This window comes from Ascaphus truei, chromosome 8 (assembly GCF_040206685.1).
Source record: "Ascaphus truei isolate aAscTru1 chromosome 8, aAscTru1.hap1, whole genome shotgun sequence".
Lineage (NCBI taxonomy): Eukaryota > Metazoa > Chordata > Amphibia > Anura > Ascaphidae > Ascaphus > Ascaphus truei.
The window spans coordinates 69,037,871-69,101,677 of record NC_134490.1 but is presented as its reverse complement, the minus strand read 5'-3'; the positions used below and the strand labels follow the sequence as shown (position 1 = coordinate 69,101,677).

At 44.7% G+C, this 63,807-nt stretch overlaps 1 protein-coding gene across 1 annotated transcript; it reads right to left on the bottom strand.

Annotated features, from left to right (window-relative positions):
* Nucleotides 1-3,082: 3,082 nt before the first annotated feature.
* SUFU (SUFU negative regulator of hedgehog signaling) lies at nt 3,083-53,296 on the bottom strand. Its single transcript, XM_075613054.1, has 10 exons — nt 52,968-53,296; nt 37,456-37,590; nt 23,537-23,673; nt 21,489-21,631; nt 20,947-21,032; nt 20,410-20,482; nt 18,600-18,753; nt 16,409-16,520; nt 5,196-5,330; nt 3,083-3,290 (listed from the first exon to the last, which is right to left on the bottom strand). Exons 1-10 carry the CDS (start codon nt 53,114-53,116, stop codon nt 3,083-3,085), a joined length of 1,332 nt encoding a protein of 443 aa, XP_075469169.1. The 5' UTR covers nt 53,117-53,296.
* Between the last annotated feature and the right edge of the window lie 10,511 nt (nt 53,297-63,807).

Sequence of the window (63,807 nt, the reverse complement as noted above, 5' to 3'; positions counted from 1 at the left end):
GCGCAGTTGGTGATTATCATTTGTTTTATAATAAAAATTTTTAATGTGTCCCGGTTTTTACTTTTGTAAATCTGGTCACCCTACATGTAGTGTATAAGAAATCATGAACCTTATTGCATATTCTGCATTTCTAGCTACTTCAGCATCAATCAAGAGAGGAGACAAAACCAGCCAGCCCAGGTCAGCCGTTACGGGACACAATTATTCCTATTCCAGATATTCATAATCTTATTCAGTTCAATCAATCTATCCTTTGGCGTTAATTAATTCAGCCCTTACATACGTGTAGGAGGCTAGCCAACCCCAGAGAACAGGATGCACAACCTACTTGAAGTACACGCATTAACTTCAAGGGGGGGGGGGAGGAGAAAGAGAGACTGCAATGTGAACGCCGACTTTAATAGCAAGTGCTATAATAATGGTAAACGGTACAAAATCGCACAGTTGTGCAGTCGCACAGTTGAATGTCTTAAGGGCCACTGAATGGGGAAGTGTTTGTCAATCAAATGTTTTTTCCCCCCTTATCAGAGAACCAATAAAGATGAGGGGAGGTGGGTCTCTGGCTGTACAAGCGCTTGCTGATCACACAGCGACATTACACAAGAAGGGAGCAGCCAGAGGAAATCACACCCCGCCCAAAATCACTTTTTAATTTAACTACAAATGCCTCCATAGTAACAAAAGCTTTGCAAATTGCTGCAAAGAAACAGCCCAAAACAATTTTATCACAAAAAGGTACTAGGTAAAATACAGGTTGAATTGTTGATTTACACTTTTCCCCCCTTCCTGGTTTATTTTAAATGAATTATGCAGCCACCAGTAGCGAGAGAGAGATAAAGGTTATTAGGTAGGTAACAGTTACTCACACTCAGTGGAAGAGACCCCCTTAAAGCAGCAACCACTCTAAACTAACCCTCCCCCACCCTTTTTTTATATATAGGTTCCCAAGATACTTCGAGGTTTTTGAGGGGGAATTAAAAATGGCTACCCAAGGAAAGTGTGACCAATGCAGACTGTGGAAATCTTTCAAACAAGAAGCAGCAACATGTTCAACTAGCAATGAAATCTAAGCACGCCAGTTATTCCGAATACGCCACATTATAACAGAAATTATTTGTGGACATACACTTTATATTTTAACTTTGACAGTGGCCCTGTGTAGGTTTTCAACACTTCAGTATAATACTGTACTCCTAGTATTTATTTCCGGTTAATGTAATATTGGCAGTTCAGCAATGTGTGATCCCAGGTACCATGCGGTTTACGGGGAACTCTACTTGTTAAGTGAATTTTTAATGTTTTCAACTGTAGGAACCTTTTTACGTGCAGAAGAGCCACCGTCGTATGCAGTTACCATCAGGGATAATACGCTATAGACAATGGAAGGGACCTCAACCCAAAGACAGTCTAAAATAAATATGGGCTCTGGTGGCAACCAGTACAAAGAAGAAGCAGGCACACGGTCTTACTCAAAAGGAGGTTTAATATGCCATAAAGTCCAACGTTTCGGCAGTCTAATACTGCCTTTCTCAAGGTGAAGGCTCACACACGATTTTCTAAAGATTTAGGGACATATTTATGGAGCCCTTTTCCTCCACAAAACCCAAGGTCTGTTAGCATGGAAGGTCTTGCGGAGTAACAGCTTAGTAAATATGGCCCATTTACTTGGATGGGACCGTTGAGGTTTCCCAGCACGGAAGGGGTCTTGTATAAAGCTCTTGATAAATATGGCCCTTATTGTACCGGATGTGTTTCAATACCTGAATGTATCTTAGTTTAGGGAAGTTCATGACACTGCATGCACAGAAAGCTCTCATCCAATGCATGGCATCTTTCCCCCTGTATTACTTGCTTATCACACATCACTTCTTCAATCCTGACCAACTACAAAACAGTCTGCTTCAAGTCTGCGAGCAGGGACCGGTCAATGCCCAGTAAATTGCATGCTTCCCAATGTGCCGGCCTCTTCATGCGTTTTGAGCAAAGTACTAGTCAGAGAAACGCCAAGTGTCACATGCTGTTTACAAAATATACATCCTTTCTACTTCATGTTCCGAGCAGTAGCAAAACTACCTTAACTGTGACTGCTCAGTGCACCATCATGTAAATTATTCGGTCTAGGACATTTTGCAACAGGCACTCCGCTGCCGTTTAACCACCAAGGCAACCCCCTAACGTTACCTAAGAATCCCCCAACACTAATCTTTACCCTAAATCTCAGCCTCCTATTCGTACCCCTACCAAGCTTAACTCCTTACCTTAAAACCCTGAATGCAACAGCTAAATGTCGTACTTTAGGGACGAAGTGGCCGGCGGCTGACTGTCCTTGGCACCACAGAAGTTTGCATGTGTCAGACGGATAAAACGGTTCTTGGCCTCCCTATTATAACCTAGCACAGGGGTCTGCAACCCGCGGCTCATGTAAATACATGTGGCTCCGTCCGGGGTCCCAGCCAGCCGGTGCTGGAAGTTGGGCCTCAGCCATACTTCTGTGGCCAATTCCTTCCGGGTCTGTTTACCATGTTAGCGTGGGGCGCCGGAAGTTGGCCCCGCAATAACAATGAAAATCTAAATAAAGGGGCTTATTGTGAGAGGCAATTCATTCCCCCCAACTATTAATCCCAAGATACTTTACACCCATAAGGGGTTGCTGGTATCTCTTCAGTTTACAGCCCCAGGTCACACAGGCCAATAGGAAGCTGCAAGGGATGATGTCACCGCTTACTATTGGCCCGCAAGATGTGGGAATTTTAAACCGCCATATTGTGAACCCAGACATGACCAGCTGCTTGCTGCTACTGGCACCCTATACCGAGGTATGCATCTTGGGAAGCAGGGGGTCCCGGAGCTGAAATCAACACTTTTAAAAAAAAATAGTTTGCCGCCAAGACTGCTGCTGTAAGATAATCACCTAATAATAATCTGTTATTTCTTGATGACAAGAACTATTTATGGTGTGCATAACAAGTGTAAATATCAAACCTTATCTTACATTACAAACCATTATATTACAAACCATTGCTGCAAACAGAGTGCTTGGAACACGGTTTAGTGTTTAATAATGAACAGCAGCGAAAACGATTCAGTTTTCTTTTGCATAGATAGCGGAAAAAAATAAAAATAAAGAGAGAACAGAAAGCACTCTTCTTACTTGCAACCAGGGGCCGTGTGCTGCATATGGGTGTTCCTCTGTAGCAAAAGCCCCTTCTACTCCAGTAGACACAAATGTGATTGCAGTGTCTCCGGTAATACTTTTGTACGTAAAGTGCCGTCCATGTAATAGTCTACCCCTAGGAGGAGATACAAAATTGAAGGTCAATTGAAGCAACAAACGCTCGATTTTCTTTGAATACGTGAAGTTACTTACGAAGGTCCTATTCAAACGAGAAATTAAATAGCTCTCCCATTTACTTCTTCCTGTTTATAGAAGTGGCAGGTGTGAGCTTACCTGTTTATAACCAGTAACAAAACTACAAACGTAATAATGATGTTGCATAAAGAGATTACCACTCAACATTTATTTAATAACCGCACTCATGGTTAAAACCAACTGGTAAAAATGCTGCTTCTTGGGTTGAGGCAGCAACAAAGAAAAGGCTGTAGCATAATACAGATGTCTACTGAAGGCTACAACTTAAAATTGCTTGGGCCTTTGTCCCTTACAACAGAGTTTCAGCGCCAGTCCTCAAGACCCCCACCCCAACAGGTCAGGTTTTCAGGATATCCCAGCTTCAGCACAGGTGGCTCAATAAGTGGCGCAGTTGAAGACTGAGCATCTGATTGAGCCACTGTGCTGAAGCAGGGATATCCTGAAAACCCGAGACCTGTTGTGGGGGCGATGTCTTGAGGACTGGAGCTGAACACCCCTGCCTTAGGAAACACAAGCGATGACACTCTGGAAACGTGCATTCCTTTGGGTCAGAATATCTCCAGGTTTGATATTACACGAACAAGCACCACCAGGAGGAGGATTAAGGAAGTTTCAGCAAGCTCCATGGACGGTTTCATTTTTAACCTACATTTTGAAAGCAAGATGCTCATGTTCCACGTCATACCCATAAATCATTCATGCTTTCTCAGCATTTTACATAGAAAAAAAATGTGGGTTTTCTGGAGCGCAAAAAAAAATAATAAGACACTTTGGTTATCTAATGTCAAATATAAAAAAGGTAGATAAATGCAGAAGGACCACACCGTGACTTGGATGCAGGCTTAAAAATACTTTTACCAAAGAATTGCATTAAATGACCTTAGCTTATAAGAAGGAAAACAGATAAATATTTAACTATAGAATTTGTCGTATTGGATGTAGCACTGGGGATTTTTGTCTTGTTTACATTTAGGTCACAATCCTAGCAACACTCCTCTTGACAAATATATATGGTGTGATGGGTTTGGCTTCTGCGCTTGCAGGGGTTGTGTGGGGTTATATACGTAGGATACTATTAAACAAAATGAGAAACGTAGATGGATTCTACACAATGCTGTATTTAAAAAAAATTATATAAGAAGTGTAAAACTCAAATTTTGCGCAGTGGTACAGAATACATTTGCTTACAAATACTAGTCTTAAAAAGGTGGGAGAGTAAACAATTAATTTATCAAGTTCCAAATACTTTAAAGGTTTGTCCTCCCGTGTCGCTTCTCAAAGGAGCGCCCCACTTGAGATTTGGCATAGAAAACGGAAAGATTGTAGCATGATTGTTAGGGTAGTAATAAATACAACACTCGATGCATTGACGAGTTACTGTGTTATGGCTCGTCTGATTAGTGATAGGCGGGGTTTTATTTCTGTCACCGGTTCTCATGGGGTTAATGAGTGATGGGACGTCTGCTTGGGAACGCGGCAAGTAGCCTTTATCCTGCGTGATGCTTCCCTGCAATAATGCATAGGAACCCATGAGTGCATCAGATTTGTATTTATTACCACGAGCTATAATATATTACACTTTGGACTGGACTGAACTGCTTTAACCCCCCCCCCCCCCCACGGTGGAATTTAGATCAGTCATATTTATGGTTTCCATAATTATTTTCCCCGCTCGGCAATGTTGCCCCACACATCTGTTCCACTAACTTCGCTCGTTCATGCTCAGTTCACATAGTTGTGAAGCACACACATGTGCAGTGCAGTCTGCATACAGCAAACTGGTAAAGGGCAGATAGATCTCACCATCAACACAGAATAGACTCACCTTAAACAAAGTGGGATCAGCGCTCCAGACTCCTGGTTAAACTTCAGGTGAACGCTCTCCAGCTGTCTTGTGCGTATTAACTCGTGAGGAATAATGGCTGCAGAACTGTCACTCTCCAAACTATCTTTACGACTCCTTAAAAAGGAAAGGGGGGGGGGGGGGGGGGGGAGAAGAGGAAAAAAAAAGACAAAAAAAGAGAGAAAGAGGATATAGATATTTAATAGCATAGAACTGTACTAGTAGTAGTCTCATATGCCTATTAAGCTTCTGGAATGAACATAGGAAACCAAAAAGCTATTTTACCAACATTCAGCATCCTCATTTGGGTTTATTTATAACACACATACCATACATAGGTATTGGATACTATTTTAAACAATGTCAAACGTATTTGAACAGGCCTCACACGATCGGGTAAATTGTATATGTTGGACAGTGGTGTTGGGACCATATAAATGATTACAGTCTACTTGGGTGCTACCAGCTCAGTGGGTTGTCTGTGCATATACATGAGTGATATGCCAGGCAATACCATCTTTAATAAAGTAATATTTATTGCACCAACGTTTAGGTGCTGCTCCAGACATAACTACATTTGTGAAACGCACTAAGGGAAGGAGACTGCGATGCTCATCATAGGAATGCACCCTGCTGAAACGCAAGGACTGGAAGTGCGACGAGGGGTCTGAAGGGACAAGTCAGCTAGGTTCCCACGCATCACCTCAGAGCCTTTATCAATACACAGACAGTCCAGCAGGGCAACTTTTAAAGTGCTTGCTTATAATAGAGTGAATAGCTGTTAATTGTGAAGTCGCAAAACACAAAACCCCAGCAAGCTCTTTTTGGGAACCCCTGAGCCCCCGCAAAATATATATGTAGATCAGTGTCAACAAGAGACGACAGAGAAGCCCAATGCTACATCCAACGTGACAAAAATACACAGTAAAATACTTATATATTCTCTTGAAAAAGGGTCATTTAGTTTAACCCCAAAGCATTGTAAGCTTGCGAGCCACGACAAGGCAGACACCTGTTCGCAAGTCCTAACACGAACAGGTGTCTGCCTTGTCGTGGCTCGCAAGCTTACAACGCTTTGGCCAAAGGGTTAAACTAAATGACCCTTTTTCAAGAGAATATATAAGTATTTTACAGTGTATTTTTGTCATGTTGGATGTAGCATTGGGCTTCTCTGTCTGTTGTAATTGTGAAGTCGCATAATAAATATTTAAACATCCCTCCCATTTAATACATAAATCCCACTGAAGGGTTACAAAAGAAAGGTAATGCAGGGGAAAGGAATATAAAAGATAAAGAGGCAATCCAAGCAGCTTCATTTTTCTCATTTTAAAATCAATTTTTTTTGTTTTAATATATGATAACGAATTACCCAAGTTGCCGATCGATTCATTCTCCCGTGATTAATGAGCAAAACACTGATTCTCAGGGTTTACTAAATGGCTGCCTTTCAGTTTCAAATCAATCCTTCAGTCAGTGTAACTCATCAGCAACAATGTATTCTTATATTATGAAGGCAACCTTATCTATTGTTACAGTTTCAGCTCAAACTGCTGGGAATATTGGCAACAAATGATCAAACAGGAAAGTGTTACACAGATCTTGCACTGCTGGGGAGGTGAGCTAAAACCTGCTCTAGAAAGCAAAGGATGCTCAGTGTGTTTAAAAAAAAAAAAAAAAAAATTTAAATTAAAAAATTTGTATTAGCCAATCAGGGGTGTGCAAACTTTTCCCCTTGCGCACCCCTGCCTGCTCTCCTCGGCGCCTCCCCCCCCCCCGGTCATGTGACCCCACAGCGTCATTTGCCGCCGGGTAAGTGTGTTATTGAGGCCTCCCACGGTCCACCGGATTTAATTTAAATGCCTGGGGGAGAGCGCGGGAGAGAGAGAGCGAGAGAGAGAGCGAGCGAGCGAGCGAGAGAGGAGAGAGACAGACACAGACACAGACACAGACAGACACAGACACAGAGACAGACACAGACAGAGAGACAGACACAGACACAGACACAGAGAGACAGACACAGACAGAGAGACAGAGACACAGACAGACAGAGACAGAGACAGACAGATATATAACCCACATGTAGGAAATTGCTTGGATTGCTCCTTTAAGATAGACCTTATGTTCTCTTTATATTTATTTCAAATAATAAAAAGTAAAAAATGAAATCTCCTTTAGGCTCACATGGTGGTGTAACAATCACATTGGTCAGAACGCTTTACAGCAATGATCCCCAGCAGCAGCCTTTGATCTGGCATCAGTTTTATGGCAGTGCTGGAACTGTCCCAATTTTCTTGCCAGGAATAGAGGTTTGACATTTGTCGCATTATTACACATGCACTTTAAACAAAAATTACCTCTCAAGGTGCATTTCCTGATAACATTTAAGTCGAATATGAAGAAGACAACAAACAACAGTATCAAAGGGAGCAGAAAGATAGAGTAGGATAAGTAGGAAGAAATAACCATGGGACTCTGCAGCCTTCAATACTATTGATCACTCAATATTCTAAACTCTTGGTATCTGCAACAAAGCTCTATTCTGGTTCTCATCATACCTCTCCCATCACACATTTTCAGTCTCTGTTGCGGACATGTCTTCGTCTCCTGTTGATCTGTCCCTTGGTATACCTCAGGATGTAGATCTCTCCACTATCACTGGGGGACGTCATTAACTCTTTTGGCCTTCGGTATTCTCTATGCCAAGCCTGCACAACTCCAGTCCTCGAGGGCCGCAAACAGGCCAGGTTTTCATGATATCCCTACTTCAGCACAACTGGCTCAATTAGTGTCTCAGTGTGACTGAGCAACTAATTGAGCCAGCTGTGCTGAAGTAGGGATATCATGAAAACCTGGCCTGTTTGCGGCCCTCGAGGACTGGAGTTGTGCAGGCCTGCTCTATGCAGATATTTATTATTCACCCCTACCCTCACACCTGCAATTCAGTCCCAAGTCTCTGAATGCCACCTGGCTATATCCACATGGATGGTGCTCTCCTGCCTTAAAACTAGTGTCTAAAAACAGAGCCTCATATTTTCCCCTAAAGCTGGCATATCATCCCCTTTTTCTATCACAGTAAACGGTACTATCAACTATCCTGTCGCCAAAGCACATTGCCTCCTCCCTTGGCTAAAATTTGGCTTTTTCCTCCGTAACATTGCCAAGATCCACCCTTTCCTCTGTTAATCTACTGCTAAAACGCTAATGCAGGGGCGCGCAAACTTTTCCCCATGCGCAACCCTGCCTGCTCTCCTCAGCGCCTTGTGCCCCCCCCCTACTCTGCGTCAAATGACGCGCAATCATGTGACGGCACGTTGCCATGGTAATGTGACGCGTCGCTGGAAGGCAAGAGTGTTATAGAGGCCTTGCGCGGTCCCCCGGCATTTAATTTAAATGCTTTAATACCAAGTTGAGGAGTGACCCTACCAGTATATTTCTGAAAGATCTTCAAGATTTGTTCGAACTTGGCAATACTTTGTATGTGCTAAACGAGTTTCATTATTTGAATTGCCTACACCCCATTATACCGTTGTTACACCATCTCCCAAAGATCCATAAATCTCTCGACAATCCTCCGGTAAGGCCCATCGTGTCGAGTATTGGATCTTTGTGAGATGGTGTTACACAGTATGTGGATAGGTTTTCACAACCACTTGTTCATGCTCTACCACCATATATTCGTCACACAACAGATCTTCTGCTGGCTATGGAAGGAGTTGTCTGGAACAAAAAGTTATCGTTGGGTCACCATGGACGTCACATCACTGTAGACTTATCGCACATAATTACGGTCTTCTAGCTATTCAACATTTTCAACAATCTTTATTATCTATTGCACAGAGCACCTTTATCACAGATTGCATTTCGTTTTTACTCACTCCCAACTATTTCTTGTTTGATGCAGTTTTATACTTCAAATTAAAAGGCACTGCTATGGGGACTTCCTTTGCCCACTCTTATGCTAATCTCTTTATGGGAACTTACTCACATTTATGCCAGCACTAACTGTTTCCGTCACCATATTTTCTATAAACGTTATATAGATTATTTAATTTTCATATGGGATGGTGGACATTAAACACTTTGACACTTTAAATACTAATTATGTAAATTTAAAAAATTTACTTTAGAAACTGATGTCCATCATATTAATTTTCTTGATGTGATGTTCTATGTTTATCTGGATAACTCAATAGACATATTTTTAAGAAAAAAACATTCTAGAAATTCGTTTCTCCATGCCAGGAGTAGTCACCCTAAAACCCTTATTCGTGGGATCCCTATGGGACAATTTCTTTGCTACAGAAGACTATGTTCGGATGACTGTTCATTTTTGGAACAGTCTAAAGACCTTAGTGCGAGATTTAGATCAAGAGGTTATGATCAGGATAATATTCATTCAGCTTTTCAATAAGCTAGTCTCACATACAAGATCTTTCCCGTCTGTCGTAGAAGAAAAAAAAAAATGAATTTGTTAATCCATTGTTTATTACACAACTCAATGGACAGGCCAATCAGATTCGGATAGTCCATAAGCATTGGGACACCTTGAAACTCGATCCAGATCTTGATTTGATTACTAGAGATGGTTCAAAGTTTGCCTTCAGGAGAGCTGCAACTTTGGCATCTCCTATCTCCCCCAGCCTATTTAATTCTTCACCTCGTGACTGCATCCGTGGGATACCTATGGGATTCCACTAGTGTTGCCTCTGTGGATGATGTCTGTTTGCCAAACCCACTAAAAAAAAACTGAAGAGTATACAGCCTAAATTTGAATATAAAATCTCCCCCTTTATCAATTGTCACACAAGTTATATCGATTATGTCAGTGTGTGGCTGTGATATATTAAAAAAATAAAATAATAACATGTAGGGAGGACCATCAGACCCCTAAAAACTAGGAGTCGCAGAAAATGGCAGATTATTCAAAAAAAGAAAGATCACATACATCCAGTATCTAGGCATTTCTCTGAATGCAGTTTGGGGGACACAGACAATTTCAAGTTTTTGGTGTTGAATATATAAAAATACACAATAGGGGAGGAGACAGACTCAATTCACTCAAAAGAGAAATGTGTTGGATCTTCACCTTAGACACTCGTTCCTAAAGGTTTAAATGTTGAATGGGAACTTATTTTTTTTTTTTACATGATTGAATATTTTTGATGTTAGTATTATTATGAATGCATATGTTCCACAATTTAAGTTCTCCCTTTTGTTCCCTTCCTCTCCATTTTCCTCCCCCCTCCAGTTATCTCATCTGTTTTCGAGTTAGGGGATACACACACACACACTTTCTTTGAAATAAATTGTTTCCAATATGTATTTTTCTCCATATATGTATATACACAAGTAATCTGGTACTTACTGGCTTTGTTTATAGTCTGTTTTTTAGCAGATTTATGTTCTTTTATATTTTGCACAATGCTTCTTTTATTAAGTATTGGAGATGAAGTCTGCATAATGTATTCATTATAGATCATGTTTGTTTGCATTTTTTTTTTAATACTTAGACCTTGTAATTTATGTGTACCACAGCGCTCTGACATTTCACTCAGGTGTTCTGAGCTGCTGTGTAATTATCCAAGACCCAGCCGATTCATCAGCAAGACACTTAAGGCTATCTTTATCCTGACAGATCACTATTTGACAAAGCGCCTCATACGTTAAACGCGTCAGAGGATCTGTCAGGACTCTACTTGTATGTTTTTAAAATCAATAAATATCTTTCAAGTGGTCATCTTCGTCCAAGTTGCATTTGTCAGCTGTGCACAGGCCCCCCTTTTCTGGACTTTACGCTCACTGTATATCTCGTACACCATGCGAGTGGGATGCCATAGACCTATTTATTATCTTGATTTATTGCACGATGTGTGTGTTGTATTTTTACATACCATGGAGTCCTGCGCTTTGATTCTCGTGGCCACTTCCTATTTCATGTTGGGAAATATCACTTCAGAGAAGCATTTCTTCCAATGGGGGTCAATTATCAGACTTTAATAAAGATGTGTTCACACTTTAAAATTGTGAATGTTTAGGATTACTGGTCACCATTCTTTCAATTGAATTCTTTGCGCTCCAATATTTTACACAAACCTTTAAAAAAAAAAAAATCCACCCCTTAAATGAAGTGCTCCATTGGCCTAGACTCATGGCTACTGTCTCACAGTCGCTCCTACCAAGCATTGTGGCCTAGCAATGCATCTACTGCACTTACGTCTTCACCTGCTGTCTCTTTACAATCTCAGTGGTATGTTGCGAGATTTAATCTTAAAAATCTTCAGGGTAGGTATTTCCTTTTCTGTTATCAGATTCACTTATTGTATATAATCCCTGTACTGTATACCATCACAGAGTAATGTCCAATTATAGACCATAATATTATATCCCTTAGTACCAAAGTAATTTTTTCTCTAGTATCACACGTCCTTATTCCAGCTTTTCCCTTTGTAGTTCGTCCCCTCTTTCATATCCCCATCTTCCCCTTATCTTTTGCCCTTTCACAACCCCATGTTACTCCGGAATTGGCTCCCTTTTATTTTCTCCTTCAAGTTCCTCTTATCCCCATCTAATGTATTTCTCTTATTTTGCCCCCCTCCCCCCGCCCCAGTACCTTTGCTTCTTCCCCCAAATCTCTTCAAGCATGCATTTTTCCCCCCTTTTCTGCGACACCCCATGTCTCAGTCTTCCTTTTCCAAATCCATGCCATTTGCTTTCCTTAATCATCCATCCACAGTCTCATGCCCACACAAGATGCTGGTCATCTGTCCTGAATTGGGAGTTTTGTAAAACAATATTTACAGACACTTTTGCTCCTCAATGTGCCTTTACTACGGATCAAATGAAGGCAAAGTACTGTAATGTGCTAGTTTGTACATAAATTTTTTTTTTTAAAAAAGGCAATAATTATTATTAATGGCTGGGACTATAACATAAGGCTCAGTGATGGACTAATGCTCCAATTCTTCTTATTGATGTTTTACGGTTATGAGAAAGTCTTGAAACAAGCCTTTTTTTATTTTTATTTGGTTCTATACACAAGATTAAAAATCTGGTTGGAGGAGCTTCAATACCAGAGATCGCTCTCATGGTTTTATAGGTGGTCCGAACTGTTCATGCTTTTAGAATTATTTTCTCAGAACAAGTGGCATGCTGCCCTCCTGAATGCCCAGAGATCTGGATCTTGGAAGGAACCAAGGACCAATCCCCTTTCAAAAAAAAAAATTCCACGACAAAAGATTCTCTAGCGCCACTAACAGATGTACCAGAAGCAAGCTCATTTGTGGCAGAAGGTTCTAAAGATGTTTTCAAGTCCTCTGAGTTAAAAAAAAAAAAAAACCTAGAGAAATCTAGATGGCCCTAGTCTCAGCAACCCTGGAAATATTGCAAGTCTTCAGGAGCACATAGCACATTTTATCAAGTCCACAAACTATGACAGTGGGCACTTGGGAATAACATAACTTTTATCTTGTGCCTGGGTTCTGATCCAGTCAGGCCTCAACGTCAGAAATTCACCACATCCTGCTAAAGCATTGGAATGGTCTGATCCAATTTACTTGGACGGATTTATACTTTACTCCAATAATCTGTCTTGACTAAATACCATCTGCCTTCTTAATCACTGGAATATGCCTCATACCTCCTGCTTGTTAAAGGATGAATCACCGTTTTTCTCTCAATTCCTTTGAAGTAATGTGTGCCATATCGCAAGGGAGTTAAACCCCGAGAGGAGATTTAGCCAAATTGCGTGTGTGTGCCCCAGTATAGCATCAAATTACTCACAACGGTTCTTCCAACAGCATACCCTTCCTCGTGTTGCATTAAAGTCTGCACCAACAGAGAGCACTCTGGCTGCATTGCTTAAAACTACTGGTCGTTCCCTGAAGCTCAGGGCTCTGAGAATGGCATTCTGGAAAGGCCTCATATGGAGCCTTGGCCATGAGACAACCTCCAATTAAGTATACATGAGACACAACATTCTCATGCACTTCATTTTAGTGAAGGTTCTGTATGGACTTCAATGCTTGAGCAGTCTGGGGATCCTTCGCTCTCTCTCAAGAGACTTCCATTTTTTGCTGTTGAGCAGAACCAAGAAAAAAAAAAAAACTGCAGGGAAGGCGTTGGTATACTGAACATGGAACCCTTATTAACCAGTTGCTGTTAATATATAGTAACTGCATTACCCATGTCTCAACCTTGCTGAAATCAATGCAACAAAGCTTAATGAATGTTCTTGGACTGAAGGATAGTGTTTGATCCTGAAAACTACCCTCTACCAAGAAACGGTTGGTATGCTTCTAGGACTGGCACATGCCGAAAAAAATCTCTTAAATTTACCGAAGGAAGTTCTGTCTTCCTACATATTTGATCAAGTTTCTCAAATGACTCAATCTTGAATGCTGAGCATATTTCTGGATTTAAAGGTATTAAAAACAAATCTGTTCTGAAGGAGCCATCACTTTTTGGCAACAGAAGATGATTTGAATAGACCTGTAACCCATCGGGCTGATTAGCACTATTATTTTTTGTTGCAACAATCTTAGGTGCTGTTCATGGCTTCCCTCTTCGTCACATCTCTTGGCTAACAGGAAGCAATTAAACTGGTAGTGGCTTGCTTGTAAATTCTATCAGGTAATAAAATCTTAAGAATTGTAGGACACATGCACCTAAGTGCTGGCTCACTCCTTCCAGAAGGAGGCAATTCTGCAGCTTCTGAGGCACGGACCCCATGATCCTCACACACTGAAAACGCTTTGGATTGCGAGCTCGTGAAACCTCCTCACTCCTATCTCCTCTGGGAAACATTAGACAAAAAACGTGAACGCTACAGTGAGAGAGCTGTCTACAACCCGATCTAGAAGACCTAGTATCTCTGAAATGCTGCCATGAAGACCAGGTGAAAAGATTTGCTGCAGATCGGTCTTGGAAGCCTTCCAAAAAAAACATATTGAGCTTTCATCGCACTACCAATTCCATCATCCAACAGAAACGGACCCTTAAATAATAAAGAGACAAAGCCATTTTGGTTAAAAAAAAAAAAAAAAAAAAAGTTTTTACAAGACATTCCAAGATTTCAGGAGAGGGAGAGAGATAATATTATTTTGCCTCAACTCTCTTTCATATGAAAAAGATCTTGCCTTCAGACATTGATTCCAGAAACAAAATGTTCTCTATAAATCAGCCCCTGTTGGGGACAGAATCTGGAGTTTGTGTATTTGCCCCAAAGCATGCCAATAGAACTTCTAAACCTCCCCCCCCGCTCAAAAAGTCCGATAGCTGTAAATCTATCATCTTTTGCGCACTTGCAGCATAAATTGGTGCTGGCTGCTGCGTCTCTCTGGAATTGGTTTGCCCCACTGCTCAAGCATCCTCAGACAAAACACCCATTAACAGCTGGATTTGCTACATCTGACTGTTTACACTTCCTTAGATCTGTCAGCTGCTAAGAGCTGGGTATTTTGCACATTAGGAGTCTGGTTGGTAACCAAGACTCCGACTGTTGGGACCAAAGTTCAACCAACAACAGAAGCCATATAGAGTTAAGCCACCCCAAATCAGGTGCGAGACCATCCAACACAAAAGCACTGAACAAACCCCAAATCAGGTTAGTTGTCTAACAATGGATACCCAACAGTGCTAAAGAATTTTTTTTTTTTTAAATTATTATTTTGTAAAACACTAGTGAAAAAGAACCAGTTCACAGTCTCTAACCCAAACTGAACAGAGAGCAGAAACCTTAAATAGAAATAGCCTATATACAATCTGTTCGTAACAGATGGCATATGGGGACGTATTGAGGGGAGATATTCTTCATTTGAGGGACCTTTGCGAATGTGAAAAGTGGGCCAGCTAGAGAGCCGTGTATTAATCCTTGTCCCGTATGCAGGTCACGTGCTCACAGGTGTGCCGTACGTGACAAATTAACCATTTAATAAGGACCTCCCAACATGGCCGCTGAGGCAGGAAGTCAGCCTATGATCAAATTGCCTGCCCCCACCTGCTCCCTTTATAAGGCAGGTATCCGGAAAGGAGAGTTGGAGCACAGCTAAACGAAATAAATTTGCTAGAGAGTGTGTCCCAAAAGTTAGAGGTTTATTTTTCGTCAGTACATGGTAACAAGAAAAAAATGAGCCCTCAGGCCCCCACCGACATGTTTCGAGCTTCCGCTCTTTATCAAGGTGTACAATGATCTGAAAATCTCTCTTACCTATTATAGTATCCTTTTCCCTTTATAAGGCTGCATTCCCCTCTCTTCCCTTGCCTGTGCAACGTTCTGTTTCCCTGGACCCCTACTATTGCCGTATCCTGCCTGCATTGTCCCTTCCTGTTGCCAATCCCAGCCTGTGACCATGATCAACATGCTTTCTCCAGCTCTGACACCGGAACAGTGACCACGGACATCCTACCTTCTCCAGCCCTGACCTCACGTTCTTCTCTTCAGGATTCGGACTCCAGGTACGGGTCCGTCTCTACTCTTCACCTCTGCCTAGCTGGTCTGTCTCCTGGACAGTACACAGCGACGTACGCGACTGTAGCACCATAGCAGTTCTATTTGCATGCGCATGGAGGGACGTGGCATATATACCTCAATTAAATGTCACATTTGTGTTGCCAACTTTATGACTTAATGTGTGCATGCATGTCTAATGTGCATATTGGGAAATATTTAAGAGTTCATATACTCAAAAGAAGCACATAGCTAGACATGCTTATACATTGCACACCAACACAAGCCACAAAATATTTGAAAGAGGACACCAGGGTATACCTGTAAATTTCGCACAGAAGTGTACACAAAAAGGTAATAAAAAAAAAAATTAGGATATTGCCGCGTTCTCACTTAAGATCCATCCCATTACTTTAATCCAGGAGTGACCAACTCCAGTCCTCATGGGCCATCAACAGGTCAGTTTTTAAGGGGTTCCCTGCTTCAGCACAGGTGGCTCACTCCTAGACCAAGCCACCTGTACTGAAGCAGGGCTACCCTTAAAACCTGACCTGTTGAGGGCCCTTGAGAAGTGGAGTTGGCCACTCCTTTCATTTAGCTCTCCACACGGCCCGTTTGAAGGTTTTATTTTAAAATGTGTCCTAACTGCGAATGGACAAACATAAAAGAAACAGAAAACGTGAATTTGTTTTTATTTTGAGGCCATTAAATCTAATTTCGATTACTATGTACAGTTTAAGCCTCTACTTACTGTGCTCGGTCATGGTTCATGCCATTCTGTCGCTGTGCACTTATTGGAGGTAGAACTGGCTTGCAGTTTATTTCAAGGCCTCTCCGCAAAGCCTCCCTGATTTGCTCCGTATCTGCAATTACAATAACTATAGTTTAGAAATGCTTTTGTATGCAATAACAGGATTTAAAAATCTTAAGACTTTAATTTCAGTTTGTATGGTGCTGTAATTCTATTTATGCGTGCTCAAACACCACAAATAGGACATTTAGGAGAAAGAAAAAACCACTACCAAACTTTTACATAATTATATAAAGTTTGTGTTAAGAAATACAAATCCAGGTTTTAAAGCAGCAACACCCCATGTGTGTTATAAAGTTTTTAATAGAAAGGGAGCACACTCACAATGGGACTACATCTAGAAGCTCTACCAGTTGCAGAAATATTGAAGCATTAGGCCTCGGACATGTTGCCTGCTTGCTGGCGGAAGCGTGCGGACGCGCGCTCCCGCTCAGCACTGAGCCCCTACAGTCGCAATTAGAGCGGCTTTAGTAGGGTCTCACCTGCGCTTCCGCGCGCTTGCGGAAGCGCAGGTCTTAGGGGAATTTAAAATTCCCCCGCTTGCCGGCGAGACAGGCCGGTCACGTGAGCGGTTCGCCCAATGAGGGCGAACCAGCTCCGTGACGTCACTGGCCCGCCCCCGGCCAGTGACGCGCCCGCCCCCGGACCGCCCCCTGACGGCCGCTGAGAGCGCGTGAGGTAAGCAACCGCAAGGCCAGGGAAAGCACCCGCTTTCCCTGAGCCTCAGCACGCCAGCGGTAAGCGTGTCCGAGGCCTTAAACTGCAAGTCAATAGGGTGAAAGACAAAAAGCCCCATTTCAATATAATGCAACTTTCACCTTACTGACCCTCACTGACTAACTAACTATTTGAACCCCCTGCCCCTATAATTTGACAGATAAGAAGAAAAAAAAGAACAGAGTACTGCTCTATGAATGTTATACTGTGGGGAGGGGTCACTGTATATTCCAGCTACATCTTGCCCCAACACACGTCAGATAAAAATCATAAGTGGCAGAGCAAACTATTTACTTAAAGCTGCGTTTTCAAAGTACATCCAGGGGAAGCACTAGAAAAGGGAAGTGAACTGTCAGACATGTCAATGCACATGAATTAGGTACATGAAAAAAGACAATCTGTTTAAGGTGTCTTTGTAATAGTCTGGGAGGTAAAAGCTCCTTACTGACATTAAGTAATTTGTACAATAGCTCACAAACAGATGTCCCTTACAGACAAGCAAAACATAATTAGTACTGAACCTTCATATTATCGAGCTTAGTGTAACAAAAACATTTTTTTTTTAAATAAATTGGTTTTGATTTCCAATATGAAAATGGATAGGTAAGACAAGCATGGCAGTACGAGACACTGACAGGTAAGACAAGCATGGCAGTACGAGACACTGACAGGTAAGACAAAGCATAGCAGTACGAGACACTGACAGGTAAGACAAAGCATAGCAGTACGAGACACTGACAGGTAAGACAAGCATGGCAGTACGAGACACTGACAGGTAAGACAAAGCATGGCAGTACGAGACACTGACAGGTAAGACAAAGCATGGCAGTACGAGACACTGACAGGTAAGACAAGCATGGCAGTACGAGACACTGACAGGTAAGACAAGCATGGCAGTACGAGACACTGACAGGTAAGACAAGCATGGCAGTACGAGACACTGACAGGTAAGACAAGCATGGCAGTACGAGACACTGACAGGTAAGACAAGCATGGCAGTACGAGACACTGACCGGTAAGACAAGCATGGCAGTACGAGACACTGACAGGTAAGAAAGCATGGCAGTACGAGACACTGACAGGTAAGACAAGCATGGCAGTACGAGACACTGACAGGTAAGACAAGCATGGCAGTACGAGACACTGACAGGTAAGACAAGCATGGCAGTACGAGACACTGACAGGTAAGAAAGCATGGCAGTACGAGACACTGACAGGTAAGACAAGCATGGCAGTACGAGACACTGACCGGTAAGACAAGCATGGCAGTACGAGACACTGACCGGTAAGACAAGCATGGCAGTACGAGACACTGACAGGTAAGACAAGCATGGCAGTACGAGACACTGACAGGTAAGACAAGCATGGCAGTACGAGACACTGACAGGTGTCGTGCTCTTGGGAAAGTACATACCTTTACCAGACAATCGTCGCGCTTGTGTGCCAATGCAAATACTCCTACTGTCATCTTCATCATCAGGTGGGCGACTCAAGTCATCCCATGCACATTTAGCGCTGACCCCACTGAGGTTGGAGCCCTCGTTTTCAATCCCTTTATCAACTCGCTCCTGCTTAAAAAAAGTTAAAGGCCCAATGCCATGATTTAGTATGCATTTGTGAAAGGCTTAAGCACACAGCTGACAAAGGGAACTTTAAAAGAAAACAAAAACTACGCTCTTTAAGATGTATTATTTTGAGCAACATACTGTAACCCAAAGGTGCTCAACTCCAGTCCTCAAGCCCCTCCAACAGGTAAGGTTTTCAGAATATTCCAGCTTCACAGGTGGCTCAAATCAGAGGCTCAGTCAAAGGCTAAGCCTTTAAGCCACCTGTGCTGAAGCAGGGATATCCTGAAAACCTAACCTGTGGGCGTGCTGCAGTTTGGGTGTTCCCGCTTGCCTGCCCTTTCTCCTCAGTTCGGCCATTTTGGTTACTGGCAGCCTGCTACTTATGGCTCCGGTTCCCAGTGGGAGTTGCCGAGCAAAGTTCTGTTTGTTGCAGCTCCAGTTGGCCCTAGGCTTCACGCCTTTCGCCTATTTGGAATCCCTGTTGCTGACCCCCGGACCATGACCTCGCTGCCCTCTGACCTTTTGCCTGTCACCTAGACTGCACCGCTGCCTGCCTCTAACAGGACTGTCCCTGGTCGCTTAATTTGCAACCCTACCTCAGCCCTTCCAGGCCCGCTTCCTGATCAGAGATGAGCACCGTCATAATTAAAGCTGCAGTTCAGTCTTTTTTTTTTTTTTTACATTTATTTTTTTACTTCAATAGTTTCATGTGTGCAATCTCTAATTAGCTAAAGAACAGTATAACTGCCGGTCAATTCGTTTTCCATGTATTGATAGGTCGAAATTTGGTGACATATTAAAAGCTGGGATTTGTTTATAATCTGCTTGACTGGCAGTGGAAGCTCATGAATATTCATGAGCACTCCTGCACTGACATGTGCTAGAGGGAGGGCAGGGCTGACAAAGGGGTGTGCCAGGGCTTGTGACAGGACATGAAGGGGCAGTGCCTTAGCAAATGGCTGTTAAAATAGAATACAAGAAAATTGGTCTTTCAAAGTTGTTTTTTTAAAAACAAGAAAATGCTAAAAGTATTTTTTCTTACTACAGAACTGATTTATTAAAAAAAACACACATGCAGGATATTGACTGAACTGCAGCTTTAATACTCGACTAATGTCAGAAAGAAACATGCGTTTACACTTCTATGATCAGCTGCTCTATTTCTATCTGAATCTCACAAGCCCTTTATCCCCTGTACCCAATGTTCCTACTTTGTCCATGAAATATCTGTGAAATGACTGTATAACCCTGTTCTTTTATTGTAACCATGTATTTTTTATAACTCTGTGCCCAGGACATACTTGAAAACGAGAGGTAACTCTCACTGTATTACTTCCTGGTAAAACATTTTTATAAATAAAAAATAAAAATAAAAAAAATGTTGAATAATAATGAATGAGTACATTTCATTCAAAATTAATTCTACCAAAATATGTTTCACCACTAGAGGCCGCTAGTAATTCAATAATACAGTCTTTTCCCTTGGTTGCCAAATGAAAAGTCCAGGATGTTGACAACATGCAGTTAACATAAGGTTTGTGCTAATCACTTATCCCAACAGGAGATTTTACTGTGGAATGTGATAAAGTGAAGCACTAGAACTTGCTTTACAAGTTTATAAAGTGTATTTTGCTGATGAATAGTTACCAAACATACTTGCAAGTGTGGGTCGATTTCAAAGATGGTCTCTCCTCTTCGCATATCTGTTATCAACCAAGGTCCACCAGCACTTTAAAGAAAAATGATGATGTTACTGTATAAATGTGTGATATAATGGTCTTTAGTCTCAATCACTAGAGCACAAACCTCTATTCACATTAATTAAACAGGGATGTTTGACATTTTATTTTAAAAAAATACCAGTTTATAATTCACCAATTATGCATTAAAACAGCACCAAATATAATTTCATAGGCGGTGCATGTTTTACATAGTTCTACGTAAATTAACAAAGAAAAGTGCGCATTTATGAAGAGTTTCCCATATAATAAAGTTTGCCACACGGAACATGGTTATCCATTTTGTACAAAGGATTACGAGGCACTTTTTACGGAAGATGCCGGCAAAGACATTTTAAATATTTATTCTTTTGCAGATAAAGAAATGCAAAGTGTCGGTGGATATGTCCATTCATCGGGGGAATAGATTCTACAGGAATAAAAGTTCCAGGACAGACTGAAAATTGTCACTTACAGTGGCACAGTGCGAAGGAGTTCTAGTATGCCTTGTACGTTCCACTGCTGTGCTGCATGCAGCTCTTCAGTACAAACTCCCACGATCTAAGGGAAGACATATGTATAAGGAAACCAGGGCAGCATTACTGTACCCATAGTGTGTGTGTGTGTGTGTGTGTGTGTGTGTGTCTAAGATTTCAAGTAACTCTCCAAAATAATCACAATAATTATTTTTTCCCCCCCAAGGACAGCTTTTTGCACAATACAGACTGACCCCCACTCTTGCAAAAATGCTAGAGCAGGGATTCACGTTAATGCATTGTGCCACAAACCTAACCTGCAAAAAGCTACGGCGTGTTTTCAGACTCGCTTTTTTTTAATAAAGAGGCAAAAATTTGTCAACAGCAAATTCTTGCCCCCAAAACTTTAAAAATAAAAAAGCCATGAGCAAACTCTACCAAAGAACCATTGTTTCAGTTGAGTCTTCAAACTATATGTGTAAACTGTTAGAACTCCACGAAATGTGAGGAGCTTTAAAAATATAATAAACCAGACGTCCACCTGCAAGAACGAAACAATTCCGAAGGGAGTCTGCACTGGCTGCATCTGAGGATCGTCCGTCAGGAGCATATGTTGAATTCGGGACTCGCTGTTATCCAGAGGACTGTGCCACGACACATGATCACCACTACAGAATGTGTTCTCTGTGGAAAAAAATACCAGAATACCTATAAGGCAATAATCAAACAATGGAGGTTCTGTGTCCAAGACACCAGTCCACCAAGATTACCCAGAAACATTGGTTGCTCTCCTACCACCTGGAAACTGTACTTTACTCACTAGGCTGTGCCCTCCTTAGAAGGGTAATAAATAATCCGTTAGTGACAGACATCACTTGTGGGTGACGAGTCATCAAAATTAAAGTGTTTGTTATAAATGCAGTGTTATTTGGCTACAAACAAAATAAAAAAAGAGGAATTACAAGCAGTCTACATTTTATCTTTATTAGAAACACTAGTATGGCCTCTTGTTTTCCTAGATCTACAGTAAGGAGAAGACACCTTACCACACAGCACTTAACCTTATCTGAAGCCAATTCCTTTCTGCTCATAAAAACCATCATAATGTACAACCTTTGAATACAGTGACTGGGAACCATTTTCCAGCAAACAAGCAACAAAGCGCAAATATTCCATAAGAAAGGTCATTCTTTGCCAATCGATCGGAGTGCAGGATGTGTTATCCCACAAGCAACAGAGACATGTACTGTGCGGGGAAGGCTTCAGATGGAAATAGCAATGCTGTAATAGTGCAGCACTTTACAACATCCCCAGTTTCATTAGATGGGCCTATTATTCATCTTAATATTTCTCATTAAGATCTAAAAAAATCAGCCTATTTGGCTCTGAAACAAGGAACGCAAGTTCTCCAAAATGGACAGAGAGTGTCCTTTCTATCTTGCAACAGAAATGTTGGACATGTATAAGTTTTAGCATGCAAGTCTACTACATATTTTAGCTAAACAAATGGCTATTAAAGCCATTGGGGGGGGGGGGATTCTCCACTTTGTCCATTTTTCCATTTGCAAGTGCTCACTAATTTGCATTTTAAAGACAAAATCAATGTCATACAAACTAAAATCTGCTGTACACCTGCCCATTAGTTAGGAAAAACCTGCAGAATTACTACTACAGCCCAACCGATTATGCACATGATTAAATACTTTGAGATTACGGCTAATTTTGTCCCATTTTGTATTTGAAAGATTAATGTACTTTTCCTCCCCTCCGACATTTACACTGCTACTTTAAACAAGTTATCCATTTTGATTCTAGAAAGGCAGAAGCAGCGACGGGATAGTACAAGGGATCTCAATGGAACTTCATAGCATCAGCAACCGTAACATCCCTCCCTTCTACATGAAAAAGAAAGCATTTTGTGTGCAAATGTGCCCAATTGGAGACTGGCAAATTTTTCACCATAATGCATACTGTATTGTAATAACGACACATTGGAGATGTGAGAGCAAGGGAAGCAGAAAGAACAAACTCTCTATCCATCTCTCAGGAATAAAGAATTTTTCCCAGAAAAAAAAAAAAGCTTATTTTTTTTTTAAATTAGCAGACCAAACAAATGTTATATTTAGTATTATATTACACACAGAGATAAACTGCCCTCTATTTTCAGATTTCGCACCAATGATCTTGACAAGGCAGATAATGTCAAACCAAATGTGTGACCAAACAATCTGAACAGATCTACAAAATTATTAACTAGAAGAGTGATTTCCAGCCACTGGAACACTAATCCCTGCAACGTTCACTGAATGCATTTGCAAACAGGGAGAAGGTGGGAGGGAGGAATAGAAAACACTGCAATATATTAGGAGTCCAAGCATCTAATCTGCAAAGTGCCATAATAACCGTTTATGACACCCCTAGCCTCCTATTTAAAAAAAATAAAATAAAATCTAAATAGAATTGAGAACCACAGTTTGCCTAGTGAATTTACAGGAGTTGGAGCAGATCAAATACAATCACGGGCTGTGAAAGAATGTTTATCAGCAGTTTTGTAAACAGCAGAAAGACTTGTTTCTTGAATAGACTTACCAGATTGGAAGACGTATCTGGCGAGGCCCTGCATCAGTTCTGCCGGCCATGTTGGTGGCGCAGATTCGCCAACCTCTCTTTTTAGTCTAAAGGTCAACTCAAAGCCAAAGCCACTCGGACCATCAGCTCCTGTGTACCTGAAAGGACAAAAATTAATCGTATTAGCAATTACCAAAGCAACTCATACTGGCTGTCAGTAATTTTTAGACGTGTGTTAAGTACTTGCACAAATTATGTAATCAATGACTCCATCATTGTCAACCACATCCTCAAAAAGCGAGGCTCTAAACCTTAAAGGAGCAGGCACACCTAAATACCACACCCTTTGCTTGTATATAGGAAGGAAGCAGGCAAAAAAAAAAAAAAGTTAATAAAAGACAAGTGTACAGTACATCTACACCTGGGAGTTATGGGGCGGTTTGCCAAGTTTGAAGACACCTTGAAAGGGTTCAAAGATTTGCAAATGTGTAAACCAAATGTTTAGTGGACTGTAACTGGACAAAGATCAGTTGCAGAAGTTTACATCATAGCTCTTGTTCAGACCTGCATCCCCAAAGAAATAAAGTGCTTTTATGCATTCAGGCAAACAACCAACCTACCAACCATTTACAGCGACAAGCAATGCCTATTTTATATTACCATTTCATAATAGGGTCATGAAACGCTTTAGATATGGACCAAAAGTAAAATGTGTTCATTTTAGCCTACCAAAAAGCCTCAAGAAGTTCAGACGCGGGCTATATGAATCTGCACACTGCAGCTAGAATTAAGCACTAATAAGCACTAGTTTTGTAGTATCCATTTACCTGCAAGTAGGTAAACGGAGCAGGTGTTTAAACTTTAAAGCACAATGTTAAATGGTCAAGCTACTTAGAAACATTCAATGGCTTTAGAACATTGGTGGCCAACAGGCACCCTGCATAGGCTTCACCTGCGGCCCCCCCGAAAGCCGCCTCTCCCCTTCCCCCACCCAAGGCAGGGAGGCTGTTGATCTTTAGCTTCTCCTCATTGGCTCACAGCCACACGTGACGCGTCGCCGCTTGGGATTACAATTCTCTTGCATCCCCTGGCGGCTGATGCGTCACAGCGTGTAGTAAGCCGTGCAGGGTGGAGGGACTGGGACCTGTCGGGAGAACAACATCAGATGGTGCGTAGCGTGCACGCGGCCACCCGCACCGCCTGACCAAAGCCTAAGGATAGCGCACCAATACTGCCCCCTCATCTCCTTTGGCATATACTGCCAGTGTAAGCAGTGGGGCTATATGTATCAGCATGCCAGCATTAAGCAGCTAACCACTGCAGCAGTGTGGCCCTTCAGGTATATCATTTGGCCTCGTCATTTTACATTACGTTCAAGTGCCCAACTCCAAATAAAATCTGTATAAGAATAGGTCACCCCATAGAGCTTTTCAATTTACAGGAAAGTCCCTCGCTAGACTCCCAGATCACATTCCACGTTAACACTTAAAGCAGCAATGCCCCCAGAACACCATACGAATCTAATACAAGGTTAGTACCTTGCTCCCCGAGCATGACCTTCTCATTCCAATAAATATAAGAAGATTCATAATCTTGGGCGCCTGACGTTACGGAGAGCTCCATAACCTCCGATGCCTAATGTTTGAAACGCTTATATCTCCTGAAGCGAGCATCAGATTTGAAAAATAAGACGACATTGTATAAAGGGCAAGGCGAGACCTCCCAAAAAGGAGGGAGGAAAAAACAAATAAGCGCAGACTGACGCTTGGGGTTTAAAGAAAACAAGAGAGTGAGAAATCTTACTGCAATGTCTAGATCAATTTGTACATTGGAATGTTTGACTAGAAGTTCAGTTGGAAATAATTCGCAGTAAGGGAGACGTACCGATTCATGTCCATTTGGGACACACACACACACACACACACACACACACACACACTAAATGCATCACCACCATCCATTTAAATGACCCAAATATTGATATGTTTGATATGAAGAGATCCAAGTCAAAGAAGACGTTATATTAAAGCGGCCGACAAAAAGCTGCTGCTTTTTTTTTATTTTTTATTAAATGTTATTTTTCCCTTTAATATGTGCATCAATACAATCCACACAAGGATAAGTAATTGCTGTCAGTGCATCAGGAGAGGACCAGATGTAAAGTTGTGTGGGGAAGATCATGTGACCAGGCAGTCACTAGATACAGTTGGTGCACTGCTAGAGAGAAGCAGGGCTCAAAAAGGGGTGCGCCAGAGCCTGGTTCAGAAGAGGATATGACTTTGTAAATAGTTACTATAGAAACAAAAAAAATGCTCGTTACATAATATATTAAAAATGTATATATATATATATATATATATATATATATATATATATATATATATATATATATATATATATATATATATATATATATATATATATATATATATATATATATATATATATATATATATATATATATATATATATATATATATATATATAAAAAATACTCAAAACTAGCTTTAGCTGCCATGGACTTGCATGGCAATTAATGGATCGGGGGCGAGGTTCCCTATAGCGGCTGTTCGTGAATCTCTTTCCCCCGCCCCCTTTTTTTTTCCTTTTAAAGCTAATATTTACATTTAAGTATGATCATGAGGAAAGAAAGCAAGGACAGAAAAACTAAATAAGCTAAAGTGGGACAGAGGCTTTAACAATGAACCCAATGTTGCAGCATAGCAAGAGCACACACACACTCCCAACATAAATATTCAGCCCTACTCTGCTGGTGGCCTAAATGTTGTGTTACTTATGGCGTTAACTACTTCAAACAAATCACAATCTGAAACCAAAATACACTCTTGTAAAAGGTTTCCATATGTTCACCATTTCTTCTTCAGGGGAGGTCTACCTCCAGCACAGAGGAGAAGCTGTCAAGCCATCCAGATTTCCTTTTGAAATGTTCCAGGGATAAAAAGGGGCGTTTCATTTACAAAGATTTTATTGTTTCTCCAATTAGGAAAAAAAAAAAGCCAAACACTGACCCACACAGACAGCAGCCATACAAAAGAATAATTAAGGGGAAATTAAGTTTCAAGACAGCTCAAAATTCAGGGGAGGCAAGTGAAAAACGATGGTGTAATGCAGCGGTGCCCAAACTGGGGGGGGGGGGGGGGGGGCGCAGCTCACTTACCCAGCTTCAGTGTCTACTAGTCTCCATGGCAACATGTAACATGGCCCCGCAGCATCATGATGCCCGTTGCCATGGAGACGCGGCGGGTCACGTGACATGACCCCAAGGCATCGGCGCAGCAAGTTTGCGCACCCCTTGTGTAATGTAATTTCATTTAAACCTGGTTTGCGTTAAAGGTGCAGTCCAAGGTAATAAACCCAGCCAATGCCGGTCACAAGCCCGGATGACAAATAGGAGTTGGTTCCATTGGCGACAGAACTGGAAAATTAGCTAAGAACCCAAATGGCAGGACAACAATTACGAAGTGTGGAAACACTAGAGGACGTATTGAACATCCTGCCGCTGGCCTCTGCAACGCATCGCTCCCTATCTTGCAGAAGGTGAAGCGATGTCGTTTACGGAGAACACCGGTGTTTTTTTTTTTTTTTTAATAAATCAGTTCTGTATTATGATAACAAAAAAAAAAGGGCTACAAGTATTTTAAACCACTGAATGACATTTATATATCATAATGTAACAAGCATTTTCTGTTTCGATTGTAAATGGTTACCAAGTCACATCCCCTTCCTCTTCTGAAAGGGGCTCTGGCACACCCCTTTTTGAGCCCTGCCCTCTCTCTAGCAGTGCACCAATTGTATCTAGTGACTGTCTGATCACATGATCTTCCCCACAGAACTTTGCATCTTTAGTCTTCTTCTGCTGCACCGACAGCCATTTAGTTAACCCCTGAGCTGAATCTTTGCCGATCGATCACAGGAGAACGGATTGATTGGCTAAGTTGCCAATTACTTATCTGTGTGGATTGTATTGATGCAGATATTAAAAAAAAGGGGGGGGGTGGAAACCACACCAACAGCAGCAGCTTGGACTGCTGCTTTAAAAGGTTGTACTTTGCAATGCGCTTACACAACAAAAGAGTCACTTTTAGTAATAATACACAACAATTTCATATAGCGCTTTCCTCCCAATGGGACTCAAAACGCTTCACAATTACAGTGTAGTGCGTGGTACACAGCACATAAGCAAAAAGGTACTCTTATAAAGACAACAGCAAAGCAGCAATCTGTTTAGCAAAACATTAGCTTAGAATGAAAAAGTACCCACATAAGCCTAATGCAACAACCTGTTCAACTTGTGATGAATGATTTACATGGCAGTTATGGATGTTAGAGATGGGGTGATTTGGGGGGGAAAGGGGGAGGGAAAAAAAAAAAAAAAAACACACCCCACCACAACTTTACCCATTCAAAGCAAGGAAACAGGAGAAGCGGTGCACCGAGGAAAGGAGATGAGACCAAACGCAGCTCTAACAAAAACGGCTATTTATTGGGGGGGGGGGGGGGGGGAGGGGGAACGAACAAAAATCACATGGCTAGGTAACCTTTGACGCGTTTCATCCCGCAAGGGACTTTGTCAAAGAGTGAGTGGTAAAACGTATGTGTGCTCCCCTATAAAGTACTAACTATACTGTGATAGGCTAATACCAAACAGACCTAAATGGGAACACCTCTAACACAGCTGAGTCTTAATGAATGAGGGTGCCATATAACCCATGCAGACATATTAGTACATAGAGTAAAGCAACACAGATGTAGCTAATACACAGATAGTTAACAGACATATATAAACAAATATGACCAAATAGATACATAAGGAATGAACAAACAACTTATTGCAACAATACTGTAGAATAGCAACACCAGTTGTAGCAAATGAATAATATTTAAAAACCAACAAACAAGCAACGTGAATAAAAGCAAGGACACGAATTGATAGAGATGAAGAGATGAATAAATAAGTCACATAAATAAATGTAATTAAGAATAAGATGATATAACAGTGATGAAAAACGAATGAAAATAATAAGGTAATAAAAATAATAATAATAAATATAACCAGCCATAAATAATATTGAATAAGAAAATAATGATAGTCAAATAAATAAAACATATTTACTCTAAATAATATAAATAAATCCAACAACAATATATGTAAATAAATAATAATCAATCGTAGTATATCATCTTCTCACATCCATATAACAGTGGAAAATGGACACACACACCATACCACACACACACACACTTTGTATCATGGTATTCATTTGTAATATCTCAGAAAAGAGACAGATGGAGAAGCAAAAAAGGCCTTTAAGAAATTGAACTGGGATGACTAATTATACCTTTAAAATAAAACCATTACAACACTGCAAATAATACTATGGAAAGCTGTAATAGTTGCTAGCAATGAAACTGTTGATATTATTATGGTCTCCCCATGAAAAACTAGCAGGAAGATAAATGACGTAGCAAATACGTTGTAGCAAATACGTCATCAGGCCTCTGAAGTGCCAGACCACATGACGTAGTAGCTCCATTTAAAAGCTGTGTGTGCTGTGCACGCGGATAGTAAATGAAACTTCTTTGACTTTTGTCACAGAAATTGTATTTGTGTTGGTGATGTTTTAATTAAAAATGAAAATACAAGTTCATTGACAAAAAGCAAATAAATTTGACTTATAATGCGCGTCCTCGGCACACATCCCCTGTATTAGCTATTTGCACTAAGTGTGAATTCCTCGTGTGTATGTGTCAGTCAGTGTGTGTGTGTATGTGTGTGTCAGTCAGTGTGTGTGTGTATGTGTGTGTCAGTCAGTGTGTGTATGTGTGTGTCAGTCAGTGTGTGTATGTGTGTGTCAGTCAGTGTGTGTATGTGTGTGTCAGTCAGTGTGTGTATGTGTGTGTCAGTCAGGGTGTGTATGTGTGTGTCAGTCAGGGTGTGTGTGTGTCAGTCAGGGTGTGTGTGTGTCAGTCAGGGTGTGTGTGTGTGTCAGTCAGGGTGTGTGTGTGTGTCAGTCAGGGTGTGTGTGTGTCAGTCAGGGTGTGTGTGTGACAGTCAGGGTGTGTGTGTGACAGTCAGGGTGTGTGTGTGACAGTCAGGGTGTGTGTGTGACAGTCAGGGTGTGTGTGTGACAGTCAGGGTGTGTGTGTGTGTCAGTGTGTGTGTGTGTGTGTGTGTCAGTCAGTGTGTGTGTCAGTCAGTGTGTGTGTCAGTCAGTGTGTGTGTGTGTGAGAGTCAGTCAGTGTGTGTATGTGTGAGTCAGTCAGTGTGTGTGTGTATGTGTGAGTCAGTAGTGTGTGTGTGTGTGTCAGTCAGTCAGTGTGTGAGTCAGTCAGTGTGTGTGTGTCAGTCAGTGTGTGTCAGTGTGTGTCAGTGTGTGTGTGTGTGTCAGTCAGTCAGTGTGTGAGTCCGTGTGTGTATGTGTGTGTATGTGTGTGTCAGTCAGTGTGTGTGTGTGTCAGTCAGTGTGTGTGTGTGTGTGTCAGTCAGTCAGTGTCAGTCAGTGTGTGTGTATGTGTGAGTCAGTCAGTGTGTGTATATGTGAGTCAGTAGTGTGTGTATGTGTGAGTCAGTAGTGTGTGTATGTGTGTGTGTGTGTGTGTGACAGTCAGTGTGTGTGTGAGTCAGTCAGTGTGTATGTGTGTGTGTCAGTAGTGTGTGAATGTGTGTGTCAGTCAGTGTGTGTATGTGTGTGTATGTGTGTCAGTGTGTGTATGTGTGTGTCAGTCAGTGTGTGTATGTGTGTCAGTCAGTGTGTATGTGTGTGTATGTGTGTCAGTCAGTGTATGTGTGTCAGTCAGTCAGTGTGTGTATGTGTGTCGGTCAGTGTGTGTATGTGTGTCAGTCAGTGTGTGTATGTGTATCAGTCAGTGTGTGTGTGTGTCCTGCTGCAGCCAGGGGCGGGGTGTAACATGGTGTAACATTGCGCACCACCTTCCCCCCCTCCGCAAATTCTGCGCACACCACCCCCTCCCGTGGGGTACATGCACCAGGCACGGGCATGAGTGACCGTGGGCGAGAGGTGAGGTTACCTGTCCGCTGCCCGGCCCGCCCGGGTCACCCTTTCTTCCAGGAGCAGGAGCCTGCCCCCGGCGCCGAGCCCCTGTGCCGCGCGGATTGCGCCTGGGTTTGCGCCGTGTGCCACCGCCGAGAACGCCCGCGTCAGTGGAGGGCGGAATGACGCCGCTGCCAATGGGCATTAGGAGCGTGTGGGGGGGGGGGGGAACGGCGCTGCTGCCAGCCGCTTCTGCGCATGTGTGACGTCCGTCAGCGGCGCCATCACAACTGCGCATGCGCGGCATGGCAGCGGGGAACGGCGGCCATTAGGAGCGGTGCCGGCGGCCGGCCGTGTGGGGAGAGCGGCGCCCGTTAGTCAGCGGGATACAGGGAAGCGGAGGTAGAGAAGAGGGAGGAGAGAGGCTGAGCAGCGGCTCCTCCTCTCACAGCCGGAGGACTTGCGGGGCTTCCGCCATCTTACTACACCCGCAGCACCAGAAGCTCTGCGCCAGTCATCTTGGTATACCCATGGCAGCGGATCGGTGGGGGTAACGGCCATTAGGAGGGGCGGCGACAGCGGGTGGGTGGGGGAAGCGGCGGACGTTGGGAGCGGCGCCGGCGGCGATCGTGTGGGGGGAGGGGGATGGGGAGCCGTGACGTCACTTCCGTTTCACATTTCGCCCCCAACTCTCCAGTTTTCCTCCTTCAGAAAAGGTGCTACTAAAGCAGTTTCACTTCAAAAAAGGCACCCACGGGTTAATATAATTTTCTGCAGGGATCAACAAGAGCATTCAGTTATAACACTAAAGCAATAAATGAACCCCCTTCCCACAGATGTTGCAGCGCTTCCAACTGGATCTACATTTAGTGGACCATTTTGTCTCAGAGGTGGTTTTAGGAATGGCAAAGATTAATTGCCTGTTATTTTGCCTCACCCATAGCATATGAAGTACACAGGAATTGAAGCCTGATAACCACATGTGCAAAAACAGACAGTTAAAGCAAAAGCAGTTTTTACTAAATGTTAGAATCAGAATGCAGGGTGATTCTACAGTCAGAAAGCCACCATCCCAGCATCCGGCTAGCTCCACTCCATCCCCCATACAGGGAGAAAACACCATAAACGCAACTTGTGTCTCACTAACCCCCTTTACACTATACTGTAAACAAAAAGTACTTCTACATAGACAATACAATCACAAGTGGGAAATATCCCAATACATATAACCAGGGCTATTTGTGGGGAAACATGGGAACGGAGCGTCTGCAATTTTCTTTCCCTGCTACCCCCCTCAAGGGCAACAAAGGCCTTCAAAAGGGTGAAAATGACATTAGAAACGGTGCTTTAGTACTGAGCTTTCTGATTTAAATGATTCTTTGTATACGGTAGTAATACTTCTATAAAATACATTTCTAATACGATTTTATTTAAAGACACCACCCAGAACATTTAAAAGCTGCTATAAAATTCCCTCCAGTTTGTACAACGCTGCCAAATGTATTCCATTAAAAAGGGCATCTCAAATATAGTCATAACTACCACACCTCAAAGTCCAGTATACTCCAAAACCAAGACCGTAGGAAATAAAAACATTATGCAAATGCGATGCCAGTCCTCATAATTGGTCTCTTGTATAAAAAAAGAGATACTTAAAGGAGGTGCAATTCCATATCGTTTACATTTATAAAATGTTTTACTAGGAAGTAATACATTGAGAGTTACTTCTCGTTTTCCAGTATGTCCTGGACACAGTTCTGATAATACATGGTTACAATAAAAGAACAGTGTTTTATACATTCAATTTACACACATTTCATGAACAGTTAAAGATAATACAGGTCAAGGGTGCGCAAACTAGTTGTGCTGTGCCCCCCCTGCCTACTCCCCCTGGTGCTCACGCCCCCCTGCCTTCCTTTCTGGCATGCGGGGGTCATGTGACGTCACGCCATGACCCCGCGGCGTTGCCAAAGACCCGGCTGGCAGCAGGTAAGTGAGTTACAGAGGCCTCACACCTCCCCGGGCATTTAATTTAAATGCCGTGGGGAAGAGAGCAGGGCCTCTGTAACCACCCGCGCCCCCCCAGCAAAGTCTCCCGCCCCCCAGTTTGCACACCGCTGATATAGGTCATGGTGGTATGTAACAGTTACAACCAGATTAAAATGCGAGACAGCTGAAGTCTTGAAAAAAATTAAGCTGGAGGTGGTTTTGGAGGGTCTGGTAGGTTGTTTCAGTTGTGAGGTGCATGGTAAGAGGAGCAACTAGATTCTTTGTTGAACCTTGGGACCATGAACAGTTTTTTACAGTCAGACCTCATGTGATAAGCGCTGCATGTGCTAGGGGTGAGCAGTTTGTACAGATACTTTCTGGGCAAGCTATTTGAAGGCAAGACTGTTGAAATGTACTTTGCGTCTGGACTCAAGGGATAGCCAATTTAGTTCTTACAGCATTTCGCAGTGATGTATGTTGTAGTTACATCGTAGGACAAAAGTGGCATATTGAGTTGTAGAGGGTATCTAGTGTGCCAAGGTTAGTTTGGGGTGCTGTACCATATACTACGTCCCCATAGTCTATAATTGGCATTACCATTTGCTGTGCGACTTCTGGCCAGCTGGCAGAAAGAATTTTTTCCAATTAATTACACCTAGTTTGGCACAGATTTTGGATGTCAGCGCGAGTATCAATGTACAACCCAAATATTAACTGGGTGTCAAGCCATATGCACAGATATTTCAAACTAGTGAAAGGGGCTAGGATGGTGTTCGAGTTAGTGCTGCTCTGTAGTTAGCTTAAGGCCACGTTTATAGTGCCAGCGACGCGACCGATGAAGTCACCTGTCGCCACTGGCAAAAGTTGAACTTTAGTTTGAAGCGACGTCACTGCCGACAAGGCCAGTGACGTCACCAAGGAGGGCAGCGCTCTAGGATTGGTTTAGAGACAGTCACATGTGGCAACTGTAAAAAATTATAAAAAACACAATTTAAATTTCACTGGCTTCCAAATTTTTGGTCGCAGCCTTAGAAATTGTGCCGTGGTCCCAAATACCATCGTTACAGTTTTGTGAGTGTTTAAAAAAAAAAATTATTTTAGGAAATCCAGTTGAAGTCTTGAAAAATCAGATTGAAGTAAATGTTCAAGGTCAGAGGCGCTAGGGCTGTGTGCATACAAGATTGGTTCATCTGCATTGAAGCTCCCTTGCAAGCTGTAGGTAGGTCATTTATGATGGCTGAAAAGAGTAGGGGCCCCAGAATAGAGCCTTGCAGTACAGCAAAGGTAACATTCAAGGCGTTGGAGTTAGTCAGATAGACACCTATTGGGATCTCGCCGATAGGTACGAGTGTAGCCAATTTAAAAACATGTTCCCTATTTCAGAGCACTGGAGCTTGTTTAACAAGAGAACATCAACAGTATGAAAAGCCTTAGTAAAATCTAGAAATATTGCACCAGTAAGTTATCCCAGTTCCATTCAACAATGGATCTCACTGCAAACTTTTAGGAGGGTAGTTATCATGGAGTATTTTGGGCGAAAGCCAGATTGGCATTGGTAAGGAAATTTGTCTTTGTATAAGTAAATCGCTTAATTGGGAGTGGCCACCTTTTTCTATGACTTTGGATAGTATTGGGAGAGTGGCCTGCAGTTGGAGACAGTATTTTTGTAGCTTGGGACAACTCTAGCAGTTTTCCAGGTTTTGGGGCTATGACATGATGACAAAATAGAGTTGATTAGGGAGGCAAGGGGCATGGCAATGGCTGGGGCACAGAGCAGTAGGAACTTTCATTGCAGTAGATTAGGTCCCCATTGGCGGCTTGGTTTTAATTTGAGGAGCACGTGTAATCTCTTACAGAGAGGGTGGAGCTATAGGGTGTTTTCCTTTGTTGAGCATCATGCCTGTAGTTCAGGTTGCGCTTTGATAGTAGCGAAGTACCACACCCCAAAATATTCATTGAATGCATTTGCTAGGTCAGTGGGATTTGTCAGCGTAGTATCATCTTTTTTGATATTAGAGGGCTGTTGATGGCTAGAAAGCTGGAATATATTGTTAATGACCTTTTAGAAGTTTGCCGAATTTGATGTATTTTGGTGAAGATTGTTAGAATAATATTGGGCTTTTGCTAGTCTTTTTTGCCTTGTGCATGTATTCTCACAGGCATTTATAGTTAATATCTTTGGTTGTGCCAGTTTCTGCATCTTTTACACAAGGTATCCCTAAAATGGAAAAGCACAATAAGGTTGGTTGTAACCCACTGAAGTGGGTATCGGAGTTTTAAGAACTCTGGAAATAATGAACCGCAGAATCAAGTATCATGTCGATTCTGTACCAAGTGCAGTTGGTAAGATCAGCCAGAAACTGTTGTGGGTTTAAGTATGTAAATGTTCTAGTGATTAGAACATTAGGGCTTGATTGGGGTGATCTGATTTTCCACACGGTGTGCATAGTCCCAGAAAATCTCAGATAGGATACCAGAGGATTGGATTCTGTTGGGGCAATAGGATAGAATCCAGTCTACAAAAGAATGTTTGAGAGATTTTAGGTTTGTCTGGGTGGGTTGGGAAATTAGTTGGGTTAGGTTAAGTGACTAGAGTTGTGTTTGGATTGGACTGAGGTTGAAATCCCCACGAACTAGCAATTCACTGTTCCCACTCAGAGAGGAAATTGTGCCAAGAAAGTGAGTGATATGAGGATTGTAGTAGTAGTAGTAGTAGTAATAGTTTGTTCTTGTATAGCGCTGCTAGTTTTACGTAGCGCTCTACAGAGACATTTTGCAGACACAGCCCCCCCGTAGAGTTTACAATATATGTTTTTTGGCGCTTGTGGCACGGGGAGATAAAGTGACTTGCCAAGGTTACAAGGAGTCGACACTGGGAATTGAACCAGGCTCCCCCTACTTCACACTCAGTGCCAGAGTCAGTGTCTTTACTCACTGAGCCGCTCCGTGGCTTTAGATGCCCCACTGCAATCTGCTCAATAGTGCGGCCTTCATTTTTGGGGAAATTAGTTACAGGTTGACAGTCTTCAGAGCCTCTGAATGGGAAATTGCTTTAATAATTTTTTGCTTGTACAGCTGCAGCTCTGTAAACAAGCCCATACATATACTACAATTTATAAATGACAATTAAATCACCCCCCCCCCCCCTCAAGATCCCACCACTTCAACAAGCTCACTTGTCCTAGGTGGTGTAAGGGAAATGGTGGGGAATATTCTGTATTTTAATAAATCTGTTGCTTCAGCAGTTACCGTTTAAAAATAAAAAATACAATATATTGAGTTTATGATAGGTCAAGACTCTTCCTGGGTCTGTCCAGAGCTTCAAAGAATGCTTAATTGGTGGGTTATCACTTATGACCCACTAAAAGTACAGGATGTGCTTTATGGAGCTGATCAAATCTTGAGAAGGCCAGTTGTTTTGCCAGAGATGGGATTAAAATATGGCCCACCTTCATAAAACAAGACCCGTTTAAAAAAGGTACCTTCAAAAGCATTCTCTGGGGGGTTCTGCAAGGATCAGAGGGCATGGCGATGAAAGTTTTCCACAAAATAATGAATTTATTCAAAAACGGAGGATATCCGACGATAGCTTCTATCTTAAAATAGAACGTCTATATATCTGTAATCATTGCAGGGTGACTCGTACAATAAGACCACATACTACATGGGTAAGAGGTGCCAGGGACAGATATCCATTTGTCACTCAAATTTAGAAGGAAGTTAGTCATAATTAATCTCGTTACATCCATCATAATCGCCTGAATCTATTGATGTGACTCATGTGCAAGTATTAGAGAAAGGAAGTTATGAGCGCGTTTATATATTGAGGCAAGAACGTCTTTAAGGCATTTTTTTCTCTCTGTCGCAAAACCGACAACCTAGCATCCGATTTATGACAGGGTGGGCTTATGTTGTTTCAATGGGGAAAGAATGGTATATAGGGCTTGCCTCGAGTTATGAAATCAGAATTCAGAGTGTTCGGGATCAAATACGTGAATTATCACCTTTCTACACCAGTGACCTCTAGGGCATATGGCAACGTACTGTATAGGGATTTCTGTTTTATCCTGTTATTAAGAAACTGTTCTGCCTATTGTAACTATGTTCTTGTACAAAAAAAAAATGTATGTAATATGAGAGAGCGATATAGATAGGTCTATGTCACCACCACCCTATTGAGGTTACTATATAGGGTTAAATGAGCATTCTAGTCAACCAACCCCGGCACAGTTGTCTCAGACATCTGTAGGAGCTGAGGACAGGACTCATTTGTATATAGTTGTAGATATAAATAGATATAGGTAAATATGTTAGAATAGTAAGCCGACAGGTGACTAATGTCAGGAAGAGTGTAATAAGATAGTTGCAATGTTATGCCAGGTAATTAAGGTCTGATAGTGTCCTAGTTTATGTATATGTATCATTTAATAAACTTTATTTTTCCGTTAAACTATAAAACTCCTGGCACCCCTTCATTTAGTATCTGGAAAACTATCTGAGAGAGCCATGCCCAGCCGCCAGAAACACCTCCTGAATTGAGGTTATAACCCTGAGAGACTGACATCTAACATACAGCTGTACACTCCCTTGGAGTCAGGCAGGGAGGGGTTACATATACATTTTATCAAGGGGTCTTGGGAGCTGAAGCAAGTTTGACATCTCCGGGGAGCCCCTGCCCAGAGATAGTTATGCGGGAAGGTGCCGCTAGTTACTTAGTTTAAATGCCTGTGTAATGCAAGACAACAGGAAGCCGCGCTGGATAACATCACAGATTCTTATTGGCCCACATTATGCAGGAGAATTAAATACCATGCTGTTGCTCCTGGAAAATAAAGAGCTCCATAAGAACTGCTTAACAGGAAAGATTTCTCCCACATTGGTTTTAATAGCAGCTGGGAGTTTGAAATTTACAGACTGGGTATTCTTGAATGCACTTACTCATGTACTCTGTTGTCACCATACAGATCGCTCAAACCAAAGCTGACATAATGCCAATGCTCTGGGACATCAAGGGCTGGATTGCCAAGGCTCCTGTACATGCTGACATAGTCTAGGGGGTCAGGTCCTCCCAACCTAAAGGGAAGAAAAAAAAAAAAAAAGTTAAGATCAGACACCAAGACAACCCATCCCCCCAAAAGATATCCCTCATTCCAAGTGAAATATTTCTATTTGAACCAATATTTCTAGGCGGCCATTGAAACATTATGGAAATGCAAGTAATTAACTTGAATACATTAACAGAAGAAAACCAAGTAGGGCAGAGTGGCTCAGTGAGTATAGACACCGACTCTAGAAAGAATGACACATGGTCCAATTCCCAGTCTGGGCAGGGACTGTGTGTACAAGTTCCTGTGCTGCGTTCCATGCACTATTCTGTAAATGAAGCACTGAGTCCCATTGGGAGAAAAGCGCTATATGAAATAAAGTTATAAGTAGACCATACCTAGTCGTATGCACAATATTTGTTTTGTTCAAACACATTTTGCACTCTACGGTGTGTGGGTGTGCACACTACTGTTAGATGAAATATTTAGTAAACGAGAGAAGAAAAAAAAAGGGAAGGAGAAAGAACAAACCGCGGGGCTGAGGTGGGGATGCAGATAACCACCGACCTACAACCGCGAGACAGAGTCCGGATTGCAGTCAGGGTTGTGTAGCCGGGTCAGGGTAGGAGAGTTCAGGTAGGTCAAGGTACTTGCCGTAGTCAGGGGTTGGAGAGTGGTCATATATCCGTAGCAGTGGTCAAGAAGTGGAGAGCGGGAGTCCAGAAGCGAAACAAGGTCCAGAAGTCTAAGAAACCAGGGGTCTAGGTACGAGCAGGTCACAATGAAGACAAGGCAATGCAATGCCAATGAATAGCTAGTGGCAAGCACAGGTACATAAAACGAAGTTCATGCTCCGCCAATTTATAAGGCACGATCTGAAGTTTTACCGCCTCATTGCCCTTTCGATTGTCCGATTGATCTTTTGCCAGTGTAAGGAATCCGCTCCTGGTTTGGCTGAAACCTATTCCTTATAGAACTACTTCTAGACAACCCCCCCTTGAATCTGCAATCAGTATCACCTGTGCTTGCAATCACTGAAGCTCTGTCTGTGCTCCGTCATTGGAGGAATTCCTTCAAACCCCTGTCCTTTGATTGGCTCCCTGCCCTTCTTATACTGGGCTCTCCCTTTTCCTCATGACTGAGCATAAACCAAGATTCACTTGGATGTAACTGTTTGCCACAAACACTCCTGCCTTAGCCTTGCCTTGTGTAAGGCCTCGGGGGACACTCTCCCAAAGAGTGTTCCCCCCGCGATGCCACTTACCCGGCGTGCTCCGGCTCCACGACTTCACCGCCGCGAGCAGGACCCTCCTTCCTCCCCGGTCCCCGTGCTTGCCACAGGACGCGCGCACGCAATCACGGATCTTTCTGTCCTCCCGCAGGAGGAGCTTCCGCCCCCAGCTCGGGTCGCGCGCACCTCTCCCGTGCGGTACACACGTCTGACGCGCGTGCACCGCCCACAAGCCTCGCGTCAAGCTAATCAGCTGTGGTACTGTCCCTCACCTATCCCTGCCTCCCATGGGGCCGCTCCTACGTTCCGCCCACTCTTCCCATTGGGCTCTGCTCTCATTTATACCCTGCTCAGCCATTTCTTCTTTGGCTGAGCATAGCTTTGTGTGACCTGTGTTACCCACGGTCGTGCCTGTTTCCGTTCCTGTCTCTTTGTCTTCCTTAGTGATCCCTTGTGTACCGAACCGGCTTGGCTGTGGACCCGCTCTTGGCTTCGACCCTTGGCTTGTACCCTCCCTTCCTGAACTCTCCGAAACTTTACCTCGGCTTGCGGATTCTGACCTACCCCCCGGCTCTCGGTACCAACTATCTTCTGGAACCTCCCTTCTTGTCTGGCGAGTATCTTACTTTATCTTATACTTCCAGACGCCTATTTTCCACTTTCCAGTCGTGTCCCCGCAGATGTGGGTGCAGTTGTTACCCATCTCGCCTCAGTTTCGGGGTCTCTCCTTGTCCGTGGTGAGAACAGCGTAACACCTTGTTCCAGTTGCCTGCTGCGTATCCTCCTTGCAGAGGCCTGGTTCCTGTGGCCTGCTGCATATCCTCCTTGCAGATGCCTGGTTTCTGTATCCTGCTGCATATCCTCCTTGCAGAGGCCTGCTTCCTGGTTCCTGTGCTGAAGCGTTGAATCCCCAGTGCTAACCTTCAGTGTTCCTTGGCCGGTCTGCATTCTCCCCTTGCAGAGGCCTTCATCACGGGCCGCTCCCGCTCCTCACGCAGAGGCCCTTCTGTGACGATTCAGGGGATTCCTTCCCCTTCTTTCTCTCCCTCTGTCCCATCTCTTTCCAATCCTTCTGCCCTTTCCCACTCCTGTCCCGCTCCGTCTACCTCTCTGCCCACTGCCTCAGCGCATGCCCCGCAAGTCTCGCGCGGTCCTCAAGCCCATGCGGCAACGCTCCCTTGCTCCCAGACACACCCTATGCCCACGGCCAGTACCTCCCCTTCCCTGGCGGAATCCGCACCTGACTCCGTGGTTTAAGGTCGGTGTATATAGGCATCCCCAGCTCTGCACCGTGGTCCAGTCCCGGTTTGTGGCGAGCATGTCCGTTACAGCCAGGTTCTGTTCATCTCAGAGGAAGGTCTTATCCACTCACTTCCAGAGACTAAAGCCATGAACGATTACATCCTGGAAAATCTTAAAAGGGGGTTCATACGAAAATCCTCGTCTCCAGCCGGAGCAGGGTTCTTTTTTGTCAAGAAAAAAAAAAAAGACGGATCTCTTTGCCCATGCATTGACTATAGAGGGCTTAACAAGATCACCCTCAAGGACCGATACCCGTTACCACTGATCTCAGAACTTTTTGATCAAGGCTTAACTATCTTCACCAAGTTAGATTTGTGTGGTGCCTATAAATTTGGAATGGATTCGCCAGAGGGAGGGGGAGGGAAACGAATGGAAGACTGCCTTCAACACAGGAGACGGCCATTATAAGTACCTAGTCATGCCCTTTGGTCTCTGCAACGCTCCGGCTGTCTTTCAGGACTTTGTCAATGAGATCATCCGCGATCTTCTCAGTTTCGCATAGTGTACCTCGACAACAATGATTTTTTCCAAGTCTCTTCCAGAACACAGTCATGTGTTACAATAAGATTGTAAGCTTCCCCAAGCAGGGACTCCTCTTCCAAAATGTTACTTTTATGTCTGAAGCAATTATTCCCATGATCTGTTATTTGTATTTGTTATTTGTGATTGTCAGGTGTTGTACTACTGTGAAGCACTATGTACACTAGTGGCACTATATAAATAAAGACATACATACATCCATACATGTACTATTAGGCATTTGCGAGAACCATCTTTACACCAAGTTGGAGAAATGCCAATGTCATCAAACTTCCACTGCATTCTTGGGGTATATCATCTCGGACTCCGGGTTCTCCATGGATCCAGCTAAACTCAAGGCAGTTATGGACTGGCCACGCCCCATCACTCAAAACTATACGTTTCTTGGGCTTCGCGAATTACTGTAGGTTTATTCTGAACTTTTCTTCTTCTTCCACGGTAGCACCCATCACAGCCTTGGGGAAAAAAAAAAAAAAAAGCTGCTTCGTGGCCACAAGCGGCCACTCAAGCCTTTGATCTCCTAGAAAAAAAAAAAAAAAAAAAAGGAAGACTTCGTATCAGCACCCATCCGGATCCCAAATTGCCGTTTACTTTGGAGGTGGACACATCTGATGTTGGGGCCGGAGCCATCTTGTCTCAAAAGGAAGTCCCCTCAGGCCAGGCTCCACACCTGCGCTATATATCTATATCTATATATTAAAAAAAATGAATAAAATATATAATTTTTTAATTTTTTTTCGGCGGAAAAAAATTATGACGTCGGTAACCGGGAACTTCTGGCTATCAAGCTTGCTCTTGAAGAATGGAGGCACCTGTTGGAGGGTACGGAGAGTCCGATCACCATCTTAACAGACCACAAGAATTTACTCTACATAGAAGGTGCTCGTCAGCTAGGTGCTAGTCATGCTCGTTCGTCCTTTTGTCCCCCCGTTTCAATTACATCATTTCCTCAATACCAGGTTCCAAAAACTCATGCCCTTTCTAGTCAGTTCTTAACCGAAGACAAGTCCGAGGACCATATTGAGACAGTTCTTCCGTCCAAGTACATTTTATCCAACACATCCTTCAGGACCAATCCCGTATTCCAGTGGTCTCAAGGTCCAAGAGGGCCGCCTCTACGCCTCCCCACGTTACCAGAGAAAAGGTCTTGGAGTGGGGTCATTCATCCAAGTCTGCTGGACATCCCGGTACCAGAAGAACCGCCAATCTCATCGAACTAACCTTCTGGTGGCCCGGCATTCAAGGAGATATTAAGGTATTAGTCAAGGCATGATCCACTTGTGTTTGCAATAAAACTCCTTGGAGCAAGCCACCCGGTATTTTACTGTAACACTTGCGCTGCCCACAAACAAGACAAGACCCCGACACTGAAGTGGGAAGGTAAAAACACCACACACCCGCAGCAGCAACGGCGTGCCTGGAAGGCGGATAGTTTAGCGTTGCCGGGTCTGGGTTGGAGAGTGCAGGAGATGAGGTATACTTGCCGAGTTCTTGGATTGGAGAAGACAGGATAGTAGGAGTCCATAAGCCGTGGTGTGGTATTGTAGAGAGCAGCGTAGTCCAAGTCCGTATGCCGTGTTGAAGGGAAGGAGAGATCGCCGTAGTCGAGTGTATGCCAAAGTCCAAAATCCAGAAGGGTCCACAAGCAGAGTCAGTACACAAGAGGTTAACAGCAAAGGAGACAGAGCACTGCACAACAGAAGTGAGCTTCCTTCACGAGGCTTCATCGGATTATGCCGAGCAAAGCTTTGGAGGAATCAGGAAGTATTTACAGACAGGCAGACCAATGGGAAGAGAAGGCGAAGCGGAGGCGCAGCCCCAGCAGAGCTGGGATAGGCTGCAGGTAACAAGGCAGAGAGGAGAGACTTGCCACGCAGCTGGGGATCGTCGCGCGGTAGAGATGCGCGCGCATGCAAAACCAGGTTCCGTGCGGCAGCTAGAAGAGCTGCGGGTGCCTGCACTCTGAGCAGGGAAGCGCGCATGAGCAGGGAAGCGCGCATGAGCAGGAAAAGTGGCCGCAGCAGCTGGTGAGGGAACATGCCGCAAAGTACATATTCCCGATTCCTTACATTTACACACTCTTCCCATTCCGGATCATCCCTGGAACCATTTGTCTATGGATTTTATTGTAGAGCTGCCTGTTTCCAAGGCAATAAACACCATTCGTTTCTCATCCCTTTAAGAGGTCCTCCTACTTCTTCCAGTCTGGCGGATATTTTTGTCAAGGAGATCCACAAACCATTGTCTCCGATCGGGGATCACAATTTTTCTCCAGATTTTGGCGCTCTCTCAAAAGAAGGTATTTCCTTAAATGTCTCTTCCGGATACCACCCCCAAACCAATAGTCAGACGGAGAGAACCAAAATCAAACCTTGGAGCAGTACCTGCGTTGTGTCTCGGATACACAGGATAACTGGACAGATCTCCTCCCCTGGGACGAATTTGCTCATAACTCACTACGGAATGAATCTACTCGGGAGTTGCCGTTTTTCATTAATTATGGATTCCATCCATCACGACTTCCTTTATCCTATTCTTCTGGGGTACCAGCGTCGGATAACAGAATTCATCTCTTCAAAGTCTCATGGAGAAAGATTGAGGAAAATCTTAGATCCGGAACTACTAGACAAAAGCTCCAGGCAGACCGCCACAGTAATCAAGAGTTTAGTCCAGGAGACAGGGTGTGGCTATCTTCCAGGAACATACTGCTCAAAGTACCCACGCTCAAATTGGCACCCAGATTTCTTGGCCCGTTTACCCATAGTGGAGAGGATCAATCCAGTGGCATATCGCCTACAACTTCCTCCGATGAGGATTCCATCTGTCTCTACTTAAGCCGGTCTTCCAGAGCTCCAGTTTCCCGGATTCCTCTTCACCTCTTCTCGTACAGGGACAGCAGAAATACGAGGTCCAGTCAATCGTATACTCCAGGCTTTCTAGAGGAGTGGTCCAGCACTTGGTGCACTGGAAGGGGTTTGGACCAAAAGAGCAGTCTTGGATCCCTGATCGCCAACTCCTTCGACGTTTTCATCTGAAATATCCCCTTAAACCTTTTTGGAGTAGCCTGGGGGTCGCTCCTGGAGGCTGGGGGGGTACTGTAAGGAACCAGGTGTCACGCCGCTCTTGGGGCACTCCCGCCTTACTTCCTCAGTGCTTCCCGCTCCCGACAGCACGTGCTCGGGACCCACGCTTCCTCCCTGCAGCGCAATGCTTGAGCACGCACCCAGCTCCCTGCCAGGGACACTGGCGGAGGGTCCTGCCACCGGTTTGCACACCAGCAGCGCGTGCGACACTTGCGCAACGCACACAAGTTCCGCGTCAACAGGTATAATCTCCTCATAGCCTAAACCTATCCCTGCTCACGGTGAGGACGCACCTCCATTCCACCCCTTTTCCCACTGGTCCCTCACTTATATGCTCAGCTGTGCCACATCGGCTGAGCATAATTCATGTTACGATGGTGTTTTCCACTACTCTGCCTTCAGTCTTGCGTTGCTGAACCTTGTTTGTGTACCGACCTGGTTTGTTCCTTGGACTCCGCACCTCCGTACTCCAGACCATCCGCTTCTCTCCTACCCTGACCTCGTCATTCGGACAACTACAACTCTCCAACCCTGACCACGGCTAATCGTACCTACAAATGATCCAGACCTCTCCTACCGTGACCCCTGCAAGTATAACGACGACCCGTACCTCTCCAACCCCCTCAACCAACCTACACTCCAGACGCGCCATTGTGGCGTTTATACCCATTCCCACTTCAGCTCCGGTATCCCGCCTTGTATGTGGTGAGCACAGCATGACACCAGCATCATTTCATGTCAACAAGCAGGTCTTTACAAACCTCAATGCCCAGCTTCCTGGTTGCCCGATTGAAGTTCCCTAGTGATCTAGCTTGTTGCCACTTCCTGTTTGTCTTGTGTACCAAACCAAGTTGACCTTTACTACATTGCTTCTTTCCTAGCCTCAACCTGGCTCGCTTCTGACCACCGCTACCTTCTTACCCCTGACCATTGCCTGTCTAGTGCCATTTGCCTACCTCTGTCTTTTTGTCTGCCTAGCATCTCCAGAAACTGTGACGGATCTGCCTGGGTATCTTAACCGTTTACACCGCTACCCATGTGCAGGAATCCCGGTGGCGCTACTTTGACAGGACCCTTCGAATACTAAGCCCTAAAGCCATTAACACCGATATCCACGAGATGTTATTGTGAGCTCTTTAAGTCCAAGGAGGCCATAACCAGGAAATCGAGCATCTGTAGACTGATCTAAGCCGCTTCTGTTCCTGGACCTCAAAAATCAGTTACCTAGCAGAAGCTTTAAGTCCCATCACAGAGGCCCTACAGGACAAAGCACAGATGGGGCTTTCAGTTTAAGTTCACGGTGGCAAGGGATGGCAGCCAGAACTCAGTCAAGGCCCTTGCAGGAGTTACCAGGAGAGACGGACTAGAGACCAACTCCCCTAAAAAAAGTGTGGCGGTGAGGCCAGCCTGGTCATGGGTGCCGTCAAATCGCAGTGGCAACTTCCCAGACCCATAGAAAGGACCAGAGTCTCAGCTGGCATCACAATGTTCCTGTCAAAGACCCTACAAAATATCTGAGGTCATGGTTTAGTCAAAGCAGTCTGTCCTCAGGAAGCTTTGTGTCACAGGTTTTTTTTTTGCTTCAGTAGAGGATATTAATGTTTTTACAATTGATGTTTTTGGTTATGGTAGACTATGCTAGCCTTAGGTAATTTTTCATAAACATTTTGATATAAACAAGAGTACCTCTTGCCACTTACATGCAGGAGGTACCTATATTCCTCAAATGCCTCCAGGTGTATTGATATCCAGTCACTCGTGGGACAGTCAACTCACCCATATGCAGGATTTCATCTTGCGTGTGTGATGATTAGTTGAAGACTAAGAACTCAGCCTCAGACATCTGTACAATGCATACTATATTGCGACATTACGGGGCGCTCAAGTAATAATCCCTCATGTGTTACTGGTTCATGAACATTTTTACCATGTCTACCAATTTGTACTACTCTTGGGTCTGTGACTTGAAATAGTAAATACTGAGATTTATGCCTCTACGTTGCTCATGCTAGGAAATGTGTGGGTGCTTAACACATGTATCCTCTCCTTTTTTCCCTACCCGTGTCGCTTAAAAATAGGATGTGACAAAGTGATTGGTGAGACCTGGCGCTAATTAAATGCTAGTGATCACTTAAAATACAGTGAATATATAACACACATATGATGGTGTAAAAAATTAAAGTGACTAAAAATAGTGCAGTTGTGAAAAAGTAATACAAGTTGTAACCCCCTGCTCAGACCCTCTGGAAGGGACTGTCTTGACTGGTCCCAGATGATCAATACGCTTTTTCTCAACCCAGGGGGAGCATGTGGGAAAAAACAACAAAGAAAAAACACACTAAGTGCAGACAATAGTGTTCAATGATGAAATAATGTGATGCTTGGCTCCTATATGCTGCCTACTCACAGAATGTCAGTAGGATAAAGACAGTGGCGGGATATGTGGAGTCTGGTGGGTCTCTCTGGACACAGACAGGAAGCAGCTAGGAAATATTAAAAATAAATAATAGCGTTTTATCACTATATCAGTGAAATGGAGTGTGTAGATGGTTGCCGCAGCTCACCGCACCGCCGACGTCCCGGATGGGCTGTTTCACAGGCTCTCTGTAGCTACCTCTGCACCATGTAGTGTGGGGATCGCCTCCAGCGGTGTCTCCAGCGCGACACGTCACTTCCGGTGGGCACGATCAGCTCCGTCGCGTCACTTCCGGTCCGGCAACAGATTGACAGCTCGCAGCACCAATCCTCTCACTTCCTAGGCGGGTCCACTCTACGCGTTTCGCCACAGGAATGGCTGGCTTTTTGGGAATTGGGATGATAGCAAGACATTTCAAATACGCCACTTCGTAAACTGTCGAACTACTGGGGTAATTTACCAGGCGGTGTGTCAATGTGGCAAAAAATATGTAGGAAAAACAAGCAGACAATTACGAAGGAAGGTCCTTGAACACATAGGGACCATACGGAAAAACATTGATACCCCGCTGGCCAAACATGTTAACACTGCACATGGGGGGGACATCTCACATCTACGTTTTAAAGGCATATACCAACTTCCAGAATCCATTAGAAGGGGGGATTGGGACCGAGAACTTCTGAAAAAAAAAAGAGGCGAAGTGGATTTATACACTAGGTACCCTGTATCCACAGGGCCTGAACGAGGGCTTTATGTTTGCCCCATTCATTGGCTAAACAACACAGACATTAAGCTAGTGTATGCACCTGTCCCGGGACTGGTTTCCCCCACTCCCTGTTCCTGAGGGGTGGGTAAACGCCAACTTACCAGCTAACATCTGGGTGACTATGCCCCCCTATGTCCAACATTGGTACTCAATTTTGTCCCAATTGACCTTCTGCTAAAAAAAAAAAAAAAAAAAAAATACACACACACACACACTATTTTGCTCCCAAACAACGGAGATAAATATATATACTGATATTTTCAGACTACTTATTGGGTATGATTCCATGGACAAATTTGCCTTCACACCCCCAGTATCGATCATATAATCAATCATATAATCAAATACCTATCTTTGATCCCAGTATCACTTTATATGGTAGATTATTCACAGCCTAATTGCCTCCTTACTTAAAGTGTTACATATTTGCTCACTACCCCCACTCCCGATGTAACCATTCAGGTTAATCCTTAAGATACCTGCCATTACTTTGTACAATAAAGAGACACAAAACTAAAGCTTTATTGATCTAATACTTACCTTAGCGCCGACCGTTGCCATGACAACGTGTGCCTATTTAACACATCGGCTATCATAGAGGCGGGACCACCTTGAGAAAGCGTCAGAGCGACGCGAAACAGCTGTCGGTGGAGGACGCACTTCCGTGACGTCAGCACGTGTCAGTGTGGTGTGGAATGCAGCTCCGAGGCGATCGCTGCAAGGGTGAGCTGTATCTAGGCGCCTTCCTACCCCCACAGAGACTCCCCCCACCTGGCTAACTAACGTTCTGTGGTGTTCATTAATACACCACGCCGGGTGGAAGTCTCCACAACATATGCAAAGTGAACCTTGTGTGTTCTGTGTGCATCATTAAGCAATCAAGATGGTATTATAACACAGAACAACTGAGTGTATATCTATCCTCACTACATACATCTACCTACATAGGGGGATCTGAGCTATTAATACCATTACAATTGGCTCATAGACGCCAACACCCACTTGACACAGTATTTGAAATGCATTCTTTATCTCTCTCCCTATCCGGTTAATTTAATGTTCGGTGGTGTTCATTAATACACCACACCGGATTGGAGTTGTATACAGTATATTGTATATACACTAAGAGGACCCTTCTATCTAGTGTACATATATAGGGGCTCCATTCATCTATATACAGACCATCTAGTGAGTCCTATAATAGACCTCAAGGTAGACTCCTGACAGTATATTTAGAGTGTTATCCAACTTTAACCCCTTCCTCACCCGGATAACTAAAGGTCCGGTGGTGCTCATGAATACACCACACCGGGTGGGAGGTGCATAGAGTTCTTTAGTGCTACACTAAGTATATCTGGGTATTTAGACCAGACCTTCACTCTATACCAGTTCACATTGTGGGCACAGTAAATTAAAACCGTTGCACTTTGAAACATAAATTGCTTATACAACTTCACCTTACTATACGGTGCCGTTTCCACGGAAGTTCGTGGGGAGTTACTCACCTATTAATATCTACCTACGTGAGAACTCCCGAATATGCTGAGGCATTATATTATAGACAGAGACTGCGAATGTGTCATGTTGAAATCTCCTGTACACATTATGTACTTGGCCCTCAGCCTATCTTTAGCTACATAGTAGCCTTTTTAACCCTATGTTATATACTTATGCGTCGTTTCTAGGGACCTTTATATATATCATTTTTGTTGATTCATATTTATTGGAGTACCCAAATGTATTGATCTGTATATATGTTCAGATTGTGAGTGCGGTGACACTGTACAGCCATCACTTACTATATGGTTTCCACGAGTACACTCTTTGAATCAATTCATTCAGTGTAGGTATATATTTATATGTCCTGTCCGGTACATCCTTGATAAGACTATAAATATTTATACATCTATATACCTCACTGAGGCATTAGCTAAACATCTATTCTGCATATGCCAGTTAACTAGTATTCCCTAGATCCACATGGCAACCAGCCTAGTCTATAGGACTGGGAGTTAGCTGTTTAATTTGTTTTTAATAGTTTTGTGCTCACTGATACCCTAATTATTTAATAAAGGTTTATTTATCTACACCCTTTATCACCCCACGAGTGCTTGTTCTAAAGGGGTTCTCTCGCTTGCCTATGCAAGTACTCTATATGTTACCGCAACCATCTACACACTACATTTCACTGATATAGTGATAAAACGCTATTATTTATTTTTAACATTTCCTAGCTGCTTCCTGTCTGTGTCCAGAGAGACCCACCAGACTCCACATATCCCGCCACTGTCTTTATCCTACTGACATTCTGTGAGTAGGCAGCATATAGGAGCCAAGCATCACATTATTTCATCATTGAACACTATTGTCTGCACTTAGTGTGTTTTTTCTTTGTTGTTTTTTTCCCACATGCTCCCCCTGGGTTGAGAAAAAGCTTAAAAATAGGATGACATGGTGAAAATACACCTGGTCTCTGATGACCCAAGTTCATCTTGGTTCTGGTATTTATCGAGTTTCCCTTTCCCAAATGGTTTTGTATGCTTAGGTTTGCAGTAATTTGCCTTCTCCACAGATCTTGCGAACCTTTGCTTGGTGTGCTGCCTGGCAGCAGCTCTCATACCAAATAGGTATACAACTAGAGAGCATTACTACTGTGAAACCATCTTAATGTAAAAGGTTTTAAAAACAGCAAGCCTATGTTTGAGGGTTATGTCAAAAAATAAGGGGCCTAAAGGAGACCCATCCATGTGTTCTTTGACACCTCCTTCCATAAATACTCCTGTTTTGTTTGCCACACCTTACAGAGGGGGAGGGAAATTGTTTTGTTTTTTTTGTTTTTTAACCATTAACACTCTTGCAATCTTGAGTTCTCCCACCTAATCAGGTTGCAAACTCGGCATAAGTGCTCTCCTGCAATCTTGGGTCAAATGATTAAGGCATGTGGGGTACTAAATCTCTGCTTGTCTGACAAGATTGAGGCCATGAGATGAACACCCCAGAAATATGAAAAAAGGGCAATAAGTCCCATGGTAGGCTGGCAAGAAAAAAAACAAAAAAAAACCAGTACATCGCCAGTCTGAATAATATTTATGCCATTCGTTTAAAGAACGGTTCCCTTACTTATGACTGGTAATTCTGAAAGAAATTCATGACCAATTCCAAGAGTTATGATGGTATGAAAGTCGTGTTGACAAAAACCTCAAGTGAATAAGGCAAGAAAGGAAGGCCCCTATTATAGCACTCCTAATGGATGTAAATGGTGAGATAACTATTAAAGTTTTATTTTAATAATAAAATAATGGTGGACACCAACGAGAATCACCTTCCTGAATATATTAAACACAACTACCAAATTGTAATAGAGAGCAGCTAAAGCGATAACCGCCAATAGTGTATTGTTAATTAGGTAAGGTTAGAGAACATATGCATTAAAAACTCCTTGTGTAGCAGGAGTGGTATTATTGAGTACAATACCAGGATCTACTGTGTGTAAAACCCCAATAGAGCAGATTGTTGGTGCCAATTCTGTACTGAGATTATACAGAGCACAATATGGCTCATGCACTGTTCGCAATAATCATGTGCTCATTATATGTAGCAACCTTTGTTACCATTAAAACTTGTTGCTAAACAGTGCAGCTCATACCAGTTTGTGTATCATGCAGAAATATACACTAATTCTACCCAACATTGTGTCTTGATGCCAGCTTCCCATATTAATGTATATGTGCTACTGCATATTGGTCTGGAGTGACCTGTTGATTTCAGCCTAGCCCCAGGATAAGAGTAGTATTCTTCCTTCAGGTGGGCTTATTGTGACAAAATGTAGTGTAGATGAAAGTCACAAGGCTTAAATGTTAGCGGCTGATAGCTAATCACACGCACACAATTTTATTATGTCATCCAAGTTTGGCCCAGGGTTGAATTCAAGTTTGTTCACAGCCTGGAGTTCTGCTGGTATCACTGGAGTAAAGAATTTAAGAGCTGAGAATTGCATCATTTTGCTTGTAAGGGCCACAAATAAATACAGACAGAGAGAACAAAATATCGTTTACAATGATAGCTTCTCAGACTGCTACTATGTCCCCAAATATCTTGATATTGGCTCTATCGTATTCTTTAATCAGAGTAGTAGCAATAAATGCTTCTAAACGTTATCTATGGTTTATATGCGACTCCCTCACTTTCCATAAATGTAATAAGAATGTCTCTCAGATGCTTCGGGAGGCTGTGGCCACAATGGATCACTTTCCCATGTCTGGTGGTATTGCCTTCTCCTCAACCCACTGTCATCTCAGATATGCCATATAATTAACAGCATCTTAAGCACGTCATTGAGACCGGACCCATGAACAGCCCTATGCCAACTCCTGATTAATACTGAGTCGAAAATAAACTGATGACCAATTCGCACAGGAACACGATGCTGGATAGCAGCATTATCGTTAAACCCCACTATTCGACTTTAATGTTACTAAACACGAGATATGGCATGTTCATGGGAAGAATCACTTATTTTTTTTAAGGAGGAATGTGCTACATTTTCCAAAGTCTGGGACACATGAAATGCTTATATCAACAACCCAGCTTTTGGGATGTCTTCAGCATTACCATGTTTTGGTTCACCCACCTGCACAGCTTGCATATAAGAAGATCTTATTGCCATGACAGCATTTCCCCCTTAGACATCTGGGCCAATTATACAATCGGTGAAGGCCGATATAAAATCTACATATGTATTGTCAAAGATGTATAGTCCTGCCTATTTTTTCAATACCATAAAATCACACATAACAGTTTAGTACCCACTTGCTTGTGGATTTATTAACACAAGACAGAATGCAAAAGGCATCTCCAGCATGATTGCCTGTCTGGTAGTACCCAGCGCTGCAGGCATGAGTGGCATCCCCTTTTACCACAAGTGTATTTTTTTGGTAATACGTTATAAAGTGTACAAAAAAAAAAAAAGTACCATTTGCAAGTGTACACAATATCCCTGCGATTTTTACCTCTGATGCAAGTTAAAATGAAAAGGCATTGTACTGTGATCTTTTGATTACTTATTTCTGACAATATATCACTGTCACAGTACTGTTTTTCTTGCACTAGTCACCATTAACAGTAGCACCCTGCTCTTGTTTTCTTTCATTTTCACAGCTTCTGTAACAGTCTACAAATCTCACTAAAAATCAGTGCTCAGCTACCACAGGGCGTTTGCAGAGAGAATGATTACTGAGCAGAGGACATAAAGAAGCCAACTAGAACTTGTCTCCATATCCCCAGGGAAGAAACTTTTCATTAGTTTGCCAAGTCCTTAATCCAAAACAAGGAAGACAAGTTCCCCCCACATACAGCTCTTCAACTCCTGCAATACAGGACTGGCTTGCAAAACAGTTTTAAAAACGCAGTCAGTATGCCTAAATCACGGGATGAAGGCAAATACTGTATGTAAAAAATATAAATGTGCCCATTGCGATACAGCTAAAAAGTTAATACCCAAGAAGGTTGCAGACCTACAGTATCTACATTGCATGGAGGAAATGTGGCTCATATGCACCAAGATGCATTTTCCATTAAACACAACATTTGTTATCACCCGCTAGCTGCATGTCATGTGATATAACCGGACATCGCCGCCACAATATGGAGGTTTAAAGAAAGTAAGGGCATGGGAGGGGGCATGGGAGCTTTATGGCCCATTTGTCTTTGTGGAAGTAAAACTTCCAGCTCTCCACAAGGGAAGTGCAGCCGGAGAAGTGATAGCGCGGAGTGAATCAGGCAGCGCTATCTGTTCTTTACAAAGCTTGGGGAGCAAGAGTACTTGTAATCAAATACTCAATATGGGAAAGCCGAAAGTTTTTTCTTTCATAACTAAATGTAGTACTTCGTACCGACATACGTAGCAGAGCCCGAGACACGAAACCAGCGGGGAGACTCTAGCGTGGCTGCACCACGGGGGTCGGGGCCAGCACCACCACCCCCCCCCCCTATCCCACCGGTAACCACCCCCATCTTCCAGCACCCCATGCCGTGGACCCCCCCCCCGGGGGGCACCCCACTCCCGTACCAGTATTTGACGATAGCGGTGACTTGCAGCGGGTTGGGCTGCTCCGGGTACAGCCTCCGGCACTCGCCGTAGATGGTGTGTAGCCCGGGGGGGAACAGGGGCGGGAAGGGCTGGGGCGCGGGGGCGCCGCTAGGCCGCAGCTCGTCCATCTCTGGGCGCAACTCGGACAGAAGAAAAACAGTGACCCGGGGGTGGGGGAGCCCGCGGTGAGAAACTGGGCCTAACGAGCGCTGCTTTCCCGCGAACTCCACTGCGCCTCCCCGCCAGGGACCAGTACGCGGCGCCGGGCAGCCTGCTGCTGCTAGGGCGGAGACGAGGGGGGTCCTGAGGGGTCGACACCACTTATTGGCTACCGCTGCTGCCAATCAACTGCGCCGTTGGGTGGGTCTTGCTGAGCGCACGCCCCTACTTGCCCTCTCATTGGCTTTTATCGAATGCCAATCAATGCGATACTGTGCAGGCAGATGCTGGAGGGGGAGGGGGAGGGGTTGACTTCTGTAGCATTCATTCCAATTATTGGCTGCTCCTGCTGTCAATCATCTGCATTTCTTTATGGGTACGCACTAGTTGCTCCGCCCCCATCTCCTTGGTAACCTGAGAGAGATGTTCCCTGGATGATGTTTATACACAAACACCATTCCACTCCCCCACGTATGTCCTCTGGCTGTATAGGCCGCTTTTACATCTCAATAGCCTTTTATGTCTCTACTGTTAATTTTCACAATAGGATACCTGTTTCTACCTTATCTTATTTCCCACTTCCTCTCAACATCCATTGCAAACAGATAGCTCTCTTACATGCACTGTATATAATAATGTTCTTTCTGTATTTCTGCCATACACGCCGAAGGACCCTGAGAGGTTCGAAAGCATGTAACACATCAACTACTTGTTGGTCCCAAAAAATGTATCATACCACCTATCATACTCCCAGTGCTTCCTTTTGTTACTACATTGATGCAGGAGATAGTGTTACTCTCCTCCGGCACTGCAAGGGTTAAACACATGTATTATCAGTGCAATACTTACCAGGGAAATACTCAACCTATATAGGGGCCTATGCAGAGAGCAGCGAATTTTAAAATTGGCGAATTTATTAAAAAGTAGCTTTTTTTGGAGAGTTTTATTCTCCATATGCAGAAAAGTGCGAATTCTGCTATGTTTAACATGGATGCGTGTGGCGAGTTTAAATTGGCGAGATGCGCGCTTCAGAAACGTGTAAAAACAAATTCGCGCCTTTTTTTTCCCTTTGCAATGGCCGCGAGCGGCAGCTTCTTGCCAATTTTTTCTGGCGAGGCAAAAAGGAGACAATCGCGCCATTTTATTGGCGCGAACAGCCGCTAGATGCCGTTCGCGCCTCTCTGCATTAGGATATTTTTAAAACTGGCGAGATTGAGGTTCTCGCCAGCCGCGAGGCGAGTTTTACAAATAGAAAAGAAAAATTGGCGCGTTTTTCGGAACTCGCCATTTTCTGCTGCTTTCTGCGCGATTTTCTCCAAAAAATGGCGAATTTCGAAATAGCGCTGCTCTCTGCATAGGCCCCATAGTAGGCAACTTTGTGGCTTCCTCGAAAATATTCAATCATCCAGGATGTATCTGTTTTACTTGCTTGAATTAAGTAGAAATAGCCGTGTTAGTCCAGTTGCGATAGTGCAGAGTAAATGACAGTACTTCAGTATTAGGTGATACCTTTTTTTATTTGAACTAACAATAGATATTATAAGACAAGGTTTCTAGAGTTCTCTCTTCCTTAGGTCAGCAACACTGATTCACAAACATTCCATGAAGCTGAACTGGGCTGTAAAAAAAAAACCAAGATAATCTATGACAGGAGATGTGGAGAATTCATGGCAAAAGGGGATAGTAAATAAACAAACAGGACAATAAATGGATGAATGGGTTAATGAGAAATGTGGAGAGCATATGGGACCATGTATCCATCAGCAGTTTTTAGGGGGTGGGTGTGCAGCTGGAGAGATGGGTTTGAAATACAAATTAACAGATGTAGGGACAAACATTAGAAAAAATTCTGAAGGCTTGTAACAAACCCCATATCAGCATTAAGTCCTCTTGTTTTAGTATCAAAGAGCATTATCATTTTTAGTTCAAATATTTTCCATTCTTCAGTGCTTTTAAACATTCCTTTCAGGATTTGGATCTTTAAATCATTTATGGAATGATCTGGCTGAGAAGTTTTGGTTTCCCACTGGACTGCAGTATCTTCCTTCTTCATGGTGTGTTATTGTGTGTTTGTGTAGCTTCATTCTGGTTTGAAGATTTGGGCCTGTTTCACCAATGTAGCATCCTTGGTCACATTTGTTGCATTGAATCATATACAGCAGGCCTGCACAACTCGTAAAGCGAGAAGGGCCCAACTGCTCCAAGGAAAAAATATTTGGGCCGCACGGGTAAAATAATCATCATCATCATCTCTCCTCCAGCACCTCTCATCATCATCCTCATATCTCCCCCAGAACCCCTCACTATCAACCTTTGCGATACTCCCCATCTATCTCTCATACCCCCATCTCTCCCCCTCACCCACACACATAATACTCCCTCTCCACATCAAACACACAATACCCCCCTGCACACCACACACATCCCACCCCCCTGCACCTCACATCCTTCTCCCCCCTGCACCTCACATCATTCTCCCCCCCTGCACCTCACATCATTCTCCCCCCTGCACCTCACATAATTCTCCCCCCCTGCACCTCACATCATTCTCTCCCCCTGCACCTCACATCATTCTCCCCCCCCCCTGCACCTCACATCACTCTCCCCCCTGCATCTCACACCATTCTCCCCCCCTACACCTCACATCACTCTCCCCCCCTGCACCTCACATCATTCTCCCCCCTTGCACCTCCAATCACACCCCTGCACCTCCAACCACCCTCCCCTGCACCTCCAATGACCTCCCCTGCACCTCCAATGACCCCCCTGCACCTCCAATGACCCCCCCCTGCACCTCCAATGACCCCCCCTGCACCTCCAATGGCCCCCCCCTGCACCTCCAATGACCCCCCCCTGCACCTCCAATGACCCCCCTTCACCTCCAGTGACCCCCCCACACCTCCAATGACCCCCCCTGCACCTCCAATCACCCCCTATCACCCCCCTGCACCTCCAATCAACCCCCCTGCACCTCCAATCACCACCCCTGCACCTCCAATCACCACCCCTGCACCTCCAATCACCCCCCCTGCACCTCCAATCACCCCCCCTGCACCTCCAATCACCACCCCTGCACCTCCAATCACCACCCCTGCACCTCCAATCACCCCCCCCTGCACCTCCAATCACCCCCCCTGCACCTCCAATCAACCCCCCCTGCAACTCCAATCACCTCCCCCTGCACCTCCAATCACCCCCCCCCTGCACCTCCAATCACCTCCCCCTGCACCTCCAATCACCCCCCCCTGCACCTCCAATCACCCCCCCCCTGCACCTCCAATCACCCCCCTCCCTGCACCTCCAATCACCCCCCCTGCACCTCACCCCCTGCACCTCACATCACCCTTCCTGCACCTCACCTCCCCTGTACCTCACCTTCCCTGCACCTCACCCCCCTGTACCGCACCTTCCCTGCACCTCACCTCAATGCACCTCACATCACCTCCGGGACCGCGGGGAATCGCAGCCATTTTTTTTTTTAAAGTTTTTTTTAAGTTTTTTTTTTAATTTTTATTTTTAAATCTCATCGCGGGCCGCACAGAGAGGCTGGGCGGGCCGTATGTTGTGCAGGCCTGATGTACAGCATACCACATTCCTAGACGTGCAGTAGTATACTATGATCCTTTATTTAATATTAAGTGTTTGATGTTTGTGACTGGCTTTGGGATCTTGGCATATATGTTTACAAAGTTTGCAGTGTGTGATGTTGCATGGTCTTGTACAATTCTCAGCGTCCTTGAGTTCGTTAGCAAGTTTTCTGTTGACTAACTTCTGTCTGAGGTATGGCAGTTGCTGGAACTGCAGAATGTGATGTTTGGGGAGATGTCTTTTAATGTTTGATACACTGTCAGCATAGGTTGCATATCTTTGATTATTTTTCGCATTCACTCTAGGGCTGGGTTGTATGTGGCTACTAGTGGTATGCGTGTGGTTGTTTTTTTCTTTTTGAAATGGAGCAGGTATTCTTGTGGGGTAAAATCGATGGAACCGCGCTATTGCTGTCTGTGATGATGGAGAGGATTTGGCCCGGGATTAAAGGGGTTACACCCCAATTGGCCACCCTCTAACCTCACCAGGGAGGCAAGGGGTTAACTGGGCTGTGGCCCAGTAGTGTGATTTAACCCTTGTCATAACCTGAAAATGTATATTCCCTGTTCCCCCATGTTTTATTGTTAATCAGTGTCTGCATCACACACACACTGGGATCCATCCGGGAGCACAAGGGTTAATAGTGGTATAGTGATTATAGCCCTTTGTGTAATTTTCCCGCCTTTTCAGGCACCATTTTGCAGGTTCCCATAGGCCGCCATTAGGGCTCAATGCTTTTTAATGGTGAATCTTGCTCTGAAGTCCGGTTCCTGAGAAGACCAGCAGATGGCGTCCGAGAGGGAGAGCGGCGGTTTCCCATTGAAAGTCTATGGGCTCATTGACTTCAATGGAGAAACCCTCGAAGGAGCTTTCCAGGAACGAGTTGGCTGCCTTCCAAACCGCTTAACCGCAAAGCGGATACATTTTCAATAGGAGAGCTTTGATCACTTACAAGTCAAGTTCAACGACAAGTGGCGTGGGAATAAACTGTTCTGGGGGCCCTAGAAATAAAATTCTTTCTGTCCCTAGTTCCTAGACCTCCCCCCACTCGACCACAACCGGGTCCCCGTATCCTGGACCCCCGATAAGGGTCGAAACGAGAAGAGCGGGTCGCGCCATAGGCTTCAATGGCGGCGGAAGAAACAGCTCAGAAAAATGACTAAGTGTGAAATGCTGTAATTTAGGAATCCATATCTCCGTTTCCGGAGGGACCAGAGGATCAAGGCTTGGGGTATCTGTAGTCACTGCTCCGGCATTACTGCAGAACCATCCTTGACCCTCTTGGACCAACCCGACGGAGTATGGACGTAAATTCATATCTCCGGTTCTGGAATGCCCAGAGGGATGGGATTTGGGTGGCATGAAGCCAAAGTTCCGGCTTTAATGCATGCCCATTCCCAGCCCCCTCAGACCAACCAGACGGAGTATGGACAAATGTAAAGATTTGTGGATTTTCTCATAGACTTCAATGGCGGCGGTTCCCCATTGAAAGTCTATGGTAGGAAATTCCATTGACTACAACGGCGGAGTTGCTCCATTGAAACCCATGGCGGCGGAGCCCGTTGTTTTCAATGGGGATTTAGTGAAAAGCTGAGATTTCTTTTTAGCGGAGATTTTTGTATTAAAATGAAAAATAATTTAAGGTGCATTTGTGTAACTCCAGTTCCGAAGGTCGTAGCACGTCGGTTTTTGGACCATATGGTGTCCCCGTTCCGACATTGAGAACTGGGAAGTTTGGATCTGCTGGACCCAGCGGAACCGGATATTTTAATACGTTTATGTTTTAGGTTTAATACTGTGATTCAAGGTATGGGTAAAACCCAGAGGAAATTTCTTTGCATACCAGGATAGCAGATGGCCCTAGAGGCGACCCAATGTCTAGGACTTAAGTATTGTTCAAAGGGTTTTGTCATCCTCCCTGTTTACCTGAGGGCGGAAAAGGCTCAAACCAGAGCAGTCTTTAAGTGTCCCATTTCACACCTTTCAACAAAGGTTTTCCTGCCAGCACTCCAAACGGATAGACTGGCTGGCATTCCTGGTGCAAATGTGGGGCTTCAGAAATGAGACCCCAGAGTTCTACTGCGCATGTGCTAACTAGCAGGGGGGCATGGGTCAGAATGCTTTCCCACGTTAGTGAGTGGCTGGAGGTAATTGAAAGCCAATCACCTGTACTTAAGGTTAAGGATAGGGCCACAAAAGGTATATAATCTGTGGTCAAGCCCTTATCCAGTGTTGTTCACGTTTTTCAAGTTCTTCAAGTGTTCAGTCTATTCTATACCATCTTGATTGCTGAGAGAAACGCTATGCACTGTCTTCCTGCCAGAGGTCTTTTCATGTCTTTGGTGTCTTGATGACTATGAAGAGTGCTGTATGAACTGCCAGTCCAGATATGACTGCTTCATCATTTCCATTTTAAGTAAGTGTCTATATTTTTGCCTGTTATTTGTACATTTCTGTGTGTTCACCTTTATCAAGGAATAAATTATATTTTATCATATCTAAGTCTCGTCCCAGTTCAGACCCAGTGATAAATATATATCAACTGTTATATATATTTATGTGTGACTTATACAGCCTGCCATAATCTCACCGTGACACTGTCTTAAAAATGCTCCTTGATAAATCTGAGCCCCTTGCAGCTGTCAGTCAGGAGGTACTCCCAAACACTCCTATGTGAGGTCTCCCGAAGGAGGTCTCACTGACAAATGACAAGACAATGCAAACAGCGCACAGGGGATCAGTATTAGAAATAATGTATACATTTAATATAAAAACAAAGAATCACTATGTCCCACATAGGACCAGATGATCATTTTAAAACACAAAAACGTTGTAAAAATGACAATATCAAAAAGCTAATTGATTAAATGAGACAACCAAAAAAAAAAACATGATATATGCAAATGTACATATACAGAAACCAGTGCATACAGTAATTAGAACAACAATTAGATGCAAGTGCAAAAAACAACCACAGGAGGGGTGGGGGGGTGTAAAGAACCCTTTCCTTTGTTGCTGGTGAAATCTCCTTTCCTCCAACCTTAAGGGATGACCCCGAGTCCTTTGTACCGTACTTATTTTGAAAGTTCCTTGTACTGTCCCCGAATATATTTGTATATAGTTATCATATCCTCTCTTTTCTAATGTAAATAAATCTAATTTAGCTAGCCTCTCCTCATAAATTAGATGGTCCATCCCCTTTATTAATTTGGTGGCTCTTCTCTGCACTCTCACTAGTTCCATAATGTTTCTATCTTTAGTGTCAGAGCATATGCAGTGATATCTTATAGCATGGCTGTATGATGGCTCACTTTGTATGAGTGGGATGGAAGCTGGAGTTATGGAGCTAACTATATCTGTCTGTGGGTTTCAGATGTGTATAGTTTCATTCTTTTACTTGCTTAAAACAGTGTTTGTCAACAGGGGTACCGCGGGCATCCCTAAAGGGTTCCCTGTAATTTTCAGGTTATTTGAAAATTGTACCAAATACAGAAGAATTTACAATGCTTCTGCTCTCAGACGCGCTATTAGAGAGGGTTGGGGTTCCTTACAATGCATCTGATCTCAGACACGCTATTAGAGAGGGTTGGGGTTCCTTACAATGCATCTGATCTCAGACGCGCTATTAGAGAGGGTTGGGGTTCCTTACAATGCATCTGATCTCAGACACGCTATAAGTGGGGGTTTGGGTTTCTTAAAAAAACAGGCTGAAAACCACAGGCTTAAAAATTAGTCTCTTTGATAAAGCGCCTCCCGCGCGAAACGCGTTAGAATGTTTTTTTAATAATTTTGTGCCAAAAAATAGAAGTTTTACTTCCATTAACTTACCTGGTGGAGTTTTCTTCAGCTGTGCACCGCCGTTCTGTTTCCTATTAAATATTAGAACAGCAATTCCCACTTCTCAAGATATTTACCGGTTTAATTGCCAGTGGTTTCGCTCATAAATGAAAATGGCTGCCTAATAAGAGGCCGCAACGTGTGACGTGTGTATATCTTTCTTTATATAACGCCAATCAGGTATATAACGCTCCCCGTGTATTTCTCTCTCTCCCCCACCTCCTTCTTCCACCCCCTCTCTCCACTATCACTATCACTTAATTACCCCCTCTCATTCAATCCCGCTCCCTCAATCCACCCCTCCTTACACCTCCCCCCACTGACCACACACACCCCGATACCCATACAATTCCCCTCCACAATACCCACACAAGCCCCCACAATAATTACCCCCCCTCCCACACACAAAACTCAATACTTACCTTGCTGGTGGTCTCAGTACTCCCTAGCTCCTGCAAGCCTCTCTCCTGTGTCAGGCCTCTCTCCCACTGGTGTGTGCCCTGGCGAAAATAGAGGGGAGAAAGAGGCCTGGTGCGGGAAAGTGAGTCAGGCCCACAGGAGCTCGGAAGACCCGGTGCCCGGAGGCAACCAGAATTCCAGCGCCGGCCGCAACAGGTAGAGTGACCAGATTTTCAAATATAAAAACTGAGACACACTAAAAAATATTTAGAAAACAAATGAAATTCCAAACTGCACCCCCTCATCCTCTCTCCCCCCATCCTCTCTCTCCCCCCCATCCTCTTTCTCCCCATCCTCTCTCTCTCCCCCCATCCTCTCTCTCCCCCCCATCCTCTCTCTCTCCCCCCATCCTCTCCCCCCCATCCTCCCCCCCCCATCCTCCCCCCCCATCCTCTCCCCCCCATCCTCTCCCCCCATCCTCTCTCTCCCCCCCCCATCCTCTCACCCCCATCCACTCCCCCCCATCCTCTCCCCCCCCATCCTCTCTCTCCCCCCCATCCTCTCTATCTCCATCCCCATCCTCTCTCTCCCCCCAATCCTCTCTCTCCCCCCCCATCCTCTCTCTCCCCCCCCATCCTCTCTCTCCCCCCCATCCTCTCTCCCCCCCATCCTCTCTCCCCCCCCATCCTCTCCCCCCCATCCTCTCCCTCCCCCATCCTCTCTCCCCCCCATCCTCTCCCTCCCTCCCCATCCTCTCTCCCCCCCCCATCCCCTCTCCCCCCCATCCTCGCCCCCCCATCCTCTCTCCCCCCCCACCCTCTCTCCCCCCCCATCCTCTCTCCCCCCCATCCTCTCTCCCCCCCTTCCTCTCTCCCCCACCATCCTCTCCCTCCCCATCCTCTCCCCCTCCCCATCCTCTCTCCCCCCATCCTCTCTCCCCCCCCATCCTCTCTCCCCCCCTCCCCATCCTCTCTCCCCCCATCCCCTCTCCCCCCCATCCTCGCCCCCCCATCCTCTCTCCCCCCCACCCTCTCTCCCCCCCATCCTCTCTCCCCCCCATCCTCTCTCCCCCCCCCTTCCTCTCTCCCCCACCATCCTCTCCCTCCCCATCCTCTCCCCCTCCCCATCCTCTCTCCCCCCCATCCTCTCTCCCCCCCCCATCCTCTCTCCCCCCCATCCTCTCTCCCCCCCCATACTCTCTCCCCCCCCCATCCTCTCTCCCCCCCCATCCTCTCTCCCCCCCATCCTCTCTCCCCCCATCCTCTCCCTCCCCCATCCTCTCTCCCTCTCTCCATCCTCTCTCCCCCTCCCCATCCTCTCTCTCCCTCCCCCATCCTCTCCCTCCCCCATCCTCTCTCCCCCTCCCCATCCTCTCTCCCCCCCCATCCTCTCCCCCCCCATCCTCTCCCCCCCCATCCTCTCTCCCCCCCATCCTCTCTCCCCCCCATCCTCTCTCTCCTCCTCCCCCCCATCCTCTCTCTCTCCCCCCTCCCCCCATCCTCTCTCCTCTCCCCCTCCCCCCATCCTCTCTCTCTCTCCCCTCCCCCCATCCTCTCTCTCTCCCCCTCCCCCCATCCTCTCTCCCCCCCTCCCTCCCCCCCATCCTCTCTCCCCCCTCCCTCCCCCCCATCCTCTCTCCCCCTATCCTCTCTCTCCCCCATCATCCCTCCCCCCATCATCTCTCTCCCCCATCCTCTCTCTCCCCCTCCCCCCCATCCTCTCTCTCTCCCCCTCCCCCCCATCCTCTCTCTCCCCCATCCTCTCTCTCCCCCATCCTCTCTCTCCCCCTCCCTCCATCCTCTCTCCCCCTCCATCCTCTCCCCCCCATCCTGTCTCCCCCCCATCCTGTCTCCCCCCCCATCCTCTCTCCCCCCCATCCTCTCTCCCCCCCATCCTCTCTCCCCCCCATCCTCTCTCTCTCCCCCCCCCCATCCTCTCTCTCCCCCTCCCCCCATCCTCTCTCTCTCCCCTCCCCCCCTCCCTCCCTCCCCCCCATCCTCTCTCCCCCTCCCTCCCCCATCCTCTCTCCCCCTCCCTCCTCCATCTCTCCCCCCTCCCTCCCCCCTCTCTCCCCCCCTCCCTCTCTCCCCTCCCCTCCATCCTCTCTCCCCCCCATCCTCTCTCCCCCCCATCCTCTCTCCCCCCCATCCTCCCTCCCCCCATCATCTCTCTCCCCCATCATCTCTCTCCCCCCTCCCCCCATCCTCTCTCTCTCCCCCTCCCCCCCATCCTCTCTCTCCCCATCCTCTCTCTCCCCCTCCCCCCATCCTCTCTCCCCCTCCCCCCCATCCTCTCTCCCCCTCCCCCCCCATCCTCTCTCTCTCCCCTCATCCTCTCTCTCCCCCATCCTCTCTCTCCCCCTCCCCCCATCCTCTCTCCCCATCCTCTCTCCCCCTCCCCCCATCCTCTCTCTCTCCCCCTCCCCCCCATCCTCTCTCCCCCTCCCCCCATCTCTCTCCCCCCTCCCTCCGCCCCATCCTCTCTCCCCCTCCCCCCATCCTCTCTCCCCCCTCCCCCCATCCTCTCTCCCCATCCTCTCTCCCCCTCCCCCCATCCTCTCTCTCTCCCCCTCCCCCCCATCCTCTCTCCCCCCTCCCCCCCAACCTCTCCCCCCATCCTCTCTCTCCCCCCCCATCCTCTCCCCCCCATCCTCTCTCTCCCCCCATCCTCTCTCTCCCCCTCCCCCCATCCTCTCTCCCCCCTCCCTCCCCCCCATCCTCTCTCCCCCCTCCCTCCCCCCCCATCCTCCCTCCCCCCATCCTCCCTCCCCCCATCCTCTCTCTCTCCCCCCCCATCCTCTCCCCCATCCTCTCTCCCCCCTCCCCCCCCCCATCCT

Excerpts from the sequence above, each read along its gene's own strand:
- SUFU (XM_075613054.1), bottom strand. The coding sequence starts at position 53,116 with ATGGACGAGCTGCGGCCTAGCGGCGCCCCCGCGCCCCAGCCCTTCCCG. Across the intron at positions 21,632-23,536 it reads CAGATACGTCTTCCAATCTG|AGAACACATTCTGTAGTGGT; the intron begins GTAAGTCTATTC and ends TTTTTTCCACAG. Across the intron at positions 3,291-5,195 it reads CTGATCCCACTTTGTTTAAG|GGGTAGACTATTACATGGAC; the intron begins GTGAGTCTATTC and ends ATCTCCTCCTAG.